The 67565-nt window shown below is 47.9% G+C and overlaps 1 protein-coding gene across 1 annotated transcript; it reads right to left on the reverse strand.

The window, feature by feature from the left end:
• Nucleotides 1-26056: 26056 nt before the first annotated feature.
• On the reverse strand, nt 26057-35805 carry KCNG4 (potassium voltage-gated channel modifier subfamily G member 4). Its single transcript, XM_044270891.1, has 2 exons — nt 35056-35805; nt 26057-26839 (listed from the first exon to the last, which is right to left on the reverse strand). Exons 1-2 carry the CDS (start codon nt 35803-35805, stop codon nt 26069-26071), a joined length of 1521 nt encoding a protein of 506 aa, XP_044126826.1. The 3' UTR covers nt 26057-26068.
• Between the last annotated feature and the right edge of the window lie 31760 nt (nt 35806-67565).

The following is a 67565-nucleotide window of genomic DNA, read 5'->3' on the forward strand; positions in this document are numbered from 1 at the left end:
CCTGGATGTTCCCCAGCAGCACTGGCAAAATATTCTGTGGACGGATGAAACCAAAGTGGAGTTGTTGGAAGAAACACACAACACTATGTGTGGAGAAAAAGAGGCACAGCACACCAACCTCAAAACCTCATCCCAACTGTGAGGTATGGTGGGGGGCATCATGGTTTGGGGCTGCTTTGCTGCATCAGGGCCTGGACGGATTGCTATCATCGAAGACATTTTGCAGGAGAACTTAAGGCCATCTGTCCACCAGCTGAAGCTCAACAGAAGATGGTGCTGCAACAGGACAACGACCCAAAGCATAGAAGTAAATCAACAACAGAATGGCTTAAACAGAAGAAAATCCGCCTTCTGGAGCGGCCCAGTCAGAGTCCTGACCTCAACCCGATGGAGATGCTGTGGCAGGACCTCAAGAAAGCGATTCACACCAGACATCCCAAGAACATTGCTGAACTGAAACCGTTCTGTAAAGAGGATCGGTGAAGAATTACTCCTGACCGTTGTGCACGTCTGATCTGCAACTACAGGACACGTTTGGTGGAAGTTATTGCTGCCAAAGGAGCTTCAACCAGTTATTAAATCCAAGGGTTCACATACTTTTTCCACCTGCCCTGTGAATGTTTACATGGTGTGTTCAATAAAAACATGGTAACATTTAACTCTTTGTGTGTTATTAGGTTAAGCCGACTGTGATTGTCTATTGTTGTGACTTAGATGAAGATCAGATCACATTTTATGACCAATTTGTGCAGAAATCCATATCATTCCAAAGGGTTCACATACTTTTTCTTGCAACTGTACATCAATGAGCTGGCGGCGGCTCTGGAGTTCTCCTCAGCACCTGGTCTCACCCGCTGGAGTCCTCCTCAGCACCTGGTCTCTCCCTCCATGACACCGAGGTGAAATCACTCCTTTATGCAGATGATCTTCTGCTATCACCAGCTGAGAAAGGTCTCCAAGATAACCTGAAAATCCTGGAGAAGTTCAGTAACACGCGGGCACTGCCCACCAATCCAAAGAAAACCAACATCATGGTGTCCTGAAGAGAAACCGGAAAGCCGCCGGGCGTCCTCCCTCCCTTCCTGCTAAACAACCGTCCACTGTCAGAAACCGACAGCTACACCGACCTGGGCCTAGAAATCAGCCAATCAGGAAAACCAGAGATACTGCAAGACAAGGCGAGCAAAACCTTCTCTGCCATCAGAAGGCGTCTGTATGACCTTAAGGCACCAGTGACCGTCTGGCGTAAAATCCTTGACACCATCATCTCCCCGATCCTCCTGTATGGCAGCGAAGTCTGGGGCCCAGACATATACCCAGACCGGGCAAAGTGGGTCTCTGGCCCAACAGAACTATTCCCCCTAGAACTCTGCAAGCACTTTCTCCAGGTCCACAGGGTCAAACAGCGCCTGTCCAGCAGAACTGGGCAGATTCCCACTCTACTTTTCTGTCCAGAAGAGGGCGCTATCATTCAGAGCCCATCTGCATAGCAGCAGTCCCAGCTCCTACCATCACAAAGCCTTGCTGCACCAAGAAGCCCCAGAAAAGCAAAGCACCCTGCAACAAGTCACCCAAACCCAGCCTGCCCAAGCCACCGACCAGTACAGCCTGCCCAAGCCACCAACCAGTACAGCCTGCCCAAGCCACCAACCAGTACAGCCTGCCCAAGCCACCAACCAGTACAGCCTGCCCAAGCCACCGACCAGTACAGCCTGCCCAAGCCACCGGCCAGTACAGCCTGCCCAAGCCACCGACCAGTACAGCCTGCCCAAGCCACCGACCAGTACAGCCTGCCCAAGCCACCGACCAGTACAGCCTGCCCAAGCCACCTACCAGTACAGCCTGCCCAAGCCACCAACCAGTACAGCCTGCCCAAGCCACCAACCAGTACAGCCTGCCCAAGCCACCAACCAGTACAGCCTGCCCAAGCCACCAACCAGTACAGCCTGCCCAAGCCACCAACCAGTACAGCCTGCCCAAGACACCAACCAGTACAGTCTGACCAAGACACCAACCAGTACAGCCTCCCCAAGCCACCAACCAGTACAGCCTGCCCAAGCCACCAACCAGTACAGCCTGCCCAAGCCACCAACCAGTACAGCCTCCCCAAGACACCAACCAGTACAGCCTGACAAAGGAGGAAATCCAGAGGACGATACACAAGGGTAAAGAGGAGTATATCAGCGTCTGGAGGAACGACATAAGAACATCCCAGAAGCTGACAGTATACCAGAGCCTGCACGGGGAGTACAAACCGCCCCATATCTGGAGAAACTCCCCAATCCGAGAGACTGACAGATCCTGAGCCGGTACAGACTGAGCGCCCACAGCCTGCTCATCGAAACCGGGCATCACCGACAGAGGTACATGCCCAGGGAGAGCAGACTGTGCCAGCAGTGCGACCAGGAGGCCATGGAGGATGAGGCTCATCTCCTGCTGCGGTGCCCCAAATACTCAGCAGTGAGGGAGACTGACTTCAGGAGACTGTCTGATCTCTGCCCAGACTCCATGGAGGAGGAAGAGAGACTCTCCATACTGCTGGGGGGAAGAGGAGAACACAGCGGCCACAGCAGCACAATATATTACTGCCTGCCATAGACTGAGAGGAGCCTGATATACCATGGACTCCTATACCCCCACCCTGGACGTGTCCCCAACCCCCAACCCCCAACCCTACACAATTACTTCCCACTTGCTTTGGCAATGCTACAATGTATCTAGTCCTGATAGATAAATAGATAGATGGATATAGATATGAGACAGACAGATATTGGGTTGCTGTGTGTTGCAGGGAATCTTCCTCTCGGTCACAGATGCTTCTTCTTCCTCTTCTTCTGTGACTCACATTTCTCTTGTTCTCCTGATTCCAGATGGTTCTGAGAAATCCGAAAATTTGCCAAAAATTTAATGAAAAATATCCAGGGCGTTAAATGTGAAACTGCGGAATGTTAATCTGTGAATAATAATGACAGGCAGGTGACGGTGGGATGGTCCCACACCCCACAGTGCAGGTTGTACAGGGATAGATTGCTAGCTCTGCAGGTAAGAGGATGTACAGCCGCACTGGATGCTGGGATCAGACGGCACCACTCTCTCCTCATCCTGGGGACAAGTCCAGGTCACGCCACACAGAAAAGTAATGGAAAAATTACATTCAGTTGTCTCTGTGCAGCTCTGAATCCCCTGAGGAGAGTCTATATGGTAGAGTCCATTTATCAGGAGGTTGTGCCTCCCCTGAGGAGAGTCTGTATGGTACAGTCCATTTATCAGGAGGTTGTGCCTCCCCTGAGGAGAGTCTGTATGGTACAGTCCATTTATCAGGAGGTTGTGCCTCCCCTGAGGAGAGTCTGTATGGTACAGTCCATTTATCAGGAGGTTGTGCCTCCCCTGAGGAGAGTCTGTATGGTACAGTCCATTTATCAGGAGGTTGTGCCTCCCCTGAGGAGAGTCTGTATGGTACAGTCCATTTATCAGGAGGTTGTGCCTCCCCTGAGGAGAGTCTGTATGGTACAGTCCATTTATCAGGAGGTTGTGCCTCCCCTGAGGAGTCTATATGGTACAGTCCATGTAATAAGAGTTTGTGCCCCCTGAGGAGATTTTATATGGTACATTCCATGTAAGAGGAGGTTGTGCCTCGAGACGCTACATGTGCCCCAACAGGGGGCAGCAGTGACATCTGAAACCAGCAGAACTGTGAGCGAAGCTCTGGAGGTGACTGAGCATCAGTAGGAAGAGGTAAGAAAAGCTTTAGTGTCTGTGATTGGTCAAGGACTTGTTTCCCTCTTCAATCACCGCCCATTGGACTCTTCCATGTATCAGCCCTGACTTCAGCCAGTGACACCACTTAGCAGACGTGGGCCTGTAGCACATAAGGAGATGAGCCGCCTTCACTATGCATGAGCACAGAGATCTGCATATTATATGGTGATGTGAAGATAATTACAGGCGGCAGAGATCGGTACATAGGAGCAGTATTATAGTAGTTATATTCGTGTACATAGGAGGAGTATTATAGCAGTTATATTCTTGTACATAGGAGCAGTATTATAGTAGTTATATTCTTGTACATAGGAGCAGTATTATAGTAGTTATATTCCTGTACATAGGAGGCAGTATTATAGTAGTTATATTCCTGTACATAGGAGGAGTATTATAGCAGTTATATTCTTGTACATAGGAGCAGTATTATAGTAGTTATATTCCTGTACATAGGAGGCAGTATTATAGCAGTTATATTCTTGTACATAGGAGCAGTATTATAGTAGTTATATTCTTGTACATAGGAGGCAGTATTATAGTAGTTATATTCTTGTACATAGGAGCAGTATTATAGTAGTTATATTCTTGTACATAGGAGCAGTATTATAGTAGTTATATTCTTGTACATAGGACCAGTATTATAGTAGTTATATTCTTGTACATAGGAGCAGTATTATAGTAGTTATATTCTTGTACATAGGAGCAGTATTATAGTAGTTATATTCTTGTACATAGGAGGCAGTATTATAGTAGTTATATTCTTGTATATAGGAGGCAGTATTATAGTAGTTATATTCTTGTACATAGGACCAGTATTATAGTAGTTATATTCGTGTACATAGGAGCAGTATTATAGTAGTTATATTCTTGTACATAGGAGGCAGTATTATAGCAGTTATATTCTTGTACATAGGAGCAGTATTATAGCAGTTATATTCTTGTACATAGAAGGCAGTATTATAGCAGTTATATTCTTGTACATAGGGGGTAGTATTATAGTAGTTATATTCTTGTACATAGGAGCAGTATTATAGTAGTTATATTCTTGTACATAGGCGGCAGTATTATAGTAGTTATATTCTTGTGCATAGGAGGCAGTATTATAGTAGTTATATTCTTGTACATAGGAGCAGTAATATAGTAGTTATATTCTTGTAAATAGGAGCAGTATTATAGTAGTTATATTCTTGTACATAGGAGCAGTATTATAGTAGTTATATTCCTGTACATAGGAGCAGTGTTATAGTAGTTATATTCTTGTACATAGGCGGCAGTATTATAGTAGTTATATTCTTGTGCATAGGAGGCAGTATTATAGTAGTTATATTCCTGTACATAGGAGCAGTATTATAGCAGTTATATTCTTGTACATAGGAGGCAGTATTATAGCAGTTATATTCTTGTACATAGGAGCAGTATTATAGCAGTTATATTCTTGTACATAGGAGCAGTATTATAGTAGTTATAGTCTTGTACATAGGAGCAGTATTATAGTAGTTATATTCTTGTACATAGGAGCAGTATTATAGTAGTTATATTCTTGTACATAGGAGCAGTATTATAGTAGTTATATTCTTGTACATAGGAGCAGTATTATAGCAGTTATATACTTGTACATAGGAGGCAGTATTAGTTATATTCTTGTACATAGGAGGCAGTATTATAGTAGTTATATTCTTGTACATAGGAGCAGTATTATAGTAGGTATATTCTTTTACATAGGAGCAGTATTATAATAGTTATATTCTTGTACATAGAAGGCAGTATTATAGCAGTTATATTCTTGTACATAGGAGCAGTATTATAGTAGTTATATTCTTGTACATAGGAGGCAGTATTATAGTAGTTATATTCTTGTACATAGGAGCAGTATTATAGCAGTTATATTCTTGTACATAGAAGGCAGTATTATAGTAGTTATATTCATGTACATAGAAGGCAGTATTATAGTAGTTATATTCTTGTACATAGGAGCAGTAGTATAGTAGTTATATTCTTGTACATAGGAGGCAGTATTATAGCAGTTATATTCTTGTACATAGGAGCAGTATTATAGTAGTTATATTCTTGTACATAGGAGCAGTATTATAGTAGTTATACTCTTGTACATAGGAGGCAGTATTATAGTAGTTATATTCTTGAACATAGGAGGCAGTATTATAGTAGTTATATTCTTGTACATAGGAGCAGTATTATAGTAGTTATATTCTTGTACATAGGAGCAGTATTATAGTGGTTATATTCTTGTACATAGGAGCAGTATTATAGTAGTTATATTCTTGTACATAGGGGCAGTATTATAGTAGTTATATTCCTGTACATAGGAGCAGTATTATAGTAGTTATATTCTTGTACATAGGAGCAGTATTATAGTAGTTATATTGTTGTACATAGGAGCAGTATTATAGTAGTTATATTCATGTACATAGGAGGCAGTATTATAGTAGTTATATTCTTGCACAAAGGAGCAGTATTATAGTAGTTATATACTTGTACATAGAAGGCAGTATTATAGCAGTTATATTCTTGTACATAGGAGCAGTATTATAGTAGTTATATTCTTGTACATAGGAGGCAGTATTATAGTAGCTATATTCTTGTACATAGGAGCAGTATTATAGTAGTTATATTCTTGTACATAGGAGCAGTATTATAGTAGTTATATTCTTGTACATAGGAGCAGTATTATAGTAGTTATATTCTTGCACAAAGGAGCAGTATTATAGTAGTTATATACTTGTACATAGAAGGCAGTATTATAGCAGTTATATTCTTGTACATAGGAGGCAGTATTAAAGTAGTTATATTATTGTACATAGGAGGCAGTATTATAGTAGCTATATTCTTGTACATAGGAGGCAGTATTATAGTAGTTATATTATTGTACATGGGAGGCAGTATTATAGTAGTTATATTCTTGTACATAGAAGGCAGTATTATAGTAGTTATATTCTTGTACATAGGGGCAGTATTATAGTAGTTATATTCTTGTACATAGGGGGTATCTGCAGCTCTTTTGTTTTGTGCTCTCTTTGGTGAATCCAGTGTTTGCAGTTATTTCTGTCTCATTACTTCCGTCGTCCTACAACAATGGCCGCCATCACCTGCGGCTCGGTGATAGATCACCACAGATTGTAGAATACGTTACCTTATTACATCCTGCAGTTTATTACACGACTCCTGGGGATAAAAAGAGAAAAAGCAGAATCCTGAATGAGCCCCAATGGGCCTAATTTATTGAATGTCACCTGGTGAGCACTGCGCTGTGAGATGGCGGTTCTGCTGCGTCATGGTGTGACTGCATTCATTATGAGGGTGCACTTACCTGCAGTCCTCTTACTCTGTTAAGCCACCATTGGTAAGGAACATAAAGTAAAGGATTTGTCCGGACCCTATTACTGCTTCTGACCCTCAACCTCACCGACACTGATCACATGATCCAGTCTGACCAATGAGCTGAGGGCTTGATGTGGTCGCAGGGTCGCGGGCTGATCCCGTCCTTTATAACTTGTGAGGTTAAGAAAATGGTGCAAAGAATCATGAGAGAGAGATCACAATAAAGCCTCGCTCGGCAGTACCGTGGTCCGCAAAACGTGGATCTGCAAAACACGTATACTGGGAGCGTGCAGAAGGGAAGGTCTGTCCTTCAATGGACGAGTCCGATCCTTGTTTGTGATACGGAGAAGAATACGACATGTTCTGTAGTTTTTTTGCAGAGCCGCAGAACGGATGTACGGACATGGACACCACGCGGAGCGCTGCCTGCGTCTTATGTGAATGAGGCCTAATTCAGGGGAGGATGTACAACATTAGGAGAGCGCCAGCAAGCAGTATCACACAGGATAGGCTTAGATACACAGCTCAGCAGGCAGTATCACACAGGATAGGCTTAGATACACAGCTCAGCAGGCAGTATCACACAGGACAGGATTAGATACACAGCTCAGCAGACAGTATCACACAGGACAGGATTAGATACACAGCTCAGCAGACAGTATCACACAGGATAGGATTAGATACACAGCTCAGGAGACAGTATCACACAGGATAGGATTAGATACACAGCTCAGCAGTCAGTATCACACAGGAGAGGATTAGATACACAGCTCAGCAGACTGTATCACACAGGACAGGATTAGATACACAGCTCAGCAGACAGTATCACACAGGACAGGATTAGATACACAGCTCAGCAGACAGTATCACACAGGATAGGATTAGATACACAGCTCAGGAGACAGTATCACACAGGATAGGATTAGATACACAGCTCAGCAGTCAGTATCACACAGGAGAGGATTAGATACACAGCTCAGCAGACTGTATCACACAGGACAGGATTAGATACACAGCTCAGCAGACAGTATCACACAGGACAGGATTAGATACACGGCTCAGCAGGCAGTATCACACAGGATAGGATTAGATACACGGCTCAGCAGTCAGTATCACACAGGATAGGATTAGATACACGGCTCAGCAGACTGTATCACACAGGAGAGGATTAGATACACAGCTCAGCAGACTGTATCACACAGGATAGGATTAGATACACAGCTCAGCAGACAGTATCACACAGGATAGGATTAGATACACAGCTCAGCAGACAGTATCACACGGGACAGGATTAGATACACAGCTCAGCAGGCAGTATCACACGGGATAGGATTAGATACACAGCTCAGCAGACAGTATCACACGGGACAGGATTAGATACACAGCTCAGCAGGCAGTATCACACGGGATAGGATTAGATACACAGCTCAGCAGACTGTATCACACAGGATAGGATTAGATACACAGCTCAGCAGACAGTATCACACAGGACAGGATTAGATACACAGCTCAGCAGACAGTATCACACAGGAGAGGATTAGATACACAGCTCAGCAGGCAGTATCACACAGGATAGGATTAGATACACGGCTCAGCAGACAGTATCACACAGGACAGGATTAGATACACAGCTCAGCAGACAGTATCACACAGCATAGGATTAGATACTCAGCTCAGCAGACAGTATCACACAGGACAGGATTAGATACACAGCTCAGCAGACAGTATCACACAGGATAGGATTAGATACACAGCTCAGCAGTCAGTATCACACAGGATATAATTAGATACACAGCTCAGCAGGCAGTATCACACAGGATAGGATTAGATACACGGCTCAGCAGACAGTATCACACAGGATAGGATTAGATACACAGCTCAGCAGACAGTATCACACAGGATAGGATTAGATACACAGCTCAGCAGACTATCACACAGGATAGGATTAGATACACAGCTCAGCAGACAGTATCACACAGGATAGGATTAGATACACAGCTCAGCAGACAGTATCACACAGGATGGGATTAGATACACAGCTCAGCAGACAGTATCACACAGGACAGGATTAGATACACGGCTCAGCAGACAGTATCACACAGGATAGGATTAGATACACAGCTCAGCAGGCAGTATCACACAGTACAGGATTAGATACACGGCTCAGCAGTCAGTATCACACAGGATAGGATTAGATACACAGCTCAGCAGACAGTATCACACAGGATAGGATTAGATACACAGCTCAGCAGACAGTATCACACAGGATAGGATTAGATACACAGCTCAGCAGACAGTATCACACAGGACAGGATTAGATACACAGCTCAGCAGACAGTATCACACAGGACAGGATTAGATACACAGCTCAGCAGACAGTATCACACAGGACAGGATTAGATACACAGCTCAGCAGATAGTATCACACAGGAGAGGATTAGATACACAGCTCAGCAGGCGGTATTACACAGGATAGGATTAGATACACAGCTCAGCAGACAGTATCACACAGGATAGGATTAGATACACAGCTCAGCAGGCAGTATCACACAGGAGAGGATTAGATACACAGCTCAGCAGACAGTATCACACAGGATAGGATTAGATACACAGCACAGCAGACAGTATCACACAGGATAGGATTAGATACACAGCTCAGCAGACAGTATCACACAGGATAGGATTAGATACACAGCTCAGCAGACAGTATCACACAGGATAGGATTAGATACACAGCTCAGCAGGCAGTATCACACAGGATAGGATTAGATACACAGCTCAGCAGACAGTATCACACAGGATGGGATTAGATACACAGCTCAGCAGACAGTATCACACAGGATAGGATTAGATACACGGCTCAGCAGGCAGTATCACACAGGATAGGATTAGATACACAGCTCAGCAGACAGTATCACACAGGATAGGATTAGATACACAGCTCAGCAGACAGTATCACACAGGACAGGATTAGATACACAGCTCAGCAGACGGTATCACACAGGATAGGATTAGATACACAGCTCAGCAGGCAGTATCACACAGGAGGGGATTAGATACACAGCTCAGCAGACAGTATCACACAGGATAGGATTAGATACACAGCTCAGCAGACAGTATCACACAGGATAGGATTAGATACACAGCTCAGCAGACAGTATCACACAGGATAAGATTAGATACACAGCTCAGCAGACAGTATCACACAGGACAGGATTAGATACACAGCTCAGCAGACAGTATCACACAGGAGAGGATTAGATACACAGCTCAGCAGACAGTATCACACAGGATGGGATTAGATACACAGCTCAGCAGACAGTATCACACAGGATAGGATTAGATACACAGCTCAGCAGACAGTATCACACAGGATAGGATTAGATACACAGTTCAGCAGACAGTATCACACAGGATAAGATTAGATACACAGCTCAGCAGACAGTATCACACAGGATAGGATTAGATACACAGCTCAGCAGACAGTATCACACAGGATGGGATTAGATACACAGCTCAGCAGACAGTATCACACAGGACAGGATTAGATACACAGCTCAGCAGACAGTATCACACAGGATAGTATTAGATACACAGCTCAGCAGACAGTATCACACAGGATAGGATTAGATACACAGCTCAGCAGACAGTATCACACAGGACAGGATTAGATACACAGCTCCGCAGACAGTATCACACAGGATAGGATTAGACACACAGCTCAGCAGACAGTATCACACAGGATAGGATTAGACACACAGCTCAGCAGGCAGTATCACACAGGATAGGATTAGATACACAGCTCAGCAGACAGTATCACACAGGATAGGATTAGATACACAGCTCAGCAGGCAGTATCACACAGGAGAGGATTAGATACACCGCTCAGCAGACAGTATCACACAGGATAGGATTAGATACACAGCTCAGCAGACAGTATCACACAGGATAGGATTAGATACACAGCTCAGCAGGCAGTATCACACGGGATAGGATTAGATACACAGCTCAGCAGACAGTATCACACAGGATAGGATTAGATACACAGCTCAGCAGACAGTATCACACAGGATAGGATTAGATACACAGCTCAGCAGACAGTATCACACAGGACAGGATTAGATACACAGCTCAGCAGTCAGTATCACACAGGATAGGATTAGATACACAGCTCAGCAGACAGTATCACACAGGATAGGATTAGATACACAGCTCAGCAGACAGTATCACACAGGATAGGATTAGATACACAGCTCAGCAGACAGTATCACACAGGATAGGATTAGATACACAGCTCAGCAGACAGTATCACACAGGATAGGATTAGATACACAGCTCAGCAGACAGTATCACACAGGATAGGATTAGATACACAGCTCAGCAGACAGTATCACACAGGATAGGATTAGATACACAGCTCAGCAGACAGTATCACACAGGATAGTATTAGATACATGGGTGATGATGTGTGCAGTGACCGGTCGGCGTCTCTTCGGTTTCTCGCGTCCGTCCTGTGTTCGCTTATTTATTCCTGTCACATGTGAAGCACCGGAGGATCCTCTTCTCTCCCTGACAGCTCTGCCTGGAGGGGGCGCTGCGGGCCGGGTGGCTGGGGCAGCGCCTGTCATTATCGCCCTCGGGCTGGTCTTAAGCCTCTGTTCCCAGTCAGGATGGAGTGCACCGAGATCAGTCTTAAAGGGCCAGTGCCTGCTATTATATGGAAGAGCTGTGCAGCAAAAAACGGATCACGTCCAAACCAAAAACAAGTATGCAGTTTGCACGGATCCCCTGCTTGTGTGAAGGTATCCTTAGGTCTTTTGCACATGAACGTATGTTTTTTTCCATGTCCATTCCAGTTTTTTGCGGACCGTATGTGGAACCATTCATTTCAAGGGATCAGCAAAAAAACGGAAGTTACTCTGTTTGAATTCCGTTTCCGTATGTCCATTCTGCAAAGAAAACGGAACATGTCTTATTATTGTCCACATAACGGACAAGGATAGGACTGTTCTATTAGGGACCGGCTGTTCCGTATTTTTTGCGGATCCGTGTTTTGTAGACCGCAAAATACATATGGTTGTGTGCATGAGTACTTATAGACGTGCTTGCTGCCAGTGAATAGAAACATTCTTATCCTGGTCTAGCCACTCACATGTCACAAGGAACACCCCGATATGTGCATGGGAGATGGAGAAATTAGATTGTGAGCTCCTGGGTCAGGGATGATGGGGGTGATAGTTTGTGGATGCGGTGGGGATGATGTAAGACGTGATGATTCTGGATATTGTTTTCTTGTCACTTCCTCTGGGAAAGCACAAAGGAAACGTAACTCCTGCGCGGCCGCGCTCCTCCGAATATCTGTGTACAGAGAGCGCGTGGCTGATACCAGCGAGCGCTGCTCCGTCAGACCCGTATCAGTGACAGCCCCCGCTCTCCCCGCCGCTTCTTTTTGGCCGCTCGTCTCAGGATCTGTTCGTTCTTTGCGATGAAGCGATTCCAGATTTCAGCGTCTGATGAATAATTGTTTTTTTCTCCTTTCTGCCAAATTCTATAAAAATAAATCTTCATATTAATGAGGGATGAATCAGATATCAGCACCGGGGACTCATGTGGCGGTATCCGTGGGCCCCAGCCCCTGTATGTCCCGGGTGCACAATAAACCTGCTCCACCTGTAATCCAGTGGGATCTCGCTTCTCCTCAGTGGACGAGACCGCGACCAGAGACTGCATGGGAGGAAGAGACCGCGACCAGAGACTGCGCGGGAGGGAGAAACCGCGACCAGAGACTGCGCGGGAGGAAGAGACCGCGACCAGAGACTGCGCGGGAGGAAGAGACCGCGACCAGAGACTGCGCGGGAGGAAGAGACCGCGACCAGAGACTGCGCGGGAGGAAGAGACCGCGACCAGAGACTGCGCGGGAGGAAGAGACCGCGACCAGAGACTGCGCGGGAGGAAGAGACCGCGACCAGAGACTGCGCGGGAGGAAGAGACCGCGACCAGAGACTGCACGAGAGGAGAAAGAGACTGCACGGGAGGTGGAAGTTCAGCGTCCCACTAGTGCAGTGTTTCCCTACCAGTGTGCCTCCAGCTGTTGCAAAACTACAACTCCCATCATGCCCGCACAGCCAAAGGCTGTCCAGGAATGCTGGGAGTTGTAGTTTTGCGACAGCTGGAGGCACACTGGTTGGGAAACACTGCACTAGTGTACGTGGGCACTGCAAAAGCTTGTTATGTCCTATGTTGTATCATGCTGTATTTCATTCTTGTGTAGAGTCCCTGTTACCAGGCTGTCAGGTGCACTACACACATTCCACCACTAGATGGGGTAGCACCACTATATATATAGCTCAGTTCAGGCCTAGCAGTGGTAGAGGAGGAGTGGAAGCAGTGAGTGCAGCTGCTCGCTGTGTTAGTGTGAGTCAGTTCAAGTGAGAAGAAGTAGATAGAGACACAGAGGACAACAGCCATTTTTCCAGGCTTTAAGGACTTTTGGAGTTAAGGTGAAGGCTCTATTAGCTCCCGGCAGCCTCACCATTAACAAGCTGGAGAACAAGGACCAGATTCAGGACTAAATACCAGTGAGAACACAACCTCCCACTATAGCCTGAGACATAGCCACCAGCACGGCCTGTTACTGGGATTCACCACATCCAACCTGCATGTTTATCAGAGACGGTTTTATTACTGGATGTAAATTGCCGTCAGGATCCTGGTTACAGTAAAGTTCTGAGTTGGATTCAATCCCTGCCTCATTCTTCTATCTCTATACTACAACCACTCTCATCATTTTGCACCATCAAGGTGCTGGCGTCACGACGTTACCTAAGTCAGGGGCCCAGCCGCACAAGCCCTCAGAGACCCAACACCATCAGGGGCACCTCGATCACCCCCTGGCCGGTGTCCCCTGTAATAGAGTGTGCCCCGGAGAATCCAGCGCTGTTCTCCCCTTCACTGCACTGCCGGCCCAGGGAGGCGTCCGCTAACCGTGAGTAACCGACGAACTGTTGCACCCGTCGGCCCACCGTGAACCTCGCGTGTTCTCCCCTGCGGACCGGCACGCTGCAATAAATTAGTGTCCCGAAGAGGATTTAAATCCTCTGTGCCTTATGTGAATGAGCCCCAAACTACTTGAAAAGTGCCAATTGTCTACTTTGAAATCGTACTGTTAAAACTGGAGAAATCGCAGATTTTTGTGTCGCTAAAACTGCTTGCTGTGACTGAATTGACTTTTGTTTTACACCCAAAATGGCCGCCGGAGGCCTTCTTGTCTAATCTATGGCTCCATCACTCTGCTAAACAACCTGCTTGGCGGGAAAATTAAGTGCCACCTCTATCTGTACAATGGCCTGCAGGGCCCCTTTCACCTCTTCTGTAGTGATCCGGGAAGGCCGACCCCGTATGCAAAACACCGCACCGCCTCTTCTGTCTGGAGCGTGACGTGGGTACGCACATCCGAAAAAGCGCGAGACATGGCGTGTAACCAAGCGGGTGGAAAGGAAGGCGAATACCAGCCACCCTCCACGGAATGAGCATATCATAGTGCTCTAACCCACCCGCAAACCTGAGGGCCTACCATCAGCTATTAGGAGAGACTAGCTCTAATCGGGACTGTTTGGAGTACAAGCTACCCTACCGAGCACCCTATTCAGCCGGCACTGCAGTTCTTAAAGGGCCATACACACACACAAAATAAAGGTGGCCCATAGCAACGCAACATAACAAGTGTGTAAAGCTGTGTTTAACCTACATTTTATTTAGCATCTGCCGTTACCATGTCGGTACAGGAAGATAATGTGCAGCCTGACCTCAACAGGTCCCCCGCAGTAGCCGCAGCCGGTCCTAATGCATCACCATTAGTATGATGCCTCTAACAATGCCTTACTACTTTGGGGCACCCTGGTTCCCACGATACTCTAGGGAAGCCCACACTTTAAGAGACTTTAAAGAAAAGACTCTTGCTGTATCCAGATTGTACCCTGTGTCAGTAGAGCAACAAATGGAAATTCTTCTTGCGCAGTTGGAAGGAGCTGCCCTCAGAGAAGTGAAGTCCTGGCCAAGCTCAGAGAGGAAGACGCTGGAGCAGATATTCGAACGGCTCTACACCACCTTTGAACCCAAGACTGTGTCGGAGGTCAAGATGAGGTTCTTCAGCAAGAAACAGCAATCTGGTGAATCACTCAGAGACTTTGCATTGTCATTACAGGAAGCCCTCAGAGCTGTGGTACAGGTAGACCCCCATGAAGCGGAAAACCAAGATAAGACACTTAAAGAGCAGTTCATTGAAGGTGTTAGTACCGAAACCTTAAAGAGTCAGTTAAGGATGTTAGCGGCTCAGCATCCAAGTTCTACTTTCCTAGATTTCTAAGAGTTAGCCATCAGTATTCTGGGAACAACCCCACAATCAGAGCCTACCAGGCCTGCCGAAATATCTACGGATAAGCCAGTTGCATCTCTAAAATGTTATCCTATAGTCAGTCAAGCGACTCAAGCTCCGGTTCCTGATGCAGTTGCCGCCTTGACAGAGCAAGTCAACTTTCTGACCAAAAGTCTGGAGAAAGTATGTAAAAAACTAGAACAGTGGGAAAAACCCTTAGTGCTGGAGGATGAGACACCCTCATCAAGGAAGCTTTTCCCTCTGGATTATAAAGAGACATATCCCAGAAATTCTGGTGGACGCCCTCCTGACTGCTTCAATGCTGAAAATGATCTACTGGCAGTTAAAAGGGGCAACCCTCGAGGTCAAGGACCGCCCCTCGGGAGGTAAACCAGTAGGTCCAGAAAATCCCCGCTGGATGCCCAGATATGTAGGATCCTGTCCAGAAGTGGTTCTCCAAAAAAATGGGGCTCCCTTTGTTGCCTTATTGGACACCGGGTCTCAAGTTACAACTATTCAACAGACGACATTTGAGAAATACTGGGACCAAAACCAGTTGTCACGGCTGAGGATGGGGGAAACCCTCAGCCGTGAGATGCCAGGTGTTGAAGTGGCTACTCGGCCATGAGGCCACAGGATAGGGAGCAGGTCACCTCCTACAGCATCCCTACCCTGACCCTAACTCCTAACCTGCATGGGCCGACCTTTAGGGTAGGAGGGCCCATGCGCAGGAACCTCGGAGCCCTATCTTACCCTCCGCAGATCCCTGCGCTAGGAGCTGGGTAAGGCAACCTACTCCTCCTTGACACGGAGGAGCAGGAGCCTCAATGGCCGAGCTGTTGGGAAAAGGGGGACAGAAACAGCAACACAGAAATGGCAGGCGAACAGAAGTTCACCAACCTGCCACAGCCCTGCTGACTGGATCCCCAAACAAACAGGGATCCAGAACCGTGTGCTGCACAAACACATGTGAAAATCCCAACAGACAACATCCACCAACAACACACACATAAAGACATAGACATACATAAAACCTTAACTTAAATCTTATGACCACAGTGGTGGCTCTCGCAGGCAGATGGAAAAGCACAGGCGGCTGCTCCAGCTAGCAAGGCTGCAGCAACCTACTGAGCCCTGCCACAGAGAGAGGTTATATAGGCCCAAAGGCCACACCCACCGGTCAACCACACCCAGTGACATCACACACACTGGGAAGGAAGTTAACCCTTCCAGTACACAGAAGGGAAAACACACAAATAAGGGGAAGTGCACACAAAACATAAAACACAGTGCACACCACACACACACCTAACATAATAGCAGTCAGGTGAGACCGCATGCCAAGGCAGCAAGCTGCCTAGGCAACGCTCAGGCTGCTCTGCTGCCAACAACCAAACTAGTTGCCTGCGGCAACCACAAGTGAGGCCACACACCAGCGGCCCTCACCCGTGGCTGAACGCCCATATAAAACCGCAGGCAACCGCATGCGGTCAAGGAGTCACGGTCATGGGCATGGCCGTGACACCAGTTGACACAACCACCAGAATCCTGGCTGAGTCTTATAGCCAGCAACGGCAAACCCGTGCCAGTGCATGGTTACTGGGAGCCAACTCTCCTAGTAGGAGGAACTACATTACCCCAACAAGGTATCATTGTTGTACAGGTCAGAGAGGACAACAACCCTCCGGTAGTCCTAGGAATGAACGTCCTTAGGAACTGTTATGCTGAAATGCTTGAAGCTTTGCACGAATCTATGCCTACCGCCGCGCCTGCCTCTAAAAAGACGATACAACAGACTATCCGTGTGTTAAGTGCGCAACAGAAATTTGCCAATGAGAAAGGAGAGATTTGCTGTGCCCGCATCCGAGGTAACCAACCAATAATCCTTAAACCAAATACTGAAACACTCCTGTGGTGCCGAGCTGCTCTTGGGATCCAAGGTCAAGACTACCATGCCTTGGTAGAACCCATCACCCTAGAAGACCATCCTTTAGTCCGAGCTGCAAGAAGCCTAGTGACTGTATCTCAAGGTAAAGTGCCTATTCGTCTTCTGAATTTAAGTGATAACAGTATAACTTTGAACAAGCATTGCCCGGTGGCTCAGTTGCTACAAGTCACTTTCCAAGATGTTATCAGTGTACCTGCAGCCATCACTGAACAGTCTGCTCAGAAGCTAAATCTACAAAACCATACTCCAGATACATTATGGTGGAAAGAACTCAACGTGGGAGATACCTCTACACCTGAGGAACAAATTGAAGGAGTTTTTAAAGTTGTGCAAGAGCATCATCATGCCTTCAGTAAACACCCTACCGATTATGGTGATGTCAGTGTAATCAAGAACACCATCTCTACCGGTTCACACCCCCCAATCAAGGAAAGGTACCGGCCTATACCACCGACAATGTACCAATCTGTGAAACAGATGATCCAAGAAATGAAAGATTCAAACATCATCCAAGACAGCCATAGTCCATGGGCTGCACCTCTGGTCCTTGTCCGAAAGAAAGATGGTAACATTCGATTCTGTGTGGACTATAGGAAGATTAACCAAATCACCCACAAGGATGCCTATCCTTTACCAAGAATCGAGGAGTCCCTGACAGCATTAGGATCCTCAGCCTACTTTTCTACCCTGGATTTAACCAGTGGGTACTGGCAGGTACTACCCTTATGGGCCTATTTGAATTTAACTACATTCCCTTTAGACTTTGAAATGCCCCTAGGACTTTCCAAAGACTAAAGGAACGATGTTTAGGCCACACAAATTTTGAAACTGTCCTGCTATACCTGAATGATGTAATCATCTATTCAAAATCCTATGAAGACCACTTAAAACATCTTGCAGAAGTTTTCCAAGTTCTCATTAAGCATGGTCTAAAGATCAAACCATCTAAGTGCTATCTACTAAAGTCAGAAGTCAAGTACCTGGGACATGTTGTCGTTTCTGAAGGTGGCCAGACCCAGAAAAGATAGCGTCAGTCCAGAATTGGCTGTCACGGCTGTAAGTGAGCAACAAGAGCCTACACAGTGAATAGCAACTGACCGGACCCAAACTAGGGAGGATAAAGGGTGACCCCTGTCAGACCCTAAAAGCTCTCCCTAAGCTGCTATGCACATGTCCAGATCCAGATGGTGGATCGAGACATGCCCGCGTACCTAAGGCTGATGACCACTGAAACCCCTACAATAGTGGAAGGGGCACGGCCACCGGTGCCCTGCTCAGTATGTGGACGGAACCGGGGTCGCCTTGGATCCAGTCAGCAAAGAAACACACAATGTCTGAACACTTAACTGAAGGAGCTGCAGCAGCAGATCCAAAGTCAGCAGACAATATCCGAAGTACTTGCTTCAGCAGAACACAGATCCAGTGAAAATATATCACACAGGTGAAGATACTCAAGCGAGAGATACAGCTCAAATGAAAAGTATAATCCGCACCTCTACAAAGGAGGAGGGGTGATTTAAAGGCAGCGAAATCAAACACAGGAGGGACAGCTGGGAGGAAGGAAACAGAAAGTAAAGACCTCATCACAGGGGCGGAGAAACAGGGCAGAGGGAACTCCTCCAAACTCTAGTAGTGACATCATCACAGGGGTGGAGAAACAGAGCTGTGAGAACGTCTCAAAGCTCTGGTAGTGACATTGGCCTACTCCTATCACCGTAAAAGAGGTGAGAAGTTTTCTTAGTTTTGCAGGATACTACAGATGTTTCATCCCTCACTTCGCCCAGAATGCTGAACCGATACAAGAACTCCTGAGAGGACATCCTAAGAAATACCAAAAGTCCCAGATACCAATTGAATAGAATGAAAGAGATATCGCTTTCCAACTCGTGAAGAAGAAGTTACCAAAACCACCTATCTTGGGCTATCCAGATTATAAACAGCCATTCCATCTCTACACTGATGCCAGTCAGAGAGGCCTGGGAGCTGTCCTGTCTCAAGTGCAAGAAGGTAAAGAGAGAGTAATTGCTTATGCTAGCAGATCTCTTAGAGGTGCCAAGAATAATGACCAGAATTACAGTTCCTTCAAATTACAATTCCTAGCACTTGTGTGGGCCGTCACTGAAAAATTTAAAGACTACCTCGCAGCAACCCCATTTGTGGCCTACACTGCTAACAACCCACTGGCGCATCTCAACACAGCCAAGTTAGGAGCCTTAGAACAAAGATGGGCCTCACTTCTTGCCAACTACAATTTCACCATCAAGTACAGAACAGGCAAGTCAAATGAAAATGTGGATGCTTCATCTCACCTGCCCACCAGAGAAGATTCTACTGAACAGAGAGACGTATGGGAAGAAGTAGAGATGCCTGCCTTTTACCGACATTTTGCCCAACAAGATGTCTTCACCGTCAAAGGTAAAGAAGTCTTCCACTTCCAACGACAGACAGATCCAAAATCCCAAGTTGAAAAAGAAAGTTTGATCAAGTTGCAATCAGAAAGCAGAGTCTTAGGTGAACTACAAGATTTCTTTACTAGTGGAAGAACACCAGAAAGAATCCGCAGGAGAAATGCAGACCCAGAGTTACTCAAGCTATAGAGACACTGAAGGCAACTCTTCATGCAAAAGGGACTAATGTTAAGAAGAACCCTAGATCCAATCACCAATGATCGGCTGTACCATCTCCTAATACCACGCCGAGATGCCAGAATCATCCTTGAAATGTACCACGATAGATCCGGACACTTTGGTGTACAAAAAACTGAGGCTACTATTCACAGATCTTATTGGATTGGAATGAGAGGAGATATTGAAAATTGGTGTTGAGAATGTTCTACTTGTGCCATTGGAAGAAGCGAAAGACATGAACAAAGAGCACCATTGCATCCCATTGTAAGCAAAACCCCTCTAGAAATAGTGGCCATTAATCAAGTCGCTCAGGGTATAGCTACGCCATGACAAAAATTGATCACAAAGACTTGACCTCCAAAACCACCGCAAATGTTTTCTGGAAGAATTTCCTGATTCCCTATGGAAGCCCTGAAAAGATTCTTACAGTTCAAGGATCTGCCTTCGAATACCAACAATTCCATGAACTGTGTTCACTTCATAATTGTCAGAAGATCAGAACAACAGATTATCATCCGCAAGGTAACGGACTTTGTGAAAAAAATGTATCAACTTTGATTGAAATGTTGAGGGCTGTACAACCTGCTGAGAGAACCGAGTGGCCAACTTTACTACCTCAATTGATGTATACTTACAACAATACCATCCATTGTTCTACTGAATATACCGCGTATTACCTTATGTTTGGCCGTCAAGGAAAGTTACCTGCAGATCACACCCTGGATGTGCAAGTTCCAGATTCAATTAATCCTCTACCTCAAACTGATTGGGTGAGTGAACATCAAAAACGCCTATGCCCAAGAGATTGTCCAAGTCCGTATGGCAAATGCACGCAACAAACAACACAACGACTATAATCAGTCTGCTAAAGCAGAACCTTTAGAAATTGGTATTGGTAATTGTGTGGCTGAGAAATAACCATTGCACTAGCAAGCTGGATAGCAAATGGGAAAGAGAACCCCACCTCATCACAGCTATTCCTATGTCTATGAAGTCACTAAGGAAAACAGAGCCCCACAAATAGTGCATCGCAACCGTCTCAAGTTGTGTTTAAAAAGAGCTGTTCAAGAAGAAATTCCATCAACAGCACAAGTGCCTGAAAAACCAGCTGATCTAGAAGACCCAATGCAGACAATTGGGGAACTGTTACTAGAATCAGATCCTCTACAGTGGTTCCTTATGCCGTGGCTTAACATTCCTGTGACCGCAAAGGCAGATACAGTTTCACTTCAGCCAGAAGAACTACCTCATGGCTGATCCTTAGAAACCCCTGATGTACCCAGGTTTCAAACGTCTATGGAGTCACTACCACTTCAGAGATCCGACCGGACAACTAAGGGACAACCGCCTGCCCGTTACAGAGAATTTCTGGAGCCGCAGCCGAAAAGAAGACTTCCAGCCCTACCTGTTCAACAGTAATTCCATTTTATTACAAGTTGAAGCTACAGAGTCGGGAGAGAGACTTATTACTTTGATTGTTTTGCCTTACCCTAAGGACTCTATAAAAAACTGCTTCTACCTGTTGTTGCAACGTTTAAGCCCTGTGCCCGGAGATAGACTTTAACGTACCTGAGCCTCCGTGATGTTCCACTATTGACATTTTGCTCAGGGAACGGACTCATGCCCTGTGAGCCTCCTGTAAGATCTATTGTTGGATTTTACTATGGACTATCCCGGTTCTTATTGTTCGATGTGCCAGGTCTGCGCCCCAGATCACCAGTCTTGAGAGAAAACCACGGCCCCTTTGTCACTTATATTATGCTTTAATGTATTTTAATGTTCCTGAATATATTTATATCTGTGCCTAACCTATTTCTCTTGCAGCTAAAAGAAGAGAATACAAGAAGGGGGTTACGGTACTGTTTTTATGCCTGCCTGCTTTCCCCTTTATATCTTTCAGGAGACTTTGTCAAGAATGTGTCGAGGCCGACACATGTTAAGCAAGGGGGGTATGCAGCATCCCACTAGTGTACGTGGGCACTGCAAAAGCTTGTTATGTCATACGTTGTATCATGCTGTATTTCATTCTTGTGTGGAATCCCTGTTACCAGGCTGTCAGGTGCACTACACACATTCCACCACTAGATGGGGTAGCACCACTACATATATAGCTCAGTTCAGGCCTAGCAGTGGTAGAGGAGGAGTGGAAGCAGTGAGTGCAGCTGCTCGCTGTGTTAGTGTGAGTCAGTTCAAGTGAGAAGAAGTAGATAGAGACACAGAGGACAACAGCCATTTTTCCAGGCTTTAAGGACCTTTGGAGTTAAGGTGAAGGCTCTATTAGCTCCCGGCAGCCTCACCATTAACAAGCTGGAGAACAAGGACCAGATTCAGGACTAAATACCAGTGAGAACACAACCTCCCACTATAGCCTGAGACATAACCACCAGCACGGCCTGTTACTGGGATTCACCACATCCAACCTGCATGTTTATCAGAGACGGTTTTATTACTGGATGTAAATTGCTGTCAGGATCCTGGTTACAGTAAAGTTCTGAGTTGGATTCAATCCCTGCCTCATTCTTCTATCTCTATACTACAACCACTCTCATCATTTTGCACCATCAAGGTGCTGGCGTCATGGCATTACCTAAGTCAGGGGCCCAGCCGCACAAGCCCTCAGAGACCCAATCACCATCAGGGGCACCTCGATCACCCCCTGGCCGGTGTCCCCTGTAATAGAGGGTGCCCCGGAGAATCCAGCGCTGTTCTCCCCTTCACTGCCGGCCCAGGAAGGCGTCCGCTAACCGTGAGTAACCGACGAACTGTTGCACCCGTCGGCCCACCGTGAACCTCGCGTGTTCTCCCCTGCGGACCGGCACGCTGCAAAAGAGACTGCACGGGAGGAAGAGACCATGCCCAGAGACTGCACGGGAGGAAGAGACCATGCCCAGAGACTGCACGGGGGGAGCAGACTGCACGGGAGGAAGAAACCACGCCCAGAGACTGCACGGGAGGAAGAGACCATGCCCAGAGACTGCACGGGGGGAACAGACTGCACGGGAGGAAGAGACCATGCCGAGAGACTGCACGGGGGGAACAGACTGCACGGGAGGAAGAAACCACGCCCAGAGACTGCACGGGAGGAAGAGACCATGCCCAGAGACTGCACAGGAGGAAGAGACCATGCCCAGAGACTGCACGGGGGGAACAGACTGCACGGGAGGAAGAAACCACGCCCAGAGACTGCACAGGAGGAAGAGACCACGCCCAGAGACTGCACGGGGGGCACAGACTGCACGGGAGGAAGAGACCATGCCCAGAGACTGCACGGGGGGAACAGACTGCACGGGAGGAAGAAACCACGCCCAGAGACTGCACGGGAGGAAGAAACCACACCCAGAGATTACATAGGGGTTGCCACTTGGCCGGTAATTCAGTGCCCCTGTCGGTGCCGGTATTTTCCGATCTGCACTTGCCACTATTACTAATGAGCGCTTCCGTTGTGACCTCTGTCAGTAATGCATGAGTCGTCCTGCAGACATGGAGGGGTCCAGCTCACTCCCCGCCCCCGCTGTCAGCGCTTAGAGCTGCAGTGAAATCCATTGTCAGCACTGCTGTGCGTGCGCTCAGTCCTCCCGTTTATGTTCCCACAGCACAGCAGTCCGGACTCCGTATCTGCAGGACTACTCATGTGTTACTGCAGACGACAGTCCAAAATAAAACAGGTGAAAAATTTGCTTTAAAAAAAAAGAAAAAAAAAGGGTGAAACACTGAAAAGGATCTAAGCATTGGTGTCAAATAACAGCCAGTATTATGCCCCGCCCCCAACCCCCCCTTTTGGGGTGTGGCTTAACTTGGCCGGTATTTTTTTGTTGGGAATGGTGGCAACTCTAAGGCCCCTTTCACACGGGCGTTGCGGATTGGGGCCGGATCCGTTCAGGGAAAATAGTGTGATTTTGACACTAAAACAAGACAGTTTTCACAGCGATTGCGTTCCATGTTTGCGTTTTTTCCGAGCGGGTGCAAAACATTGTAATGCGTTTTGCACGTGTGTGAGAAAAATCGGCATATTTGGTACCCAAACCCGAACCCGGACTTCCTCACAGAATTCTTGTTTGGGTTCGGTGTTGTGTAGATTGTATTATTTTCCCTTATAACATGGTGAATACAGAATGTATAGCACAATAGCGCTGGAGGGGTTAAAAAAAAATAAGATAACTCACCTTAATCCACTTGTTCGCGCAGCCGGCATCTCTTCTGTCTTCTTCTTTGAGGAATAGGACCTTTGATGATGTCACTGCGCTCATCACATGGTCCATCACATGATCCATCACCATGGAAAAATATCATGTGATGGATCATGTGATGACCGGAGTGACATCATCAAAGGTCCTTTTCCTGCGCACAGCTAAGATGAAGACAGAAGAGATGCCGGCTGCGCGAACAAGTGGATTAAGGTGAGTTATCTTATTTTTTTTAACCCCTCCAGCGCTATTTTACTTTGCATTCTGTATTAGGAATGCTATTATTTTTCCTCATAACCATGTTATAAGGGAAAATAATAATGATCGGGTCTCCATCCCGATCGTCTCCTAGCAACCGTGCGTGAAAATCGCACCGCATCCTCACTTGCTTGCAGATGCTTGCGATTTTCACGCACACCATTCACTTCTATGGGGCCTGTGTTACGTGAAAAACGCACAATATAGAGCATGCTGCGATTTTCACGCAACGCACAAGTGGTGCGTGAAAATCACCGCTCATGTGAACAGCCCCATAGAAGTGAATGGGTCCGGATTCAGTGCGGGTGCAATGCGTTCATGTCGTGCATCGCACCCGCGCGGAATACTCGCCCGTGTGAAAGGGGCCTAAGAGAGACTGCACAGGAGGAAGAGACTGCACGGGAGGAAGAGACTGCACGGGAGGAAGAGACCGCACAGGAGGAAGAGACCACACAGGAGGAAGAGACCGCACAGGAGCAGTAAGGATGAGGCTTTGGGCTCATGCACATGAACATATTTTTTGTCTGCATCCTGTCCCCCTTTTTCGCGGCTCGGATGCCACATCCGCACACTTGTTCCGTGCCATCCGCAAAGATATAGAACATGTCCCATTCTTGTCTGCATCACGGAGGACAGGACTGTTCTATCAGGGGCCGGCTGTTCCACAGAACGCACGTGGCCGGTATCCGTGTTTTGTGGAGCCAATGGTCGTGTGCATGAGCCCTTCGTCTGGAGGTGGCAGAGGATTTAACCCTTTGACACTTTCTGGATTAGCAGGGCTTCCGGATTACCGGCCTGGCTCTCAGGCTTTGTCTGTGACTCTCTTCTCTTTGTGATCATGGCCGCTCTTCACGCTGTAATCGTCTCGCCGCGGGTTCTCTCTTTGTGATAAGTATCTGTAGATCTAGCCTGACGAGCGAAGTGATAAGGGGCGGCGATGAGCGGCATCTGTGATTGCCATCAATAAGATTCCAATGTGATGGGGGGAGGGGGCAGCTACAGGATTCAGCACAAGGACAGGGGGGGCCCTTCTTCCCGTTCATGGTCAGACTGTATGTTACATGGAATATCACAGGGTTTCATGCTTTACACTGCAGCTCTACTCCATCAGTTACTTTAGACTACCATAGACAATGCAACTAAGGGGAAGTCCACTTCCTGTCTCATCAGGGGTTCGGGGGCTGCTCTGATAGTTTTTTTATGCTTTACACTGCAGCTCTGCTCCACTACGACATAGCTGTGATCATTGATTTCTTATATACTACATTATCTATTGGAATTTGAGGTGATCTATCTCCTGTGTAATGGTTTAGGTGGCTGCTGTAACCCCCATGCTTTACACCGCAGCTCTGGAGAGAAGATTCTAAATGCAGATTTTCTGTGACGTTTTTGGGGTTCTCCTCGATCAGCGGTGACACCAGACAGTGAGGTATGGCTTTTTATTTCTGGTCATTATTACATCAGGCGCCGCTCGTCTCTGGAGTTTATAGTCAGACGTCACCTCTGGGGTTAACGCTTTACCTGCTGGTCACCGGCCAGTATTGGGGGCGCATGGCTTGTCCTGGAAGTCTGGGGGTGTCACCTACTTGCCGGTATAGAAGTACCTGTAGGTGTCCTCGGAGACGAGGCTGTCCGTGTCGTTGAAGGTGTCGCTCTCGCCCGACTGGTTGGCGTCCTTGGTCCTCACAAGACGACTGTGGTGTCTCTCCTGGTCTCGCTTCAGCTCAGCGTACGAGTGCGAGAACATGTGGAAGATGGAGGTGGCGGGGAAGGCCATGATTAAGATGCCGCTCAGGATGCTGCTCAGGGCCACCACCTGACCGGGGATACTTCTGGGCACCATGTCGCCATAGCCCACCGTCGTCATGGAGATGATGGCCCACCAGTAGGACGCAGGGACGCTGGTAAATTCCTGGCACCGGCCCATTTCATTTTCCGCCAGGTGGACGAGAGGAGCGAATAGCGTGACGGCCACGCAGAGGAAGAGCAGGAGCAGGCCGAACTCGCGGGTGCAGCGGCGCACCGTCAGCCCCAGCGTCTGCAGGCCCAGCGAGTGTCGGGCCAGCCGCATAACGTACAGTATCCTCAAGGCCCGCAAGACCCGCAGCACAAGACCGATCTTCTCCAGGTACGAGTTGCTGCCCGGCTTCTCAATGGTCTTCTGCTCGTCCTCCACGAGGAGGGAAACGTAATACGGCAAGATGGCCAAGACATCAATGATGTTCAGGGGACCCCTGAAGAACTGCCACTTGCTCTTGGCTTGAACAAATCTCAAGAAGAACTCGAGAGAGAACCAGGCCACGCAGACCGTCTCGATGATGAAGATGTTGTAGCATTTCTGAGAACATTCACCCTGCCAGGAGAAACAGAAGACACGTCAGTATGGGGCTTAAAGGGCAACTCCATTCACTGCTGACGTTATAATGGCTGGGCCAGGAGTCATCCCTGAGTCACGTGGTGAAGACATAACATAGACTTTACTGAACCCCTTTATCTTTATCCCTAAAAACAGGGACAGTGATGACAAGGAGAGGAGGGTGAGGATCGACCAGGAAGATGAGGAGCAGGAGGAGAATGAGGAGCATGGAGAGGAGGGTGAGGATCAAAGAAAATGAGAAGCAGGAGGATGATGATCATGAGGTGCATGAGTGGAGGATGAGGTTCATTCAGGAACAGGAGGATGAGGAGCATGGAGAGGAGGGTGAGGATCGAGGAAGATGAGGAGCAGGAGGATGATGATCATGAGGAGCATGAGAGGAGGGTGAGGTTTTTTCAGGAACAGGAGGATGAGGAGGAGGATGAGGAGCATGGAGAGGAGGGTGAGGATCAAAAAAAAATGAGGAGCAGGAGGATGACAATCATGAGGAGCATGAGAGGAGGGTGAGGATTATTCAGGAACAGAAGGATGAGGAGCAGGAGGAGGATAAGGAGCATGGAGAGGAAGGTGAGGATCAAGGAAGATGAGGAGCAGGAGGATGATGATCATGAGGTGCATGAGAGGAGGGTGAGGTTCATTCAGGAACAGGAGGATGAGGAGCATAGAGAGGAAGGTGAGGATCAAGGAAGATGAGGAGCAGGAGGATGATGATCATGAGGTGCATGAGAGGAGGGTGAGGTTCATTCAGGAACAGGAGGATGAGGGGCATGGAGAGGAGGGTGAGGATCGAGGAAGATGAGGAGCAGGAGGATGATGATCATGAGGAGCATGAGAGGAGGGTGAGGTTCATTCAGGAACAGGAGGATGAGGAGCATGGAGAGGAGGGTGAGGATCGAGGAAGATGAGGAGCAGGAGGATGATGATCATGAGGAGCATGAGAGGAGGGTGAGGTTTATTCAGGAACAGAAGGATGAGGAGCAGGAGGAGGATGAGGATCGAGGAAGATGAGGAGCAGGAGGATGATGATCATGAGAGGAGGATGAGGTTTATTCAGGAACAGGAGGATGAGGAGCAGGAGGAGGATGAGGAGCATGGAGAGGAGGGTGAGGATCGAGGAAGATGAGGAGCAGGAGCATGATGAGGATAAGGAGCCTGAGAGGAGAGTGAGGATCAACCAGGAAGAGCAGGGTGAGGATTGATCAAGAAGATGAAAAGCAGGAGGATGATGATCATGAGGAGGGTGAGAGGATGATCATTCATCAACAGGTGGATGAGGAGCAGGAGGATAAGAAGCATGGAGAGGAGGGTGAGGATTAACCAAGATGAGGAAGATGAAGAGCAGGAGGACGATGAGGATAAGGAGCCTGAGAGGGGAGTGAGGATCTAACAGGATGAGGAGGATAAGGAGCCTGAGAGGTGGGTAAAGATCAATCAGGAAGAGAAGGGACGAGGAGCAGGACAATGATGATGATGATGATGATGATGATGATGATGAGGAGTGGAGGGTGAGAATAAGGATGATGGAGAGGAGAAAGATGAGGATCAGGAGGATGATGAGGGGGGTAAGGGTCGCTCAGAAAGAGGAGCTGGAGGATAATGAGGACCAGGACGATGATTAGGATAAGGAGCCTGAGAGAGGGTGAGGGTCTATCAGGAAGGGCATCGGGAGGATGATGAGGATGGGGCATGGAGAGGAGGGTGAGGATCGAGCAGGATGAGGAAGATGAGCAGGAGGATGATGATGATGATAATGGAGAGAAGGATGAGGAGCAAGAGGATGAGGAGGGCTGTGTCTGGTGGGTCTGGAGCAGGTGAGGTAACATGTCAGCAGTGTCTGAGCATACCGCGCGGTTATTTTTGGATGCGCTGATTAAGAAGTTTGGGACACGGGAGGCCATTTATCACTCGCTGTCACATTGAGGCGAAATCTCTTCATTAGAACAAGGAGGCGGCACAAGCAAGGAGTGGAAATCCTCTCAGTCATAGCATGGCTATGTGTGGATGCGTGTGCCGTGAGTGCAGCTCTGGTTGTGACTGGAGTGTAAGATATGATCAGATCTCACCGGTGCGCTGTGCATGGATTAGATCCAGCACTGGAGACGTTCAGTACAAGATTTTAGCAGATGGGTCGGTGTAAGATAGCGCCCTGGAGTTAGGCCCGGGGTCACCAGATTCCCTCTCAGGGTCAGGAATGTCCAGTCTGCTCCCCCCATAGTACAGCTGAAGTGGGGGCACCTGGAAATGTGAATGGGACTGAGCTGCAATACCAGCCATGACCACTATGCAATGTGTGGCGCCGTGCTTGGCATACAGTGCTACGGCCCCTTTAAACAGCTGATCAGTGAGGTGGCAATAGTCGGACCCCCACCCATCTGATACTGACGGCCGACGTCTTGGGTGTCAGTAGCGGTTTCCAGAGGCAGGATGCATGTCCAGGAGACTTGCTGTGCCATCGGACCTTTGCGTTGTTCCTGGAACCCGATCCCCAGTGATCAGTATCACTGGTGTCACTGGGACACGCGATCTCTTCCCTCAAGATGTAAATGGAACCGCACTAAGAACAGCAACTCCCATCATGTTCAGTAAGGGAGGGGAAGATGTTTCAGGTAATATGAACGGAGCAGGGAGTGACAGGAGAAGGAGCAGGCTACTCAGCAGCACAGAGGATTTCAGAGGATCTGTCTGAGGTTTTGTGGTGCTTAGTCGGACCCCGTTATTACATCTATATGTGACCTGAATAATGGGGATCGCAGGGGCAGACGCTTTAGCCCTGACCCCGTGAGTACAACAGATCCCAGCAGTGACCTGCGTCGCCTCCCCCGCGGTGCCCTCCTGCTCCGGTCACCGACTGCTGCAGAACCACAAGCTCCAGAAGGCAGGAGGAGACCATTATAAACCACCCCATGTCTGTACAGATGCTGGGGGTCTTCTTCTACATGATGAGACTTGTAGTTCCACAGGAGGGAGATGATGAGTGTTGGGGGGGGGGGGGGGGGGGGGGCTCGCAGCGGCCGCAGTCAGACACATGAAATATTCAGGACAAATGTGTTCAGAGGCCGATGAGCAGCAAGAAATCAATTTCCAGATCCTGAGAGCTGCGAGCGCTGAGTAATCGGCAGACCAATTCATTAAGACGTAAGGCGAATACGAAGCCAGACGGATACCGCCGGCGGCAACCGGACCTGTCAGCCGGGGCAGCGGTGTAATGTTGGGCGCCCGGGGCTAGTGATGGGGGTCACACACCAGGTCTAAGTGTCACACAGTAAGCACTGTGTATGGTAGATTCTCCTGAAATCCTCTGTGCTGCTGGGGACCCTGCTCCTTCCACTATGTAACTCTCATCCTGTGACCTCCACAAGATCAACGCAGTCCTCTCCTGAAATCCTCTGTGCTGCTGGGGATCCTGCTCCTTCCACTATGTAACTCTCATCCTGTCACCTCCACAAGATCAGCACACTCCTCTCCTGAAACTCTCTGTGCTGCTGGGACCCTGCTCCTTCCACTATGTAAATCTCATCCTGTGACCTCCACAAGATCAGCACTCTCCTCTCCTGAAACCCTCTGTGCTGCTGGGACCCTGCTCCTTCCACTATGTAAATCTCATCCTGTGACCTCCACAAGATCAGCACACTCCTCTTCTGAAATCCTCTGTGCTGCTGGGGATCCTGCTCCTTCCACTATGTAACTTTCATCCTGACACCTCTACAAGATCAGCACACTCCTCTCCTGAAATCCTCTGTGCTGCTGGGACCCTGCTCCTTCCACTATGTAACTCTCATCCTGTGACCTCCACAAGATCAACGCAGTCCTCTCCTGAAATCCTCTGTGCTGCTGGGGATCCTGCTCCTTCCACTATGTAAATCTCATCCTGACACCTCTACAAGATCAGCTCACTCCTCTCCTGAAATACTCTGTGCTGCTGGGATCCTGCTCCTTCCACTATCTAACTCTCAGTCTGTGACCTCCACGAGATCAGCACACTCCTCTCCTGAAATACTCTGTGCTGCTGGGATCCTGCTCCTTCCACTATGTAACTCTCATCCTGTCACCTCCACAAGATCAGCGCAGTCCTCTCCTGAAATCCTCTGTGCTGCTGCTGTGTGCACAGTGGGTGAGCTCCCTATTACAGATGGCCGTTCCCGTGTCTCATAAATGAATCATTGTGCGGAGCCGACGTCTTGTGAGATGGAGGAATGTTCTTTCTATCTTTAGCTTCTGCTCCTCGCTGAGCCCCATAACGTAGCAGGATCAGCGCCGGGCGTCATCGGTATTCTGAGCGGCGTCGGCCCATTACTATGGGTTCTGGAGCCGATACCGCCAGGGACAAAGGAGCGGAGCGTCCGCCATATAGGGTGACATCACATGGGGGAGGGGTGACTGGATGCCAGGGGGCGCCAACGAGTCACTAGACGTTGCCCAGGGTATCTAGGCAAAAGGCTGGGGCAGTCAGCTGATTAGATACAGAGAATCAGCAGTCAGTATCACACAGGAGAGGATTAGATACACAGCTCAGCAGGCAGTATCACACAGGAGAGGATTAGATACACAGCTCAGCAGACAGTATCACACAGGATAGGATTAGATACACAGCTCAGCAGGCAGTATCACACAGGAGAGGATTAGATACACAGCTCAGCAGACAGTATCACACAGGAGAGGATTAGATACACGGCTCAGCAGACAGTATCACACAGGACAGGATTAGATACACAGCTCAGCAGAGAGTATCACACAGGAGAGGATTAGATACACAGCTCAGCAGAGAGTATCACACAGGAGAGGATTAGATACACAGCTCAGCAGTCAGTATCACACAGGATAGGATTAGATACAGAGAATCAGCAGACAGTATCACACAGGAGAGGATTAGATACACGGCTCAGCAGACAGTATCACACAGGATAGGATTAGATACACAGCTCAGCAGACAGTATCACACAGGAGAGGATTAGATACACAGCTCAGCAGACAGTATCACACAGGATAGGATTAGATACACAGCTCAGCAGACAGTATCACACAGGAGAGGATTAGATACACAGCTCAGCAGACAGTATCACACAGGATAGGATTAGATACACGGCTCAGCAGACTGTATCACACAGGACAGGATTAGATACACGGCTCAGCAGGCAGTATCACACAGGACAGGATTAGATACACAGCTCAGCAGTCAGTATCACACAGGAGAGGATTAGATACACAGCTCAGCAGTCAGTATCACACAGGAGAGGATTAGATACACGGCTCAGCAGACAGTATCACACAGGACAGGATTAGATACACGGCTCAGCAGTCAGTATCACACAGGATAGGATTAGATACACGGCTCAGCAGGCAGTATCACACAGGAGAGGATTAGATACACAGCTCAGCAGGCAGTATCACACAGGAGAGGATTAGATACACGGCTCAGCAGACAGTATCACACAGGACAGGATTAGATACACAGCTCAGCAGAGAGTATCACACAGGAGAGGATTAGATACACCGCTCAGCAGACAGTATCACACAGGATAGGATTAGATACACAGCTCAGCAGACTGTATCACATAGGAGAGGATTAGATACACAGCTCAGCAGACAGTATCACACAGGACAGGATTAGATACACAGCTCAGCAGACAGTATCACACAGGATAGGATTAGATACACGGCTCAGCAGACAGTATCACACAGGACAGGATTAGATACACAGCTCAGCAGACAGTATCACACAGGAGAGGATTAGATACAGGAGCTCAGCAGATAGTATCACACAGGAGAGGATTAGATACACGGCTCAGCAGACAGTATCACACAGGATAGGATTAGATACACAGCTCAGCAGACAGTATCACACAGGAGAGGATTAGATACACAGCTCAGCAGACAGTATCACACAGGATAGGATTAGATACACAGCTCAGCAGACAGTATCACACAGGATAGGATTAGATACACAGCTCAGCAGACAGTATCACACAGGACAGGATTAGATACACGGCTCAGCAGACAGTATCACACAGGATAGGATTAGATACACGGCTCAGCAGACAGTATTACACAGGACAGGATTAGATACACAGCTCAGCAGACAGTATCACACAGGATAGGATTAGATACACAGCTCAGCAGGCAGTATCACACAGGATAGGATTAGATACACAGCTCAGCAGACAGTATCACACAGGATAGGATTAGATACACAGCTCAGCAGACAGTATCACACAGGACAGGATTAGATACACAGCTCAGCAGACAGTATCACACAGGACAGGATTAGATACACAGCTCAGCAGACAGTATCACACAGGAGAGGATTAGATACACAGCTCAGCAGACAGTATCACACAGGACAGGATTAGATACACAGCTCAGCAGACAGTATCACACAGGATAGGATTAGATACACAGCTCAGCAGACAGTATCACACAGGATAGGATTAGATACACAGCTCAGCAGACTGTATCACACAGGACAGGATTAGATACACAGCTCAGCAGACAGTATCACACAGGACAGGATTAGATACACAGCTCAGCAGACAGTATCACACAGGACAGGATTAGATACACAGCTCAGCAGTCAGTATCACACAGGAGAGGATTAGATACACGGCTCAGCAGACAGTATCACACAGGATAGGATTAGATACACGGCTCAGCAGACAGTATCACACAGGACAGGATTAGATACACAGCTCAGCAGACAGTATCACACAGGATAGGATTAGATACACAGCTCAGCAGGCAGTATCACACAGGATAGGATTAGATACACAGCTCAGCAGACAGTATCACACAGGATAGGATTAGATACACAGCTCAGCAGACTGTATCACACAGGATAGGATTAGATACACAGCTCAGCAGACAGTATCACACAGGATAGGATTAGATACACAGCTCAGCAGACAGTATCACACAGGACAGGATTAGATACACAGCTCAACAGACTGTATCACAGAGGATAGGATTAGATACACCGCTTATATGTGCCACGTGCAGCAGTTTACATTGCCGTGGCTGCCCCCTAGTGGACTCTTTATTATTGTCTCGCTGTGGTCGGCAGGCTGAGAGTTCGGATCTGAGCTTCTCCGTTATCTCCTGATATAAAGCGCTGAGCGCCGCAGGACGAGCGTATAGTGTAGAGCGCAGCCGCCAGGTGTCTGATACCCTTATAATGGGGTCACCTCCTAATCTGTCATGTTCTCCAACAATTACAGACACTGGAAAACCGTAAGGAATGGTAATGGGTGATAGACCTCTCCTAGCCCCGCACACCTCGGACGGTCTGCGCCTCTCCTAGCCCCGCACACCTCGGACGGTCTGCGCCTCTCCTAGCCCCGCACACCTCGGACGGTCTGCGCCTCTCCTAGCCCCGCACACCTCGGACGGTCTGCGCCTCTCCTAGCCCCGCACACCTCGGATAGTCTGCGCCTCTCCTAGCCCCGCACACCTCGGACAGTCTGCGCCTCTCCTAGCCCCGCACACCTCGGACGGTCTGCGCCTCTCCTAGCCCCGCACACCTCGGACGGTCTGCGCCTCTCCTAGCCCCGCACACCTCGGACGGTCTGCGCCTCTCCTAGCCCCGCACACCTCGGGCGGTCTGCGCCTCTCCTAGCCCCGCACACCTCGAACGGTCTGCGCCTCTCCTAGCCCCGCACACCTCGGACGGTCTGCGCCTCTCCTAGCCCCGCACACCTCGGACGGTCTGCGCCTCTCCTAGCCCCGCACACCTCGGACGGTCTGCGCCTCTCCTAGCCCCGCACACCTCGGACGGTCTGCACCTCTCCTAGCCCCGCACACCTCGGACGGTCTGCGCCTCTCCTAGCCCCGCACACCTCGGACGGTCTGCGCCTCTCCTAGCCCCGCACACCTCGGACGGTCTGCGCCTCTCCTAGCCCCGCACACCTCGGGCGGTCTGCGCCTCTCCTAGCCCCGCACACCTCGAACGGTCTGCGCCTCTCCTAGCCCCGCACACCTCGGACTGTCTGCGCCTCTCCTAGCCCCGCACACCTCGGACGGTCTGCGCCTCTCCTAGCCCCGCACACCTCGGACTGTCTGCGCCTCTCCTAGCCCCGCACACCTCGGACGGTCTGCGCCTCTCCTAGCCCCGCACACCCACTACAATCATGATGAGCAGCATTTGCAGATGTGATTGGACAGACATTGGTCAGATATCTGTCACCCTATCCTCTCGGACTCACCCGGTCTTCCTCGGCGCGGAGGTCCGGCATGGTGCTGATACACAGGTTGATGGCGGTGGTGGCCACAAATAAGATGGACAGACAGGCGAACACCTTCCCGGGCAGGCCGGACTGCGGGTTCTCCACCATGTCCCGCAGCTTGCTCATGCACTGACCCACCCTGGAGTGGTCCTCCAGCACGCAGATGGTCTCCCGGGTTCTCTGCGCCTCCTCCTCCTTCTTCATCTCCTCCAGGTCCTCCAGCTTCTGGAAGAGCCTCCTCAGGCAGCAGCGCTCCAGGTTGGACTCCTCGATGCCCCAGTACATCAGCTCATCCTGGAAGGACAAGGCGCACGTCTCCCGCAGCAGCCGCAGCTTCCCCGCCGCCAAGAAGCTGACGATCATACCGAACGCACACGGGTTCCTGTCAAAGAAGAACTCATTGGTGTCTTCATCAAAGTCATCACAGATCTGGATGATCTCGTCGTAGCTGCTGCAGAACCTCAGCTTCCCAAGTCTGCTCATGGGGAAGTCGTCCAGGGTGCTCCAAGGCATGAGGTACCGGATGCCTCCGACATTGATGATGATCTCTCGTTTAAAGTCGGCAGTGTACAGATCATCTGGGTCATGGAGTCTCCTCGCCCTCTGGTACTTCACCCCCTTAATTGTCTGCAACTCTACAGCGACGGGGAAGAAGTGGTTCAACGTGCTGCTGGAGGTGTAGCTGAGGTTACTGTAGTCGTGCTCGCTGCCTCCGGAGATGATCGGCATCTCTGCCCAGGAGCTGACGCTTCACACTGCGAGAGAGCGAGAGACACCACCGAGTACTGACAGGTCCACCAGATGGAGGGAGGGGGCATGCTGCCGTATCTAAGCTCATCCAGTGTGATACTGCATGCTGAGCTGTGTATCTAATCCTACCCTGTGTGATACTGTCTGCTGAGCTGTGTATCTAATCCTCTCCTGTGTGATACTGTCTGCTGAGCTGTGTATCTAATCCTATCCTGTGTGATACTGTCTGCTGAGCGGTGTATCTAATCCTATCCTGTGTGATACTGTCTGCTGAGCTGTGTATCTAATCCTATCCTGTGTGATACTGGCTGCTGAGCTGTGTATCTAATCCTATCCTGTGTGATACTGCCTGCTGAGCTGTGTATCTAATCCTATCCTGTGTGATACTGCCTGCTGAGCTGTGTATCTAATCCTATCCTGTGTGATACTGCCTGCTGAGCTGCGTATCTAATCCTATCCTGTGTGATACTGTCTGCTGAGCTGTGTATCTAATCCTATCCTGTGTGATACTGTCTGCTGAGCTGCGTATCTAATCCTCTCCTGTGTGATACTGTCTGCTGAGCTGTGTATCTAAGCCTGTCCTGTGTGATACCGTCTGCTGAGCTGTGTATCTAATCCTATCCTGTGTGATACTGTCTGCTGAGCTGTGTATCTAATCCTCTCCTGTGTGATACTGTCTGCTGAGCTGCTGTATCTAATCCTATCCTGTGTGATACTGTCTGCTGAGCTGTGTATCTAAGCCTGTCCTGTGTGATGCTGTCTGCTGAGCTGTGTATCTAATCCTATCCTGTGTGATACAGTCTGCTGAGCTGTGTATCTAATCCTATCCTGTGTGATACAGTCTGCTGAGCTAATCCTATCCTGTGTGATACTGTCTGCTGAGCTGTGTATCTAATCCTGTCCTGTGTGATACTGTCTGCTGAGCTGTGTATCTAATCCTCCCCTGTGTGATACAGTCTGCTGAGCTGTGTATCTAATCCTATCCTGTGTGATACTGTCTGCTGAGCTGTGTATCTAATCCTATCCTGTGTGATACTGTCTGCTGAGCTGTGTATCTAATCCTATCCTGTGTGATACTGACTGCTGAGCTGTGTATCTAATCCTATCCTGTGTGATACTGTCTGCTGAGCTGTGTATCTAATCCTATCCTGTGTGATGCTGTCTGCTGAGCTGTGTATCTAATCCTATCCTGTGTGATACAGTCTGCTGAGCTGTGTATCTAAGCCTGTCCTGTGTGATGCTGTCTGCTGAGCTGTGTATCTAATCCTATCCTGTGTGATACAGTCTGCTGAGCTGTGTATCTAATCCTATCCTGTGTGATACTGTCTGCTGAGCTGTGTATCTAATCCTGTCCTGTGTGATACTGTCTGCTGAGCTGTGTATCTAATCCTGTCCTGTGTGATACTGTCTGCTGAGCTGTGTATCTAATCCTATCCTGTGTGATACTGTCTGCTGAGCTGTGTATCTAATCCTGTCCTGTGTGATACTGTCTGCTGAGCTGTGTATCTAATCCTATCCTGTGTGATACTGCCTGCTGAGCTGTGTATCTAATCCTCCCCTGTGTGATACAGTCTGCTGAGCTGTGTATCTAATCCTATCCTGTGTGATACTGTCTGCTGAGCTGTGTATCTAATCCTATCCTGTGTGATACTGTCTGCTGAGCTGTGTATCTAATCCTATCCTGTGTGATACAGCCTCAGAGAAGCAGACAGTACTACTTTCCCATCATGTAGTGTGGCTGACTGGAATAATCTGCATGCAGAGTGGTGGATGATGGGGGTGATGACACTCTCACCAGGTGGCTGGCTGCTGCTCATCCTCCGCTCCTCGCTGCCGTCTCCGCCTCCTCCTGCGCTCTCGCCTCCTCCTGCGCTCTCGCCTCCCCCTGCGCTCTCTCCCTCCATGTGTTGTGCTGATGGTGGTTACACCGAGTGTGCACCGGGGTCCTAAGCAGCAGCTGGAGGGGTGCAGCCTGTGGGGCCCCTGCTAGGTGGTGGGGTGACTGTGCATTGTGGATTATGGGGTGACTGTCTGTACCCCCAAGTATTTGGCTTCCATTGTCCACGTACTTGGGTCTGTCACCTTGGCGCCTCTTTAAGTAGTGTCCAGACCTTCTATGAATCCTTCTGTATAAATAAAGATATTAGATTGTCAGCTCTTGGGCTCAGGCGCTTCTCTCTTCACACTCACGTGTTTCATGGGATTTGTCGTGCCCCCGGGCGCCTCTTTCCAGTGCTCTCTACGTGCAATGTCCTCAGAGGGTAATTAGTAAGATCTCTCAGGTGCGGCACCTGCTTCCATCTTTAGGACATCTGCCCTCCCCCGCCTCCATACATTCGCCCCACGACTCGCTTCCCCGGAGGCAGCGCGCACTCAGTGAACATGGCCGCTCCCTGTGTTAGCGGAAGCCTTGAAGTTGATAGATTTCTATTGAATGAATGCCTGTGCGATCCAAGCCGCAGCCCGATACACAATGTATGGACGCTATACACTGCGACAACACCTCATGCGACTAGTTCACGGCCGCCCAAGACCCTCCCACCCGGGCGGCAATATTTCTCAAGACGCACAATTATAACCAAAGCTTAAGCATAAGAGCTTACAGTCTACAAGATAAGGATAATGTGGAGGGGATTAGAGTAGTGCTTCCAGCTGAGCAACATCGTGGCGGCTCACGACCTGTGGCCCTACAGCTGTTCTGACACTACAACTCCCAGCATGCATCCAAATATGGAAAACTGGATTTTAATTCCATTTAAATGTTAAAACAAATTCTGGGTTGATGATTTTTTTCCCTAGGTGGCGCTATAGTGTCCATCAGACAGGCTGCGGAGGCCACTGTCTATGGCAGCACTGATTGTGGGGCAGCAGGAGACTCTGCTCCGTATAAATCAGATGACCAGATGACCACTAGAGGGAGCTCAGGAGATTACTACATACAGATATATGCAGCCACCACTAGAGGGAGCTCAGGAGCTTACTACATACAGATATATACAGCCACCACTAGAGGGCGCTCAGGAGATGACTACATACAGATATATACAGCCACCACTAGAGGGAGCTCAGGAGATTACTACATACAGATATATACAGCCACCACTAGAGGGAGCTCAGGAGATTACTACATACAGATATATATAGCCACCACTAGAGGGAGCTCAGGAGATTACTACATACAGATATATACAGCCACCACTAGAGGGAGCTCAGGAGATTACTGAATAGAGATATATACAGCCACCACTAGAGGGAGCTCAGGAGATTACTGAATAGAGAGATATATACAGCCACCACTAGAGGGAGCTCAGGAGATTACTGCATACAGATATATATAGCCACCACTAGAGGGAGCTCAGGAGATTACTACATACAGATATATACAGCCACCACTAGAGGGAGCTCAGGAGATTACTACATACAGATATATACAGCCACCACTAGAGGGAGCTCAGGAGATTACTACATACAGATATATACAGCCACCACTAGAGGGAGCTCAGGAGATTACTGCATACAGATATATACAGCCACCACTAGAGGGAGCTCAGGAGATTACTACATACAGATATATACAGCCACCACTAGAGGGAGCTCAGGAGATTACTACATACAGATATATACAGCCACCACTAGAGGGAGCTCAGGAGATTACTGCATACAGATATATACAGCCACCACTAGAGGGAGCTCAGGAGATTACTACATACAGATATATACAGCCACCACTAGAGGGAGCTCAGGAGATTACTGCATACAGATATATACAGCCACCACTAGAGGGAGCTCAGGAGATTACTACATACAGATATATGCAGCCACCACTAGAGGGAGCTCAGTAGAGTACTACATACAGATATATACAGCCACCACTAGAGGGAGCTCAGGCGATTACTAGATACAGATATATACAGCCACCACTAGAGGGAGCTCAGGAGGTTACTACATACAGATATATAAAGCCACCACTAGAGGGAGCTCAGGAGAATACTACATACAGATATAAACAGCCACCACTAGAGGGAGCTCAGGAGATTACTGCATACAGATATATACAGCCACCACTAGAGGGAGCTCAGGAGATTACTACATACAGATATATACAGCCACCACTAGAGGGAGCTCAGGAGAATACTACATACAGATATATACAGCCACCACTAGAGGGAGCTCAGGAGATTACTGCATACAGATATATACAGCCACCACTAGAGGGAGCTCAGGAGATTACTACATACAGATATATACAGCCACCACTAGAGGGAGGTGAGGAGATTACTACATACAGATATATGCAGCCACCACTAGAGGGAGCTCAGTAGAGTACTACATACAGATATATACAGCCACCACTAGAGGGAGCTCAGGCGATTACTAGATACAGATATATACAGCCACCACTAGAGGGAGCTCAGGAGGTTACTACATACAGATATATACAGCCACCACTAGAGGGAGCGCAGGAGATTACTACATACAGATATATACAGCCACCACTAGAGGGAGCTCAGGAGATTACTACATACAGATATATACAGCCACCACTAGAGAGAGCTCAGGAGATAACTGCATACAGATATATACAGCCACCACTAGAGGGAGCTCAGGAGATTACTGCATACAGATATATACAGCCACCACTAGAGGGAGCTCAGGAGATTACTACTGTGGTAATGTGGACAGTGCGGGAAGGTGTGTGTATCCCACCTAGATACCTCAGCTGGGTGAGATAACTTAAATCCAGAAAGTTTCAGTGTGTAAAGTGTAGTTTGCTGAGACAGTTTTGTATACATTTTCTTCTGGGCTGGATTTTACTTGGATTGGCGGATAGGTTTGGTAGTGGGATCTGCCAGTCCACACCCTTCTGGCACAGGCATTCCCTTATTCCCTGAGGTGATCGCAGGTGAGGCCTGCTCTAATGAAGGAGGCATAAAACCAACCCTCTGTGTGTTAGTCAGGGGAAAGAAAGACCGAGGAGGCCTGAGAGTGAGACAGAAAGGCCGAGGAGGCCTGAGAGTGAGACAGAAAGGCTGAGGAGGCCTGAGAGTGAGACAGAAAGGCTGAGGAGGCCTGAGAGTGAGACAGAAAGGCTGAGGAGGCCTGAGAGTGAGACAGAAAGGCCGAGGAGGCCTGAGAGTGAGACAGAAAGGCCGAGGAGGCCTGAGAGTGAGACAGAAAGGCCGAGGAGGCCGGAGAGTGAGACAGAAAGGCCGAGGAGGCCTGAGAGTGAGACAGAAAGGCCGAGGAGGCCTGAGAGTGAGACAGAAAGGCTGAGGAGGCCGGAGAGTGAGACAGAAAGGCCGAGGAGGCCTGAGAGTGAGACAGAAAGGCTGAGGAGGCCGGAGAGTGAGACAGAAAGGCTGAGGAGGCCTGAGAGTGAGACAGAAAGGCCGAGGAGGCCTGAGAGTGAGACAGAAAGGCCGAGGAGGCCTGAGAGTGAGACAGAAAGGCCGAGGAGGCCTGAGAGTGAGACAGAAAGGCCGAGGAGGCCTGAGAGTGAGACAGAAAGGCCGAGGAGGCCTGAGAGTGAGACAGAAAGGCCGAGGAGGCCGGAGAGTGAGACAGAAAGGCCGAGGAGGCCTGAGAGTGAGACAGAAAGGCTGAGGAGGCCGGAGAGTGAGACAGAAAGGCTGAGGAGGCCTGAGAGTGAGACAGAAAGGCCGAGGAGGCCTGAGAGTGAGACAGAAAGGCTGAGGAGGCCGGAGAGTGAGACAGAAAGGCCGAGGAGGCCGAAGTTGCTGCGGCTTTGGTGGAGCCATCAAGGGAAAAAAGAAATGTGAATGCAGAGATTGTCTCTCGAGAGAGACACCTGGAGGCTGGGGTCTCTGATTAGTGTGAACTGTGGTTGCTGAAAGGTCTGCTGCCATGGGGCCTATGGAGGAATGAAGCAGCAGGAAGAAATCGCCACAGTGATAGGGCGCAATGGCAGTTGGCCCTGGAGAGAAAGTCTTCAATGCTCGGTGGACACTTTGTAAAGGTACAAAATGTTGGTGATGTACTTGGAGTTCCGGAGGAAAAGGTCAGTTGTGCCGTTGCTAAGGGCAACCAATGGGAGCAACCTAAAGCGGAGAGCGGTTTGGCTCTCAGGAGTTCCAAGCTTCCCTGCAGATGCGTACAGAGTCCTAGAGCGGAGAAGCCTGGTGACCGCTGTGGAGATGTGGGAGCGCCGAGCAGTGCCGTCAATGGGTAAGAGCGTTCCTGTTATTGCTTATGTAGTGAGCCGGCGGCAGTCGCTATGTGCCGAGCCGGGAGGTGAGACCCCGGGACTAGAGACTGCGACAAAAAAGTCCAATATTGTGGTGAATGGCAGTGTAGTCCAAGCGTTGGTAGGGTCCATTCACATGTCCGCAAATGGGTCCGCATCCGTTCCACAATATCGGGAAAGGGTGCGGACCCATTCATTCTCTATGGGGCCTGAAGAGATGCGGAGAGCACACTCTTAGGCCCCTTTCACACGGGCGAGATTTCCGCGCAGGTGCAATGCGTGAGTTGAACGCATTGCACCCGCACTGAATCCGGACCCATTAATTTCTATGGGGCTGTGCACATGAGCGGTAATTTTCACAAATCACTTGTGCGTTGCGTGAAAATCGCAGCATGCTCTATATTGTGCATTTTTCACGCAACGCAGGCCCCATAGAAGTGAATGGGGCTGCATGAAAATCGCAAGCAAGTGCGGATGCGGTGCGATTTTCACGCACGGTTGCTAGGAGACGATCAGGATGGGGACCCGATCATTATTATTTTCCATTATAACATGGTTATTAGGGAAAATAATAGCATTCTGAATACACAATGCATAGTACAATAGCGCTGGAGGGGTTAAAAATAAATACAAAATAATTTAACACCTTAATCTACTTGTTCGCGCAGCCGGCATCTCTTCTGTCTGCTTCTTTGCTGTGCAGGAGAAAAAGGACCTGTGGTGATGTCACTGCACTCATCACATGTTCTGTCACATGATCTTTTACCATGATGATGATCATGTGATGGACCATGTGATGAGCGCAGTGATGTCATCAAAGGTCCTTTACCCAGGTGCTGAAGAAAGACCAGATGCCGGCTGTGCGAACAAGTGGATGAGGTGAGTTGATTTTTTTTTTAACCCCTCCAGCTCTATTTTACTAAGCATTCTGTATTACGAATGCGATTATTGTTCTTTATAACTATGTCTGGGTACCAAACATGCCGATTTTTCTCAAGTGCGTACAAAACGCATTTAAATGTTTTGCACTTGCGCAGAAAAATCGCATCCGCATCTTATCCGGCCCAAATCCATGACGCCCGTGTGAAAGAGGCCTATGTGCTCTCTGCATCCGCATTTCCGGAGCACTAGCCCGAACTTCCAGGCCGCAGCTCCGCCAAAAAATAGAGCATGTCCTGTTCTTGTCCGCAATTGCAGAGAAGAATAGGCAGTTCTATGGGGGTGCCAGCCGGGTGTATTACGGATCTGCAATACTACGGACGTGTGAATGGACCCTTAGACGCAGAGAGCCAGGTGAGCCTGGTACATTCCAGCCTGGTAGCTGGGGACTATGTGATGGACATACATGGGGATAGCAAAGACTATCCTGTGGCTCTCACTGAGTGTGAGACTCCAGTGGGAACTGGGACTTATGAACTTGGTGTTGCAAAAAGGCTCATGCATGACGTCATGTTGGGCCACGACTTCCCCTTGTTCTGGGAGTTGTGGGGAAATGGAAACTCTTCTGCAGAAAGTGACGAAACTCCTGCAGAACCTGTACCTGTCCCTTTAAAAGAAGGTGTAAGGCAAATGCACATAGAAAACAATGGTTTAGGTGAAATGACCATAGAAAACAATGATGCAGATAAGGTGCAAAATGTACATGTGAAGTTAAGTGAAAAGCATAATGAAAATGTGGTGTCATGTGAAATATGTGATGATGATAATGGGGCCAGGTCTTTTCCCTTGCAGGTTGGGATCAGGGGAGAAGTGCCCCCTGTTGGTAAAAATGTGTATGATGTAAAAATACTGGTTGATGTTGAGAGCACAGAGTTAAGGGAACCCACTGTGGTGAACGTGCAGGAAAGTGTGGCAGTGCTAGAGGGTGTACCACACGTACCAGAGGTGGATATGCAGTCTCCACAGTGTTCTATGGTTACTAAGGAAATATCCAAGCTGGGGATTAGCTCATGTGTGCCCCTAGAGGTCAGGGTTGACAGTGACATGAGTGGCATATGTGTGACTGATAGCAGCTCAGAGAGTGACGCGGCCATGTCAATGTCCGGTGAATCTAAGGTGGTTGCTAGTGGCAGCCAGGCGTCCGTCGTACCTGACGAGATGAGGGTCAGGTCGGTGAGCTGGATGTGGGAAGAGAAAATATCTGGTAGTGACTGTATGCTGGAAGGGTTTACAGAACCAGTGGTGGACCATGGAGGGACCTCCGTGGAGGCCGCTGATATGGTGACTGTGTGTAGCAGGTGTCAGTGCTGAGGGTAAAGAGTTAAGTGAGGATAGAGAGTATATGGCCGTTAGACGGGCACAGGAGACACTGGCCACATCTTCTAGAGGGCATGGTACGATGTGGTAAAATCCCCAGACCTGCGGTCTGAGGAAGAGGGACGGGGCGATATGTGGTAATGTGGACAGTGCGAGAAGGCCTGTGTATCCCACCCAGATACCTCAGCTGGGTGAGATAACTAAAATCCAGGAAGTTTCAGTGTGTAAAGTGTAGTTTGCTGAGACAGTTTTGTATACATTTTCTTCTGGGCTGGAATTTACTTGGATTGGCGGATAGGTTTGGTAGTGGGATCTGCCAGTCCACAGCCTAGGTAGTCCCTTATTCCCTGAGGTGATCGCAGGTGAGGCCTGCTCTAATGAAGGAGGCATAAAACCAACCCTCTGTGTGTTAGTCAGGGGAAGGAAAGGCCGAGGAGGCCGGAGTTTGGGGGTCCTAGCAACGCCTGCGGAGAGAGGGTCGCACGGCCAGAGTTGGGCGGAATTCTGGGCCACAATCCCCCAAAGGTACTGATGTTGTTGTAGTCGCAGCCTTGAGGCTGCTGGACTGTTTGGACTGAGAGAAAGCTGCATCTGATCACCTGTGTGAACTGTGTTCTTTAGAGGTGAGTCAGGGAATGAGTTATGTATTGGGTAGTGCCTAGACGGGCAGGAGTTATCTTGGTTGCTGTATTGTGCTAAAGTGCTAGAAAATAAAGCATCGTTTGGACTTCAATCCGGTTGTCTGCAAGAAATCTGTGATTGAGACCCCCTGAGAGAGAGCGATCCCTTACACTACATACAGATATATACAGCCACCACTAGAGGGAGCTCAGGAGTTTACTACATACAGATATATACAGACACCACTAGAGGGAGCTCAGGAGATAACTGCATACAGATATATACAGCCACCACTAGAGGGAGCTCAGGAGATTACTGCATACAGATATATACAGCCACCACTAGAGGGAGCTCAGGAGATTACTACATACAGATATATACAGTCACCACTAGAGGGAGCTCAGAAGTTTACTACATACAGATATATACAGCCACCACTAGACGGAGCTCAGGAGATTACTACATACAGATATATGCAGCCACCACTAGAGGGAGCTCAGGAGATTACTACATACAGATATATACAGCCACCACTAGAGGGAGCTCAGGAGATTACTACATACAGATATATACAGCCACCACTAGAGGGAGCTCAGGAGATTACTACATACAGATATATACAGCCACCACTAGAGGGAGCTCAGGAGATTACTGCATACAGATATATACAGCCACCACTAGAGGGACCTCAGGAGATTACTACATACAGATATATACAGCCACCACTAGAGGGAGCTCAGGAGATTACTACATACAGATATATACAGCCACCACTAGAGGGAGCTCAGGAGATTACTGCATACAGATATATACAGCCACCACTAGAGGGAGCTCAGGAGATTACTGCATACAGATATATACAGCCACCACTAGAGGGAGCTCAGGAGATTACTGCATACAGATATATACAGCCACCACTAGAGGGGGCTCAGGAGATTACTACATACAGATATATACAGCCACCACTAGAGGGAGCTCAGGAGATTACTGCATACAGATATATACAGCCACCACTAGAGGGAGCTCAGGAGATTACTGCATACAGATATATACAGCCACCACTAGAGGGAGCTCAGGAGATTACTGCATACAGATATATACAGCCACCACTAGACGGAGCTCAGGAGATTACTACATACAGATATATACAGCCACCACTAGAGGGAGCTCAGGAGATTACTGCATACAGATATATACAGCCACCACTAGGGGGAGCTAAGGAGATTACTACATACAGATATATACAGCCACCACTAGAGGGAGCTCAGGAGATTACTGCATACAGATATATACAGCCACCACTAGAGGGAGCTCAGGAGATTACTACATACAGATATATACAGCCACCACTAGAGGGAGCTCAGGAGGTTACTACATACAGATATATACAGCCACCACTAGAGGGAGCTCAGGAGGTTACTACATACAGATATATACAGCCACCACTAGAGGGAGCTCAGGAGGTTACTACATACAGATATATACAGTCACCACTAGAGGGAGCTCAGGAGATTACTACATACAGATATATACAGCCACCACTAGAGGGAGCTCAGGAGATTACTACATACAGATATATACAGCCACCACTAGAGGGAGCTCAGGAGGTTACTACATACAGATATATACAGCCACCACTAGAGGGAGCTCAGGAGGTTACTGCATACAGATATATACAGCCACCACTAGAGGGAGCTCAGGAGGTTACTGCATACAGATATATACAGCCACCACTAGAGGGAGCTCAGGAGATTACTGCATACAGATCTATACAGCCACCACTAGAGGGAGCTCAGGAGATTACTACATACAGATCTATACAGCCACCACTAGAGGGAGCTCAGGAGATTACTACATACAGATCTATACAGCCACCACTAGAGGGAGCTCAGGAGATTACTACATACAGATATATACAGCCACCACTAGAGGGAGCTCAGGAGATTACTACATACAGATATATGCAGCCACCACTAGAGGGAGCTCAGGAGATTACTGCATACAGATATATACAGCCACCACTAGAGGGAGCTCAGGAGATTACTACATACAGATCTATACAGCCACCACTAGAGGGAGCTCAGGAGATTACTACATACAGATATATACAGCCACCACTAGAGGGAGCTCAGGAGATTACTACATACAGATCTATACAGCCACCACTAGAGGGAGCTCAGGAGATTACTACATACAGATACCACTAGAGGGAGCTCAGGAGATTACTACATACAGATACCACTAGAGAGAGCTCAGGAGATGACTACATACAGATATATACAGCCACCACTAGAGGGAAGGTAAAATCTTGTGTAACACACAGACTTCTTGGCTTCCTCTCTTTTCTATCATCATCCTCCAACCTGGAGTCCCCACAGTGTTATCCTGCTGCTCACTGCGCTCCCCAATACCCCCAATTGATATCCTGAAGAAACATAAGTGCCCCCCATAATGACAGTGCTCCTCCAAGTCCCACCAATAGTAACTCCCTTCTAGAATGCCCTCATTAGTAATACTACCACCACTCTCCAACATACAGTCCTATGTAAATAACATCCCTACCTTCAGCCCTAACATACAGTCCCAGTTAAATAACTACTATTCCCAGCATTGCTCTGCCTCTCCCTTCACGTACCTCTCCTCATGTAGCAGACATCACCACAGCTTCTTCCCCAGCACTTCTCGTCCTCACTGCTGAGTGCACATGATTGTCCAGGTCCTTCTCAACATCTGCCATCAGCACTGATCACATGACTGATATCATCACAGGTCCTTCAGCTCTTCAAGTGCATTAAAAAAAATCACAGAAAAAAGGTCCTACGCTAAACCTACCTATGCCATGGGGCATCTATGTTCAGGAGCGCAGACCCCGCACATATAGTGCGCTGCTCCTAGTCACCTCTATGTGCATCCAGCAACCGATGAGAGGAGGAGCCGCACACCCATATGTACCACCTCATCAAGGCGGTCTGTTTAATCGGAAGGGCAAAAGTGCGGAGGAATGCTACTCCCAAGATAAAATAGGAGCGCATTCACACTTGAAGGTGCCACGCCCTCAAGCATATTCTACAGAATAAACAAAAGTCACAGAAAAAAGAAAAAACAAAGATAAAAACATCCTACACGACATGATAAATAAATATGCAGATGTCCCTGGCCGCATTTATGAAAAAAAATCATAGAAAAAAATAAAGATAACAAGTGCATTAGATTCAATTGTATTGCCGTCCTGAGGACTTAAAGTTGTAGCCATCTGGCAGACAGCATATTCGTGGACTTGGACAAAACATCCGGGGCCCAGCCCCCAAATGTTTCAACTGTATATATCTGTATGTAGTAATCTCCTGAGCTCCCTCTAGTGGTGGCTGTATATATCTGTATGTAGTAATCTCCTGAGCTCCCTCTAGTGGTGGCTGTATATATCTGTATGTAGTAATCTCCTGAGCTCCCTCTAGTGGTGGCTGTATATATCTGTATGTAGTAATCTCCTGAGCTCCCTCTAGTGGTGGCTGTATATATCTGTATGTAGTAATCTCCTGAGCTCCCTCTAGTGGTGGCTGTATATATCTGTATGTAGTAATCTCCTGAGCTCCCTCTAGTGGTGGCTGTATATATCTGTATGCAGTAATCTCCTGAGCTCCCTCTAGTGGTGGCTGTATATATCTGTATGTAGTAATCTCCTGAGCTCCCTCTATTGGTGGCTGTATATATCTGTATGCAGTAATCTCCTGAGCTCCCTCTAGTGGTGGCTGTATATATCTGTATGCAGTAATCTCCTGAGCTCCCTCTAGTGGTGGCTGTATATATCTGTATGTAGTAATCTCCTGAGCTCCCTCTATTGGTGGCTGTATATATCTGTATGCAGTAATCTCCTGAGCTCCCTCTAGTGGTGGCTGTATATATCTGTATGCAGTAATCTCCTGAGCTCCCTCTAGTGGTGGCTGTATATATCTGTATGTAGTAATCTCCTGAGCTCCCTCTAGTGGTGGCTGTATATATCTGTATGTAGTAATCTCCTGAGCTCCCTCTAGTGGTGGCTGTATATATCTGTATGTAGTAATCTCCTGAGCTCCCTCTAGTGGTGACTGTATATATCTGTATGTAGTAATCTCCTGAGCTCCCTCTAGTGGTGGCTGTATATATCTGTATGCAGTAATCTCCTGAGCTCCCTCTAGTGGTGACTGTATAGATCTGTATGCAGTAATCTCCTGAGCTCCCTCTAGTGGTGGCTGTATAGATCTGTATGCAGTAATCTCCTGAGCTCCCTCTAGTGGTGGCTGCATATATCTGTATGTAGTAATCTCCTGAGCTCCCTCTAGTGGTGGCTGTATATATCTGTATGTAGTAATCTCCTGAGCTCCCTCTAGTGGTGGCTGTATATATCTGTATGTAGTAACGTAATCTCCTGAGCTCCCTCTGGTGGTGGCTGTATATATCTGTATGCAGTAATCTCCTGAGCTCCCTCTAGTGGTATCTGTATGTAGTAATCTGCTGAGCTCCCTCTAGTGGTGGCTGTATATATCTGTATGTAGTAATCTCCTGAGCTCCCTCTAGTGGTGACTGTATATATCTGTATGCAGTAATCTCCTGAGCTCCCTCTAGTGGTGGCTGTATATATCTGTATGCAGTAATCTCCTGAGCTCCCTCTAGTGGTGGCTGTATATATCTGTATGTAGTAATCTCCTGAGCTCCCTCTAAAGGCGGCTGTATATATCTGTATGCAGTAATCTCCTGAGCTCCCTCTAGTGGTGGCTGTATATATCTGTATGCAGTAATCTCCTGAGCTCCCTCTAGTGGTATCTGTATGTAGTAATCTCCTGATCTCTCTCTAGTGGTGGCTGTATATATCTGTATGCAGTAATCTCCTGAGCGCCCTCTAGTGGTGGCTGTATATATCTGTATGTAGTAATCTCCTGAGCTCCCTCTAGTGGTGGCTGTATATATCTGTATGTAGTAATCTCCTGAGCTCCCTCTAGTGGTGGCTGTATATATCTGTATGTTGTAATATCCTGAGCTCTCTCTAGTGGTGGCTGTATATATCTGTATGTAGTAATCTCCTGAGCTCCCTCTAGTGGTGGCTGTATATATCTGTATGTAGTAATCTCCTGAGCTCCCTCTAGTGGTGGCTTGTATATATCTGTATGCAGTAATCTCCTGAGCTCCCTCTAGTGGTGGCTGTATATATCTGTATGCAGTAATCTCCTGAGCGCCCTCTAGTGGTGGCTATATATATCTGTATGCAGTAATCTCATGAGCTTCCTCTAGTGGTGGCTGTATATATCTGTATGTAGTAATCTCCTGAGCTCCGTCTAGTGGTGGCTGTATATATCTGTATGTAGTATTCTCCTGAGCTCCCTCTAGTGGTGGATGTATATATCTGTGTGTAGTAATCTCCTGAGCTCCCTCTAGTGGTGGCTGTATATATCTGTATGCAGTAATCTCCTGAGCTCCCTCTAATGGTGGCTGTATATATCTGTATGTAGTAATCTCCTGAGCTCCCTCTAGTGGTGGCTGTATATATCTGTATGTAGTAATCTCCTGAGCTCCCTCTAGTGGTGGCTGTATATATCTGTATGTAGTAATCTCCTGAGCTCCCTCTAGTGGTGGCTGTATATATCTGTATGCAGTAATCTCCTGAGCTCCCTCTAGTGGTGGCTGTATATACAGTCATGTGAAAAAATTAGGACACCCTTTGAAAGCATGTGGTTTTTTGTAACATTTTTAATAAAAGGTTATTTCATCTCCGTTTCAACAATACAGAGAGATTAAAGTAATCCGACTAAACAAAGAAAACTGAAGAAAAGTCTTTTCAAGATCTTCTGTAAATGTCATTCTACAAAAATGCCTATTCTAACTGAGGAAAAAGATAGGACACCCTTGCCCCTAATAGCGAGTGTTACCTCCTTTGGCTGAAATAACTGCAGTGAGACGGTTCTTGTAGCCATCTACCAGTCTTCGACATCAGTCTGAGGAAATTTTACCCCACTCCTCAATGCAGAACTTTTTCAGCTGTGAGATGTTTGAGGGGTTTCTTGCACATACAGCCCTTTTCAAGTCACCCCACAGCATCTCAATGGGATTCAAATCTGGACTTTGACTTGGCCATTCCAGGACTCTCCATTTCTTCTTTTTCAGCCAATCTTTGGTTGATTTACTAGTATGTTTTGGGTCATTGTCATGTTGCATGGTCCAGTTCCGCTTCAGCTTTAATTTTCTAACTGATGGTCTCACATGTTCTTCAAGCACCTTCTGATACACAGTAGAATTCATCGTGGATTCTATGATGGTGAGCTGACCAGGTCCTGCTGCAGCAAAGCAGCCCCAAACCATGACACTTCCACCTCCATGCTTCACAGTTGGTATGAGGTTCTTTTCTTGGAATGCTGTGTTTGGTTTACGCCAAACATGTCCTCTGCTGTTGTGTCCAAATAATTCAATTTTGGACTCATCTGTCCAAAGAACATTATTCCAGAAGTCCTGGTCTTTGTCAACTTTATCTCTGGCAAATGTCAGTCTGGCCTCGATGTTTCTCTTGGAAAGCAAAGGTTTCCTCCTTGCACACCTCCCATGCAAGTTAAACTTGTACAGTCTCTTTCTGATTGTAGAGGCATGTACTTCTACATCAACAGTAGCCAGAGCCTGCTGTAGTTCTCGAGATGACACTTTAGGGGTTTTGGAGACCTCTTTTAGCATCTTGCGGTCTGCTCTTGGGGTGAACTTGCTGGGGCGACCAGTCCTGGGCATGTTGGCAGTTGTTTTGAAAGCCCTCCACTTGTAGACTATCTTCCGGACAGTGGAATGGCTGATTTCAAAATCTTTTGAGATCTTTTTAAATCCCCTCCCAGACTCATAGGCTTTTTTCTGAAGTCCTCTGACAGCTCTTTTGCTCTCACCATGGTGCTCACTCTCACTTCAACAGTCAGGAGCACACCAAACTAAATGTCTGAGGTTTAAATAGGGCAAGCCTCATTCAACATGCAGAGTAACGATCTACTAATTATGTGCACCTGGTGTGATATACCTGTGTGAGATCTGAGCCAATTTAAGAGGGAATACATGTGAGGGTGTCCTATCTTTTTCCTCAGTTAGAATAGGCATTTTTGTAGAATGACATTTACAGAAGATCTTGAAAAGACTTTTCTTCAGTTTTCTTTGTTTAGTCGGATTACTTTAATCTCTCTGTATTGTTGAAACGGAGATGAAATAACCTTTTATTAAAAATGTTACAAAAAACCACATGCTTTCAAAGGGTGTCCTAATTTTTTCACATGACTGTATCTGTATGCAGTAATCTCCTGAGCTCCCTCTAGTGGTGGCTGTATATATCTGTATGCAGTAATCTTCTGAGCTCCCTCTAGTGGTGGCTGTATATATCTGTATGCAGTAATCTCCTGAGCTCCCTCTAGTGGTGGCTGTATATATCTGTATGTAGTAATCTCCTGAGCTCCCTCTAGTGGTGGCTGTATATATCTATATGTAGTAATCTCCTGAGCTCCCTCTAGTGGTGGCTGTATATATCTGTATGCAGTAATCTCCTGAGCTCCCTCTAGTGGTGGCTGTATATATCTGTATGCAGTAATCTCCTGAGCTCCCTCTAGTGGTGGCTGTATATATCTGTATGCAGTAATCTCCTGAGCTCCCTCTAGTGGTGGCTGTATATATCTGTATGTAGTAATCTCCTGAGCTCCCTCTAGTGGTGGCTGTATATATCTGTATGTAGTATTCTCCTGAGCTCCCTCTAGTGGTGGATATATATTTATGTAATGAGCTCCTGATCTCCCTCCCTATTGGTAGCTGGATGCAATGATGATACATTATTGATCGCTCTGGATAACAGTATGTGTACGCTATAGTGAGATTAGTATTCTGTCTCCATACAGGGATGATCTTGGTAGTTGACATGCAGTGGCTTAGATATAGAGATTGCAGTGGCTGTAGTTGTGAATGGGCCCCTAAGCCAGTGGCAGTGTATGTTAGACACAGTGTGTCTTATAAAGTGAATACCAGTGAGTGCTTCCCCTTTGGAGGTGCTTAGTAGTCTGCAGGAGGTGGGAGGAGTGAAGCATTGTCAGCACTCACCTCTCCCTTCATCTTCGCCGGGTGCTGCGCTGTCCTTACACTAAAGGCGATCAGGTGACAGTGCAGCAGAGTCCGCGGGACCTGGAGAGGAGTGGCGGAGCAGGACAGGTACGTTTATTTATTTTAAGGTCTGATCTGAGGTCTGACATGGGTGGGAGGTTGTCTGACATTGAGTTTTGATCTAAAGTCTTATGGGGGTCTAATCTGGGGATCAGATATGGAGGTCGAATCTGAGATGTGATATGGGGGTCTGATCCGAGGTCTGATCTGGGGGTCTCACATGGAGGTCTAAAGAAGGTCTGATCTGAAGTGTGATTTGGGGGTCTGATTTGAGGATCTGATGTGAGGGTCTAATTTGAGGTGTGATATGGGGTCTGATCTGAGGTGTGATATAGGAGTGTGATCTTAAAGGTAACAAGGAATTGTTTGTACTGGCGCACAATATAAGGGTTTGTTTTTCCCAGTGGCACACATTGTAACGGGGTATTTGCACTGACTCACATTATAAGGGGATCGTTTTGTACTAGCGCAAATTAGGGAATATTTTTCTACTGGCACACATTATAAGGAGAAGTCATCATGGCGGTCTGGTCCGAATGGAGAAGATGAGGAAAGAGAAATTCAAAGCAGACGTCACTGGATGTAAGAGGTATGAGGCGCTGAATCACCACGTATTTTAGCGCTGTATGGAATGTTTTCCAAGCATGTCTTTAACAATATGGGTGGATGGAGGGGGTTAGGTTGAGAATTTGATATGAGAAACGGGTGGGGGGGGGGGGTGCATCAATTTCCACCTCAGGCAGCAGAAAGGCTAGGTGCACCCCTGCCCCTGGCCACAAAGCTTTGAGGGAAGGGGGCCCAAGCTGAACTCTTGCACCAGGGCCCATGAGCCGTTTGCTATGCCCCTGGGTGACATGGATGAAGGACGTGCAGCAGATTATGACGCCGGCTGTAGGATTACTTTGCCAAGGTCTCCATCTCAGTGATGCAACGTACTGTACGGATTAGAGGGAAATGACCAATGAGCCGCGGTGGAGGCCTCTCTGCCTGTGCCAGGGTCACTGTCTATAATGTAAGAGCAGCAAAGGTGGTCATTAACCCTTCAATAGCTGCAGGGCACTGGCATTGACAAATATAAGGCGACTGCCACACTAGGTTTTATTCCTAAAGTATTTTTTTTACACACTGTTTTGTCCACTGGTCCCAAACATAACTGATATAAGGCCTGAAATGGCTGATAACAGGGGGCAATAGACTGTATTCTCCTGTCCTACAGTCATCCTCTCCCCTGAAATGGCTGATAACAGGGGGCAATAGACTGTATTCTCCTGTCCTACAGTCATCCTCTCCCCTGAAATGGCTGATAACAGGGGGCAATAGACTGTATTCTCCTGTCCTACAGTCATCCTCTCCCCTGAAATGGCTGATAACAGGGGGCAATAGACTGTATTCTCCTGTCCTACAGTCATCCTCTCCACTGAAATGGCTGATAACAGGGGGCAATAGACTGTATTCTCCTGTCCTACAGTCATCCTCTCCCCTGAAATGGCTGATAACAGGGAGCAATAGACTGTATTCTCCTGTCCTACAGTCATCCTCTGCCCTGAAATGGCTGATAACAGGAGGCAATAGACTGTATTCTCCTGTCCTACAGTCATCCTCTCCCCTGAAATGGCTGATAACAGGGAGCAATAGACTGTATTCTCTTGTCCTACAGTCATCCTCTCCCCTGAAATGGCTGATAACAGGGAGCAATAGACTGTATTCTCCTGTCCTACAGTCATCCTCTCCCCTGAAATGGCTGATAACAGGGGGCAATAGACTGTATTCTCCTGTCCTACAGTCGTCCTCTCCCCTGAAATGGCTGATAACAGGGGGCAATAGACTGTATTCTCCTGTCCTACAGTCATCCTCTCCCCTGAAATGGCTGATAACAGGCGGCAATAGACTGTATTCTCCTGTCCTACAGTCGTCCTCTCCCCTGAAATGGCTGATAACATGGAGCAATAGATTGTATTCTCCTGTCCTACAGTCATCCTCTCCCCTGAAATGGCTGATAACAGGGGGCAATAGACTGTATTCTCCTGTCCTACAGTCATCCTCTCCCCTGAAATGGCTGATAACAGGGAGCAATAGACTGTATTCTCCTGTCCTACAGTCATCCTCTCCCTGAAATGGCTGATAACAGGGGGCAATAGACTGTATTCTCCTGTCCTACAGTCATCCTCCCCCCTGAAATGTCTGATAACAGGGGGCAATAGACTGTACTCTCCTGTCCTACAGTCATCCTCCCCCCTGAAATGTCTGATAACAGGGGGCAATAGACTGTATTCTCCTGTCCTACAGTCATCCTCTCCCCTGAAATGGCTGATAACAGGGAGCAATAGACTGTATTCCCCTGTCCTACAGTCATCCTCTCCACTGAAATGGCTGATAACAGGGGGCAATAGACTGTATTCTCCTGTCCTACAGTCATCCTCTCCACTGAAATGGCTGATAACAGGGGGCAATAGACTGTATTCTCCTGTCCTACAGTCATCCTCTCCCCTGAAATGGCTGATAACAGGGGGCAATAGACTGTATTCTCCTGTCCTACAGTCATCCTCTCCCCTAAAATGGCTGATAACAGGGGGCAATAGACTGTATTCTCCTGTCCTACAGTCATCCTCTCCCCTGAAATGGCTGATAACAGGGGGCAATAGACTGTATTCTCCTGTCCTACAGTCATCCTCTCCCCTGAAATGGCTGATAACAGGGGGCAATAGACTGTATTCTCCTGTCCTACAGTCATCCTCTCCCCTGAAATGGCTCATAACAGGGAGCAATAGACTGTATTCTCCTGTCCTACATTCATCCTCCCCCCTGAAATGGCTGATAACAGGGAGCAATAGACTGTATTCTCCTGTCCTACAGTCGTCCTCTCCCCTGAAATGGCTGATAACAGGGGCAATAGACTGTATTCTCCTGTCCTACAGTCATCCTCCCCCCTGAAATGGCTGATAACAGGGGGCAATAGACTGTATTCTCCTGTCCTACAGTCATCCTCTCCCCTGAAATGGCTGATAACAGGGGGCAATAGACTGTATTCTCCTGTCCTACAGTCATCCTCTCCCCTGAAATGGCTGATAACAGGGAGCAATAGACTGTATTCTCCTGTCCTACATTCATCCTCCCCCCTGAAATGGCTGATAACAGGGAGCAATAGATTGTATTCTCCTGTCCTACAGTCATCCTCTCCCCTGAAATGGCTGATAACAGGGGGCAATAGATTGTATTCTCCTGTCCTACAGTCATCCTCTCCTCTGAAATGGCTGATAACAGGGGGCAATAGACTGTATTCTCCTGTCCTACAGTCATCCTCTCCCCTGAAATGGCTGATAACAGGGGGCAATAGACTGTATTCTCCTGTCCTACAGTCATCCTCTCCCCTGAAATGGCTGATAACAGGGGGCAATAGACTGTATTCTCCTGTCCTACAGTCATCCTCTCCCCTGAAATGGCTGATAACAGGGGGCAATAGACTGTATTCTCCTGTCCTACAGTCGTCCTCTCCCCTGAAATGGCTGATAACAGGGGGCAATAGACTGTATTCTCCTGTCCTACAGTCGTCCTCTCCCCTGAAATGGCTGATAACAGGAGGCAATAGACTGTATTCTCCTGTCCTACAGTCATCCTCTCCCCTGAAATGGCTGATAACAGGGGGCAATAGACTGTATTCTCCTGTCCTGTGTGGCCCGGTCCTCAGACAATCTCTGGGCCCCCGCTGTTACATGATCCCCTCCCCCACTCGTTATCGCTGCTCACATGGCTATTAGTGGGGGATTGTTGGGTCCGGCGCTGACCGCTGCAGCGTGCGGTCACGTCACCTCTGATTATCGCGCATCATCGCAGAAGACGAGACGCCAAGAATGGGAAAAATGGCCATTATTACAGCTTATTTGATTTGTTCGGTTGTCAGATCTGATCGCAGATTATAATATAGATATAATGTCCTGAGCCGCGACATGGAAACTGGAAATTAGAAGAAACGGGAAACCACTTCTGAAAATCGCAGGGAGGGTTGAATGGTGCTGCTCATCCAGAGCTCTCTTCTTGACGAATAGAATGTCAGATGTGCAGTGAAAGCTGACACTGTGCCGGTGACAATGCTGTGCAGAGCGGCGCCGTTCTCCATCTTCTGTTGTGCTGCACTTAATTGTTTCCAATAATCGTTAGTGAAGAACAAATCCACTCCGCTATTAACACAAATTGCGCAGTTTAACGCAATTCCGGTGATTAACTGCAGATCTGCCCCAATGACAGCTGCGAATGGGATCGATACTCATGTTAGTGCTCGCACCGCAAAGATGGAAACGTCCCTTCCCCCAATCACTAGCGCTCACGAGTAACCACGGCGATGATTCTCCATAACCCAATAGACACAAAACAAATGAAGAAATGACGAGAAATTTATATTAATTGTATCTAATTCTTCACGACAGCGAATCGACCGAGGGAGCCCCGAGCAACCGCCGCAGAAAACCAGGCTAAAAGACAGGCATCACCACGTATGCAGAGTGCGGTATAATCACAGCCTGACATGTAATACCACACCAGTCAGGGGGGCAGTATTATAGCAGTTATATTCCTGTACATAGGAGCAGTATTATAGTAGTTATATTCTTGTACATAGGAGCAGTATTATAGTAGTTATATTCTTGTACATAGGAGCAGTATTATAGTAGTTATATCCTTGTACATAGGAGGCAGTATTATAGTAGTTATATTCTTGTACATAGGATCAGTATTATAGTAGTTATATTCTTGTACATAGGAGCAGTATTATAGTAGTTATATTCCTGTACATAGGAGGCAGTATTATAGTAGTTATATTCTTGTACATAGGAGCAGTATTATAGTAGTTATATCCTTGTACATAGGAGCAGTATTATAGTAGTTATATTCCTGTACATAGGAGCAGTATTATAGTAGTTATATTCTTGTACATAGGAGCAGTATTATAGTAGTTATATTCTTGTACATAGGAGCAGTATTATAGTAGTTATATTCTTGTACATAGGAGCAGTATTATAGTAGTTATATTCTTGTACATAGGAGCAGTATTATAGTAGTTATATTCTTGTACATAGGAGCAGTATTATAGTAGTTACATTCTTGTATATAGGAGCAGTATTATAGTAGTTATATTCTTGTACATAGGAGCAGTATTATAGTAGTTATATTCCTGTACATAGGAGGCAGTATTATAGTAGTTATATTCCTGTACATAGGAGGCAGTATTATAGTAGTTATATTCCTGTACATAGGAGGCAGTATTATAGTAGTTATTTTCCTGTACATAGGAGCAGGATTATAGTAGTAATATTCTTGTACATAGGAGCAGTATTATAGTAGTTACATTCTTGTATATAGGAGCAGTATTATAGTAGTTATATTCCTGTACATAGGAGCAGTATTATAGCAGTTATATTCTTGTACATAGGAGGCAGTATTATAGTAGTTATATTCCTGTACATAGGAGGCAGTATTATAGTAGTTATATTCCTGTACATAGGAGCAGGATTATAGTAGTAATATTCTTGTACATAGGAGGCAGTATTATAGTAGTTATATCCTTGTACATAGGAGGCAGTATTATAGTAGTTATATTCTTGTACATAGGAGCAGTATTATAGCAGTTATATTCTTGTACATAGGAGGCAGTATTATAGTAGTTATATTCTTGTACATAGGAGCAGTATTATAGTAGTTATATTCTTGTACATAGGAGGCAGTATTATAGTAGTTATATCCTTGTACATAGGAGGCAGTATTATAGTAGTTACATCCTTGTATATAGGAGCAGTATTATAGTAGTTATATTCTTGTACATAGGAGCAGTATTATAGTAGTTATATTCTTGTACATAGGAGCAGTATTATAGTAGTTATATTCTTGTACATAGGAGGAATATTATAGTAGTTATATTCTTGTACATAGGAGGCAGTATTATAGTAGTTATATTCTTGTACATAGGAGCAGTATTATAGTAGTTATATTCCTGTACATAGGAGGCAGTATTATAGTAGTTATATTCTTGTACATAGGAGCAGTATTATAGTAGTTATATTCTTGCACATAGGAGCAGTATTATAGTAGTTATATTCTTGTACATAGGAGCAGTATTATAGTAGTTATATTCTTGTACATAGGAGCAGTATTATAGTAGTTATATCCTTGTACATAGGAGCAGTATTATAGTAGTTATATTCTTGTACATAGGAGCACTATTATAGTAGTTATATTCTTGTACATAGGAGCAGTATTATAGCAGTTATATTCTTGTACATAGGAGCAGTATTATAGTAGTTATATCCTTGTACATAGGAGCAGTATTATAGTAGTTATATTCTTGTACATAGGAGGCAGTATTATGGTAGTTATATCCTTGTACATAGGAGCAGTATTATAGTAGTTATATTCTTGTACATATGAGCAGTATTATAGTAGTTATATTCTTGTACATAGGAGGCAGTATTATAGTAGTTATATTCTTGTGCATAGGAGCAGTATTATAGTAGTTATATTCTTGTACATAGGAGCAGTATTATAGTAGTTATATTCCTGTACATAGGAGGCAGTATTATAGTAGTTATATTCTTGTACATAGGAGGCAGTATTATAGTAGTTATATTCTTGTACATAGGAGCAGTATTATAGCAGTTATATTCTTGTACATAGGAGCAGTATTATAGTAGTTATATTCCTGTACATAGGAGCAGTATTATAGTAGTTATATTCTTGCACATAGGAGCAGTATTATAGTAGTTATATCCTTGTACATAGGAGCAGTATTATAGCAGTTATATTCTTGTACATAGGAGCAGTATTATAGTAGTTATATTCCTGTACATAGGAGCAGTATTATAGTAGTTATATCCTTGTACATAGGAGCAGTATTATAGTAGTTATATTCTTGTACATAGGAGCAGTATTATAGTAGTTATATTCTTGCACATAGGAGCAGTATATTATAAATGATACAATTAATCTAGGATCCCAATGTGACCTGTGTAGGCTCCTTGGGAATTCTTATTCTTTCCTTGGTTTTTCCTTTCTGGACCAGGACGTTTAAATGTTTATATTTTGGTTCTGAACCTGAGGGATTTCAGAAAATATCTGTGATGTCTCTTCCCGTTCCGTTCTGCCCTCGCTATATAGTGTAAGGCCTCATGCACACGACAGGTTTTTTTCACGGTCCGCAAAAACGGGGTCCGTAGGTCCGTGATCCGTGACCGTTTTTTCGTCCGTGGGTCTTCCTTGATTTTTGGAGGATCCACGGACATGAAAAAAAAGTCGTTTTGGTGTCCGCCTGGCTGTGCGGAGCCAAACGGATCCGTCCTGAATTACAATGCAAGTCAATGGGGACGGATCCGTTTGATGTTGACACAATATGGTGCCATTTCAAACGGATCCGTCCCCATTGACTTTCAATGTAAAGTCTGGAGTTCTTTTATACCATCGGATTGGAGTTTTCTCCAATCCGATGGTATATTTTAACTTGAAGCGTCCCCATCACCATGGGAACGCCTCTATGTTAGAATATACTGTCGGATATGAGCTACTTCGTGAAACTCATATCCGACAGTATATTCTAACACAGAGGCGTTCCCATGGTGATGGGGACGCTTCTAGTTAGAATACACTACAAACTTTGTACAAGACTGCCCCCTGCTGCCTGGCAGCACCAGATCTCTTACAGGGGGCCGTGATCATCACAATTAACTCCTCAGGTGCCGCACCTGAAGGGGTTAATTGTACTACCATATCCCCCTGTAAGAGATCAGGGCTGCCAGGCAGCAGGGGGCAGACCCCCCCCCTCCTCCCCAGTTTGAATATCGTTGGTGGCACAGTGTGCGCCCCCCATCGCCCCCCCCTCCCTCTATTGTTATAAATCGTTGGTGACAGTGTGCGCCCCCCATCGGGCCCCCCTTCCTCCCTCTAGTGTAATAAATAGTTGGTGGCACAGTGTGCACCCCCCATCGGGCCCCCCCTTCCTCCCTCTATTGTTATAAATCGTTGGTGGCACAGTGTGCGCCCCCCATCGGCCCCCCTTCCTCCCTCTATTGTAATAAATCGTTGGTGGCACAGTGCGCCCCCCATCGGCCCCCCTTCCTCTATAGCAGTAACAACATTGGTGGCAGTGTGCGGCCCCCCATTCCCCCCCCCCGATCATTGGTGGCAGTGGAGTTCCGATCGGAGTCCCAGTTTAATCGCTGGGGCTCCGATCTGTAACCATGGCAACCAGGACGCTACTGCAGTCCTGGTTGCCATGGTTACTTAGCAATAGTACAATAGTAGAAGACTCATAGTTACCTGCTTGCTGCGATGTCTGTGTCCGGCCGGGAGCTCCTCCTACTGGTAAGTGACAGTTCTTTAGCAATGCGCCGCACAGACCTGTCACTTACCAGTAGGAGGAGCTCCCGGCCGGTCACAGACATCGCAGCAACCAGCAGGTAAGTATGAATCTTCTACTGTTGTACTATTGCTAAGTAACCATGGCAACCAGGGCTGCAGTAGCTTCCTGGTTGCCATGGTTACCGATCGGAGCCCCAGCGATTAAACTGGGACTCCGATCGGAACTCCGCTGCCACCAATGATGGGGGGGGGGGATGGGAGGCCGCACACTGCCACCAATGTTACTGCTATAGAGGGAGGGGGGAGCGATGGTGGGCGCACACTGTGCCACCAACGATTTATTACAATAGAGGGAGGGAGGGGGGGGCGATGGTGGGCGCACACTGTGCCACCAACGATATTCAAACTGGGGAGGGGGGGGGTCTGCCCCCTGCTGCCTGGCAGCCCTGATCTCTTACAGGGGAATATGATAGTACAATTAACCCCTTTAGGTGCCGCATCACCATGGGAACGCCTCTGTGTTAGAATATACTGTCGGAAATGAGTTTTCACGAAGTGAAAACTTAGATCTGAAAAAGCTTTTATGCAGACGGATCTTCGGGTCCGTCTGTATGAAAGCAACCTACGGCCACGGATCACGGACACGGATGCCAATCTTGTGTGCATCCGTGTTCTTTCACGGACCCATTGACTTGAATGGGTCCGTGAACCGTTGTCCGTCAAAAAAAATAGGACAGGTCGTATTTTTTTGACGGACAGGATACACGGATCACGGCCTCGGCTGCAAAACGGTGCATTTTCCGATTTTTCCACAGACCCATTGAAAGTCAATGGGTCCGCGAAAAAAAACGGAAAACGGCACAACGGCCACGGATGCACACAACGGTCGTGTGCATGAGGCCTAAGGCAGAGTTTCCATTTCTCACATATATTGTGTCGCACAGGACATGGCTTCTTGTGTTATTAGAGGAGGACCACCAGCACGCAGAAGGTAAGTGCCGGAAACATACCGTAATACAACACAATACTAATACGACATAAACAAACACAACATCAGTGACTATTATGAGTGGAGACCACAGGATATTTATTTTCTTTTCAAAATCTTTTTATTGTTTTCAAAGTAATGTAGAATAAACAGCACAAAGGAGGAAATAATCTCATGGTGTCCGTGCATAAGGTCCTCATGGCAGAATAAAGCCGAAAATGGTGCAGATTGTTACATTTCTCTGTGGGGACGCACAGGGTGATGACTGTCCATATCATGCGTCCGTGGGTGACCCGTTAAACACCAGTCCATGGGATCACAGATCTCTCCAGCCAGGTCCTGATGGGGATCTGCTCGGCCGGTATCCAGAGAGGACGATGGTGCCAGAGCGGCAGCTCGTGTATGTGAGACGTGAACGGAGGCGGCTGCATTGCCCCCAATACTTGACTAGAATCCAGACCTTTCCCATAGTGTCACCATAGGAGCAAGAATCAGGCTGCCACTCTGCGGACCTCTGTTCACCACTGCCCTGCTCTCCGGGGCGGGCGCCGTGCCACCCTGTGTGTATTCAGTGAGACTTCTCTGTGGCACTGCAGTAGTTAACCTTCCGTCTTGCTGTCTGTCCAGCTGCCGACTAAGGTGCTGATCCTCCCTCCTATTTACTGTACTCCGGGCGGTTTTTTCCTCCCCTTTGCCTGAGCTTTAGGTTCCTAGCATGCGAGTGTTCCCTTGAAGATGTGCCCACGTACTGTACTTCTGCCTGTCATCGACTCTGATCATAAGCTGCCTGCCATGACTGTACCCTGACTGCCATACTGAACCATTGCTGCCCGCCCTGCCCTCAGACCATTTCTCAGATTGGCATGTACTCTGCCTGCCCTGACCTTGGCCTGATTCTGGACTCTAAGCATCGCCTGATACCTTGGTGCTTCGCATCGGTGTCTCTGTCCCCCCCGGGTCAGCTGCCCACTACACCGGGACTATTCCAGGAGGTAGCGGCCTGCTAGTACCCCTGCCGCAAAGACCCCTGTACAGGGGCTAAATCTTCATAACAGGGACCACCAGGCAGCGCCCTCAGGGATAGCCTAAAGTCAGACCGGTTGTGGGTCCACATCCACATCCACTGGTCCCAACCCCATGGAGCGGCTGCCCATTCCCTCCGTGGCGCTACTGTAAGCCGAAGAATCCGGGTTTCACAGACCAAAGCTTATTCCTTGAAAAAAAAAATCAGGCAAAAACAGAAACACAGGGGGGGGGGGGGGGGGGGGGGTCATTTACAAACCTTTTTATGCCAGTTTTTCTTGTCAAACTGTGGCATGACCCCCTTTCTGTGACTTTTTGAACACCTGTGGAAAAATATTTTGTCACAAGGGCATTTTTGCGCAGTGTTCAACACATAGGAGCGTTGGCGGGGGCTGGGACCTCAGTCCCAATTTTTTTTACCAGAGGCTATGGGTCAAGGGCTGTCGGTCAGAGGCTATGGGTCAGGGGCTGTCGGTCAGAGGCTATGGGTCAAGGGCTGTCGGTCAGAGGCTATGGGTCAGGGGCTGTTGGTCAGAGGCTATGGGTCAAGGGCTGTCGGTCAGAGGCTGTGGGTCAAGGGCTGTCTGTCAGAGGCTGTGGGTCAAGGGCTGTCTGTCAGAGGCTATGGGTCAAGGGCTGTCTGTCAGAGGCTGTGGGTCAAGGGCTGTCGGTCAGAGGCTATGGGTCAGGGGCTGTCGGTCAGAGGCTATGGGTCAGGGGCTGTGGGTCAGGGGCTGTCGGTCAGAGGCTGTGGGTCAGGGGCTGTCGGTCAGAGGCTATGGGTCAAGGGCTGTCGGTCAGAGGCTATGGGTCAGGGGCTGTCGGTCAGAGGCTATGGGTCAAGGGCTGTCGGTCAGAGGCTATGGGTCAGGGGCTGTCGGTCAGAGGCTGTGGGTCAGGGGCTGTCGGTCAGAGGCTGTGGGTCAGGGGCTGTCGGTCAAGGGCTGTCGGTCAGAGGCTGTGGGTCAGGGGCTGTGGGTCAGGGGCTGTGGGTCAGGGGCTGTCGGTCAGAGGCTGTGGGTCAGGGGCTGTCGGTCAGAGGCTGTGGGTCAGGGGCTGTCGGTCAGGGGCTGTCGGTCAGAGGCTGTGGGTCAGGGGCTGTGGGTCAGGGGCTGTGGGTCAGGGGCTGTGGGTCAAGGGCTGTCGGTCAGAGGCTATGGGTCAAGGGCTGTCGGTCAGAGGCTGTGGGTCAGAGGCTGTCGGTCAGAGGCTATGGGTCAAGGGCTGTCGGTCAGAGGCTATGGGTCAGGGGCTGTCGGTCAGAGGCTGTGGGTCAAGGGCTGTCGGTCAGAGGCTGTGGGTCAAGGGCTGTCAGTCAGAGGCTATGGGTCAAGGGCTGTCGGTCAGAGGCTATGGGTCAAGGGCTGTCGGTCAGAGGCTATGGGTCAAGGGCTGTCGGTCAGAGGCTGTGGGTCAGAGGCTGTCGGTCAGAGGCTGTGGGTCAGGGGCTGTCGGTCAGAGGCTGTGGGTCAGGGGCTGTCGGTCAAGGGCTGTCGGTCAGAGGCTGTGGGTCAGGGGCTGTGGGTCAGGGGCTGTGGGTCAGGGGCTGTGGGTCAAGGGCTGTCGGTCAGAGGCTATGGGTCAAGGGCTGTCGGTCAGAGGCTGTGGGTCAGAGGCTGTCGGTCAGAGGCTGTGGGTCAGAGGCTATGGGTCAAGGGCTGTCGGTCAGAGGCTATGGGTCAGGGGCTGTCGGTCAGAGGCTGTGGGTCAAGGGCTGTCGGTCAGAGGCTGTGGGTCAAGGGCTGTCAGTCAGAGGCTATGGGTCAAGGGCTGTCGGTTAGAGGCTGTGGGTCAAGGGCTGTCAGTCAGAGGCTATGGGTCAAGGGCTGTCGGTCAGAGGGGCCGTGACTTCTATGTATATGGTGTTTTCTATAGGGGCTGTGTCGTGTATGTTATGTTTTCTATAGGGGCCGTGACTTCTATGTATATGCAATGTCTTCTATAGGGGCTGTCTTGCATGTATATGATGTTTTCTATAGGGGCAGTGACTTGTATGTATACAGTGTCTTCTATAGGGGCTGTCTTGTATGTATATGGGGTTTTCTATAGGGGGCTTGTCTTGTATGTATATGGGGTTTTCTATAGGGGCTTGTCTTGCATGTATATGGGGTAGCTCGGGCGTTGCAGATGCATTCTCATCTGGTGGCAGCTGACAGCCGGGCGTCACCCAGCGATTACTCTGCCAGATTCTCATCCGCCATCTGCTGTTCCTGGAAAGCTGCGGAGAAGCCGGGAGTCGGTGTCATCCTCAAGGGGAGAGCAACTTCCCTGAGATCCCACCTCACGGCTCCCGAGAAATCTGCGGATTCAGAGCAACATCGTGTCTGACACTCCACTCACATCCAGAGCTGCACTCACAACTCTATAGTTACTTCATGTCTGATACGCCACTCACATCTAGAGCTGCAGTCACAGTGCATCTGTAGCATCTTGATTTATACTTGTTACATCCAGAGCTGCCATCATAATCCTGCTGTTACAAAATGTCACACACTAGTTACATCTAGAGCTGCAGTCACAATGCTTCTGTTATATGGTCTTGTACTCCTCTCATATACAGAGCTGCAATTACAGCTCCACTGCATTGGGGTAGATACTGTATCTGTCAGCATATAGTGCAGCTCTGACAGTGACTGGAGTGTAAAACATAATGTAGAAGAGGTGATATAACAGCACATGACACGTGACTGCAGCTCTGGATGCATGTGGAGATGAGGACATGAAGTAACAATTGTGACTGCAGATCTGGTTGTGACTGGAGTATAAGACGCCCTCTTTTATGTTTCCATGAGATGCTGCAGCGTCCAGATGCGCTGCCATCATGATTATAAACTGCGCAGATAATTCTTCCCGTCTCTCGCTATTTAGCGCGATTCTGACAGCTGGAAATCTGCTTTATATGGCGCGATTCAAAGTCGGTGAAGGTTAATGTCCGCGCAGCAGCGTGAGCCGCCCGCGATAATCCGCTACCGGGAGGGGGTCAGTCACCGCAGTTTACTGAAATACAAGGCGTTCGTGACGGAGTGAGAAGCGCCAAATTTATTAATGTGTCACCCGAAAGTTAATAAATACGTTTTTTCCATCTGCTTTGTGTCATTTTCAGCTGCTCCCCTTTAGTAATCACAGAAATATCGCCATCGTGTCACCGCGCCCATTTAGTTTTTTGCATTTTGGGGTGGCATTTCTGGTGTGGCCCGTTAACTATATGGCGCCCTGCTGGGGGTGACTGCGCCCGCAAACACCTGGGGGCGAGGGCTCAGAAGTCCCAGTATAAAGTCATCCCCATACTGGGGTCATTCAGCCTCTTCATAGTCGGATCAGCTTCAGGGAAAGCTGGGTGACACCGACACCCTGGGGCGAGCTGTAATAGCAGCCCAATAAGGGGTTCTGCCCCTCGCCCATCACTGGGGGGGGGGGGGGGGGGGGGGTCCTACAGTCCTATCATACAATCATTCATCTCCTACAGTCCTATCATACAGTCATCCATCTCCTACAGTCCTATCATACAGTCATTCATCTCCTACAGTCCTATCATACAGTCATTCATCTCCTACAGTCCTATCATACAGTCATTCATCTCCTACAGTCCTATCATACAGTCATCCATCTCCTACAGTCCCATCATACAGTCATCCATCTCCTACAGTCCCATCATACAGTCATTCATCTCCTACAGTCCTATCATACAGTCATCCATCTCCTACAGTCCTATCATACAGTCATTCATCTCCTACAGTCCTATCATACAGTCATTCATCTCCTACAGTCATTCATCTCCTACAGTCCTATCATACAGTCATCCATCTCCTACAGTCCCATCATACAGTCATTCATCTCCTACAGTCCTATCATACAGTCCCATCATACAGTCATTCATCTCCTACAGTCCTATCATACAGTCATTCATCTCCTACAGTCATTCATCTCCTACAGTCCTATCATACAGTCATTCATCTCCTACAGTCCTATCATACAGTCCCATCATACAGTCATCCATCTCATACAGTCATTCATCTCCTACAGTCATTCATCTCCTACAGTCATTCATCTCCTACAGTCCTATCATACAGTCATTCATCTCCTACAGTCATTCATCTCCTACAGTCCTATCATACAGTCATTCATCTCCTACAGTCCTATCATACAGTCATTCATCTCCTACAGTCCTAT

Source organism: Bufo gargarizans, chromosome 10 (assembly GCF_014858855.1).
Source record: "Bufo gargarizans isolate SCDJY-AF-19 chromosome 10, ASM1485885v1, whole genome shotgun sequence".
In the NCBI taxonomy this organism is placed as follows: Eukaryota; Metazoa; Chordata; class Amphibia; order Anura; family Bufonidae; genus Bufo; species Bufo gargarizans.

Bases quoted from the DNA above. Each gene is read 5' to 3' on its own strand.
- KCNG4 (XM_044270891.1), bottom strand. From the start codon at position 35,805: ATGCCGATCATCTCCGGAGGCAGCGAGCACGACTACAGTAACCTCAGC. The intron at 26,840-35,055 runs GTGAGTCCGAGA...TTCTCCTGGCAG, and splicing joins TCCGCGCCGAGGAAGACCGG to GGTGAATGTTCTCAGAAATG.